We start from the raw sequence: 68,321 nt of genomic DNA, 5'->3' as shown, positions 1-68,321 counted from the left end.
TGAAATGAATGGTGACCATTTTGAGCATTTGCCTCTGAATACGTGCTGCAATATTACAACATAATTTTAATTTCAAGTCAAAGCACATAATTTTCTCTATTCAACTCATAAAGTTTTATAGGAAAAGCCAAGCTGTAAGCAAGAAAAAGCACATGAACCAACTCCACCTGAACCAACAGATGGAATTAGTGATTATGTGCACTCATTTTAGCATTACTCAGCATCAGTATTATCTCTTAATCTTTGGTTTGTTTCCTGGGTTTGTGCTTGGTCTTGGGGAGTTTTACAAACATTGCTAACCCTGCTATGCCTCATCAATGTTAAAGTCTGAGTTAGAAAGTGTGGTTTTCTAAATAGGTCATAAAAAATGGTGAATGGTCTTGCAAATATGGGATGAATTTTTCCCCAAGAGAAATCCATTCTAAAGAATAAGAATCCAGTTGTGCAACCTGCAAAAATGTGTCATTGACATTAATCATCAAGAGAAGAAGGAGACTGCCATGGTGGCACAGTGGATAAGAATCTGCCTGCCAAAGTAGGGGACACAGGTTCGATCCCTGGTCTGGGAAGATTCCACATGCTGCAGAGTAGCTAAGCCTATGCACCCATCCATGCTCTAGAGCCCTCAAGCCTCAACTTCTGAGCCCATGTGCTACAACTACTGAAGCCCACATGCCTAGAGCCTATGCTCCACAACAAGAGAAGCTGCTGCAATGAGAAGTCCACGCACTGCAATGAAGAGTAGGCCCTTCCCGTTTGCTGCAACTAGAGAAAGTCTGTGCAAAGCAACAAAGACCCAGAACAGCCCTAAATAAATAAATACAATTATTTTTTAAAAAGCGACCCAAGACAGAAACCGTTTTTTAAAAGAGAGAGAAAGGGAAAACTGGGGACTTCCCTGGTGGTCCTGTGGCTAAGACTCTACACTCCCAAGGCAGAGGGTCTGGGTTTGACCCCTGGTCAGGGAACTAGATCTCACATACCACAACTAAAGGTCCGGCATGCCACAGCTAGAGAGTGAAGATACCACGTGCTGTGACTAAGACCCAGCACAGCCAAATAAATTAATAAAATAGATATTTTTTAAAAAGAGAGGAGGAAAACTGATTGGCAAGTGCTCTAATACCTATTAGTTTGATATTCACTAGTAAAACTTATGGGCAAAGCTTAGTGAAGGTTCTGTGTGGAAACTTTATAGTCACCTGACTGGGCGTTTCATGTATCAAGGCCCTTCCAACATAGCCACCATCCAAGTGAGTAACCAGGTGGATGTGGGTAACTGTGAGGTTTTCCTACTGACACCAAGATATTTAGGAAGGACCTGCAAGGAGGATTGAGGAGCTTGTTCTAAAGTTTGAGGATCAACAGTACTGTTTCATAGAAATAATCTAATCTAGGATACACAGCCTAACTCCCACTTGCTTCCTTACAGATGAATGAACATATGAACAGCCCTTATGATCTAACCTACTTGTTGATTAATAAACTTCTTCATTAGTTGCCAAAGCTTTTTCTTCCAAATGGGACATGTAAACAATATTTATGGGGCATCCACTGTGTAGAGGGTACTGGGGAAACAAAGATGAATAAGGTTTGATCCTTCCTTGAAAGAGGTTATAACCTAAACGGGGATCCATGTACATAAATGGTTCATTGTAATACTTTATAAGTGGAATTATATGCTATATTATTATTATTATGGACTTCCTTGGTGACTCATCGGTAAAGAATCCACCTGCTATGCAGGTGCCACAGGAGACATGGGTTCAATCCCTCGGTGGGGAAGATCCCCTGGAGGGGGATCATGGCAAGGACAATGGCAACCCACTCCAGTATTCTTGCCTGGAGAATCCCATGGACAGAGGAGCCTGGCAGGCTGCAGTCCATAGGGTCACAAAGAGTCGGACACGACTAAAGTGACTTAGCACGCACATATATTATTATATTGTATTATAATGAAGAAACCTTTCAGCAGGTGCTATGGAACGCAGACCAGAGAGTCTTCCTGGAACAGAAATCCATTAAACTAAATCCTCAGTTTAGTCCACAAGAATGAGAAAGTCATACTAAGGAGAGGAAGGGAGGTGAGAAGTATCAGGGTACCTGTAGGTGGGTGAAGAGCCTACAACTAATGAGTGAGTTCAGAGTCAGGTCATGAGGGCCACACGTGCTACATTAAAGAGTTTAGACTCTATTTAGTTTTAGGCCGCAAAAAGTCACTAAAAGGTCTGAAGTGGGCTCTGACATCTGATTTATAATTTTGGTATTGTATTCGTTTTCTATTGCTGCCCTAACAAATGACTACAAACGTAGAGACTTAAGACAACACATCAGTGGTCTCTCAGTTCTGAGGTACACAAGTCCACATTGGCCCGGTTGGTTTCTCCATTCTGGAATTTTCTGAGCAGAAGTCAGGGTGTTGGCTGACTAGACTCTGGTGGGGAGGCGCAGTGAAGAGTCCACTCATTCAGGTTGTAGGTGGGACTAAGGCCCCTATTTCCTGGCTACTTTACCTGGGGAGTCCTGCGCTCCTAGAGGCCTCACTCCTGCACTTGCGCACAGCGGGGCCATCCCAAAGCTTGTACGGGCTGGGAATTTCTATGTTCTGCCATACCGCCCTTGCTTCCAGCTGGAGAAAGTTCTTTGCTTTTAAAGAATCAAGTGATTCGATTGGGCTCACCTGAAAAATCCAGGCTAATCTCCCTGTTTTAAGGTCTGTAAACTTAACTATGGGCTTCCCCAGTGACTCAGCGGGTAAACAGTCCACCTGCAATGCAGGAGACAGAGGAGATGCAGGTTTGTTCCTTGGGTGGGAAGATCCCCTGGAGGAAGAAATGGCAGCACGCTCCAGTGTTCTTGCCTGGAAAATCCCATGGACAGAGGAGTCTGGTGGCTACTGTCCAAAAGGGTCTCAAAGGGTCAGAGGTGACTAAGCACAGCACAAACTTAATTACACTAATAAAAACCTTTTATCTGTGTCAGGGAGCGTAGATTCCAGGAATTAGGTGTGGACATCCTCACAGGGCCGTTTTTCTGCCTGCCTCGTTGTCTAGGTAGCTGCTAGGGGCACAGAGCTCTGTTCACATCCATGCTGTGTCCCCATCTGGTGATTTTCCTCCCATCTTCCTGGCTGCTTAAAAAACAAAGCAACAACAAAATGAAAGCACACAAATCACCCCAACTTTATTGAGGTATAATTTACATTCACCCATTTTATGTGCACAATTTAATGACTTTAGTAAATTTCCAGAGTTGTGCAACCATGACCACAATCTGGTTTTAGAATCACCCCCGAAAGATTTCTCAGGTCCATTTGCCACCCATTGGCTGTTTCATCTCATTCTTTTTTCTAGACTCATCTTCCTTTGAATACTTAAGTTGCCCAGGACTTTCTTTGGCTCTCTGGGAAATATCTACATTTAAGATATTCTTTGCCAGGTGTGAAAATTATATTTCCCATTCAACATTTCTCTTTTGAAAACACATCAAATTGTTGACCTTGTTTACCTCAGGGCAATGGGAATGGAGGGTTAGTGGTAAAATGACTTTTTAAAAAATATATCTTTTGGAATTTAATATATAATTAGCGTGTATTACTCTTGAAATTAAAATTCTGGTGGCTCAGATGGTAAAGAATCTGCAATACAGGAGACCCAGGTTCGATCTCTGGGTCAGGAAGATGCCCTGGAGAAGGGAATGGCAACCCCCTCTAGTATTCTTGCCTGGAAAATTCCATGGTCAAAGGAGCCTGGAGCTCCTGTAGTCCATGGGGTCCGAAAGAGTCAAACACAACTGAGTGACTAACACACTCTTGAGATTAAAATTCTTGATGGTGAAAACATTAAAAATGTAATTATTTACTATTCTGTGGCTGAAGTTTAAAGGGGATGCTTCAAATGCCAAGGAGCAGGAGTACCATCTGGATATTTTGTGAAAGACACTTCAGACTCAGACAGATGCCAAGGCCCTGCTTCTCACACTCGTTCAGTCATCATCCTGACCCTGAGAGGGAGTTGAACTGATGTTAGCCCACATCCAAGTCATCAGAGGGTTGAGTCCAGACTCAGGGAACATGCTCTGTTTTCTTAGCTGAGACTTTGAACTAGACACTTCAAGAAAAAACCAGTTTGAGGAATGTTGACAAGGCCAATACAAAATATTGTTATGTAGTATTAATAGTTGTATTAACAAAGTTCCAAGATATGTTTAGGTCTGGAAACTGTCATATGTAGTCTTTGTTGTTTTAATTTAAGCTGGTGTTTTTTTACTTCTGTAGAAGGAAGATAGAAAATTGTAGTGACAATCTAAAAAAAAAAAAAAAGAAAAGATTCTCTCCCTGGTGGCTCAGAGGGTAAAGCGTCTGCCTGCAATGTAGGAGACCTGGGTTCGATCCCTGGGTCAGGAAGATCCCCTGGAGAAGGAAATGGCAACCCACTCCAGTATTCTTGCCTGAATCCCATGGATGGAGGAGCGTGGTAGGCTATAGTCCACAGGGTCACAAAGAGTTGGACACAACTGAGTGACTTCACTTTCTTTCACTTTTCTCAAAAATTAAAAGCTATACCAGCTGTTTACGGTTTGAAGGAACAAAAGAGAAACTTTGGGAAATCTCACAATTTTCATTGCAAATCAGGTTCACTTGGAGTGATGGAGTTAAAATTAATGAAATGTTGAACTCCTACACTGATTGATAATTTCTCATAATTTTTAAAATATATTTAATAATTCTGGTTTAGAAACCTTTATTTTATTTATTTATTGGCCATGCTGTGTGGCTTGTGGAATCTTAGTTCCCCAACCAGGGATCAAACCCAGGCCCTTGGCTGTGAAAGTGCAGAGTCCTAACCACTGGACTGCCAGGGAATTCCCAAAAAAAGATTTATATTTTAGATGGGTAATAAGTTGATATCAAGAAACCCCTTATCTCTTTTCATTGAATGGTAGAAAAATATGATGTTTAATACCTTAAAATTAGGAAAATTAGAGTATGGTCACATATAATCTTTTTTAAAAAAACAGCATATTGAAATATATATTATTATTATTATTTTTGAAATATATATTATATAAAGTTTACCTAAGTATACAGTTCAGTGGTTTTGGTCTTTAGCATAGTCACAAATTTGTGCATCAGTCATCACTTATTTAATACCAGAATGTTTTTATCTAAAAGAAAAAAACCCAAACTCATTAGCAGCCACTCCCTATCCTCTGCTGAGACTCCCTGTTCCTGGCAACCACTAATCCAGTTTTTGTCTCTCTGGATTTGCCTTTTCTGGACAGGCCACAGGTTAAATTTTTGCTTAACCTGATTAGTTAACTTCTGGATTTTGGTTTGTTTGTTTTTTTAATAGGTAACTTTTCTTATCAGCAAAATGAAAGAAATTTAAAACATAGTACCTGGCTTTCCAAAAGCTATTTTTGTTGATTTATGTCAGCTTCCATTCAATTAAGAAATTTCCAACTTCTTATGAAATACCTTGGGGACATGACTACTAACTACATAAATAAAAAGGATTATAAAGGAAAACTATGAACAATTATACGCCAATAAATTAGATAATGTAGATGGAATGGAGAAAGTCCTAGAAAGATAAAACCTATCACCAAGAAAGTGAAAAACAACTCACAAAATAAAGTATTTGCAGATCATACATCTTACATAAGAATCATATCCAAAATATGTAAAGAATGCCTACAACTCAGTATTAAAAACACAACTCAACTGAAAGTAGATAAAAGATCTGAAAAGGCATTCCTCCAAGGAAAATATATAAATGGCCAATGAGCACGTGGAAAGATAAATCATTCATCATCAGGGAAATCCAAATGAAAAGAACAATGAGATTCCATTTGCATCTGGTAGGGTGGCTATAATAAAACAGATAATCATCAGAAGTTTTGGAAGGAAGTGATCACCGGTGTATCTTTTTTTTTTATGAGCAAAGACATCTTTACACAACACACTCGCTAATGACTTCTTCTGGTCTCATTGGTCAGTTTATAGCAAATCTCCATCTTTGAACCAGTTACTGGCACGGGAATAGCATTTCCCTGATTGAGTTAGGCTAGTCATTTAGAGTGAAATGGAGGTTGTTAGGCAACAATCATACCATCACTACAGACTTCCTAAGGAAATCACTAAGGAAATTCTAATTCCTATTATAGAGCAGAGAGGATAGACAACAGTCAGGCAGAAACAATAGGTATCTCCTGTACCATCAGAAACAGTTGGAATATAGTGAGAAAAATCACCAGCCTGGATACTCGACTCTGTCACTACCTTATTGGGTGATTCCAGAGACTATTTCACTCTTAGGTCCTCAGTTTCTTCAAATAAAATGGTTCTTTCCAGCTTTAAAATACTACGATTAGTATATATCCTGCCTTCTAGCCATGGAAAATGGCTCATGCTTTTCAGCAACGCAGAGAAGAACATAAAAACCTTGGTAACTACCATTCAAAATCTTATTACCCTAATATTTACTTACCATATGGCTCCTATATCATCAGAAACATAGGTGATTTGGTGACAGTAGCTATATCATTGCTGTTTAGTCTGTATGTTTGCCTGCTGAACACTAGTCTTTATTCTGCCCTGATTTTACTTGAGAGACTGTAGTGGTCATGATATTTGCCTTCCAATATTTGTTTCTATTTTATTTTTTAAAATATTTATTCATTTATTTGTTTGTGTTGGGTCTTAGCTACAACATGTAAGATCTTCACTACATCATGCAAGTTCTTTATTACATCATGCAAAATCTTTAATACATCATGCAAGATTTTCATTACATCATGCAAGATATTTATTACATCAGGTAAGATCTTTACATCATGCAAGATCTTGGTTACATCATGCAGCATCTTTATTACATCATGTGGGATCTTGATCTTTGTTATGCCACGTGGGAATCTGTTGTTGAATTGCAGTAGGCTTAGTTGTCTACTAAGTTGACTAAGACAACTACTTAGTTGTCTAGCATGTGGAATCTTAGTTCCCCAACTAGGGATCTTGTATGGCAAGGAGGGTTCTTAACACTAAACCACCAGGGAAGTCCTCCCATTCTATTTTAAATGATTGGTCTAAGCCTGTATTTTCAATCCCAGTGGTTTGGCCCTGATTGACTCCACCCTCCTGGCCTGAAGAGTGGCCACTTGACAGAAGCTTGGCTGCTCAGTCTATTCCATCCCTCTGGCCACAGAGATTGGTGCAAAGATGGGCAAGTGACCCAAGTTGGTCCAATGAGAGTCTGTTCATGACGTTTGCTGGGAAAGAGAATCTCTTCTTTTTCTGGGGTTGCTCATCTGGTAGGTTTTAAACCTGGAGATCTGGTGGTCATCTTTGCCTGATCTTTTTTTTTAATCCTGATAATCTTGATAGCATCATTTAATCAGTGGTGTGAGCCCCTAAATTCAACCCCCCCCTTTTTTTTTTTTTTTGCTTACCTTGATTTAAGCTAGTTTCTGTAACTTATAACCCAAAGACTGGATAATAAAGACAGATTTTTTGCTTATAGTTTCAATTAGATGTTCTGATGTGGTATAAATATGAGAGTAAAATCTGGACATGGATGAAAGAAAATGAGTTCACAATAGCCACATATGAAGTGAAAAAAATTTTTACTCACTAGCTAGTACAGCCCCTTTTCTTTCCTTATTTGGTTTTCTTTACCATAAGCAAGGAAGCAGGATACCTTATGGGTCTTTGAAAATGTCTAAAGACTGAATGACTATTTGTTTTGTGTCTAAGCCGCAACACACAAAAAGGGTGTGAAAAAGAGACAAGGATCTTCTCTCAAACTTGGTAGCGTTGTACTGTGGAAATCCATACCAAGGATTTTGTTTAGACACTATCTAAATTAATGGTGATCTCTGGATCTTGGTTTCTTTACCCATAAAAATGAGCAGCTGGACAAAGATCCCTTCTAAGTATTAATGTCCCAAGATGCAATTGCAGAACTCCTAAGGTAAGCTATAGGAAGGACTTGTATCACGTGGAGAGATCCTACCTGGGACTGATCAGGCTTTGGGATAAAATTTTCCCTATAGGTCATATGTGGTGAGCTTGGTTTGCCAATTCCAAAATAGAAGTGGATCGCTTCTCGGCCTTTTGGCTAAGATCAAGTGCAAAATAGAAGGGGATCAGTGGTGGATGTGGTTCCCTGAGAATGCAGCATGGTTGGAATACTTGGAATATACAGTGTGATACTTCTTTGATGAATGTCCTTGTTTTATGTGAGGATCAATTCTGCTTTTCAGACCAGTCAAACCAGGCCCCCAAGTGTTAACTAGCGGGCTGTTGATCTCACCTTGACTCTCAGAACTGGGAAAGCCTGGGATGTACATAAGGCACAACGAGATCGAGGGGGCTCAACAAGGTCATTCTCTCTCTCCCTCTGTATCTCTGTCTCTCTCTCCCGCACTCCTCATTTCCACATGGTTTCTGCCTGTTGGCTTCATTCGCAGGAAGGCTTGCCCCACATAGTGACAGAAGTGGCAACCAGAGAAAGAGCCAAGGCAGACCTTAAATGGCCCTGCTTCCACCCCTGAACCAGTTGGGCTGAACAAGCACTAAATCTCCATGCATTAACCCAGTCCATGGAGTTTGAATTTTATTCAGAAGAATAAAGGAGCAATCTTAAAATGTTCAAGTAAGGGATTGACATGGTCAGATCTGTGCATTAGGGAGGAGTCTGGGTGAGGGGCAGGGTTTGGGGGCAACAGAGGAGATGGAGTTGGGGAGACTTCTTAGAGACTGTTGGAATCATTCCGGGCAGAAGTGAGAAGGGTTTGAACTAGAGTACAGTAAGTCCCCTACATACGAATGAATTCCATTCCAAGAGCGTGTACATAAGTCCAGTTTTGTTCATAAATACCACAAAGTTAACCTAGGTAATTCAACTAATACAATCAGCTATGGGCTTCCCTGGTGGCTCAGTGGTAAAGCATCTGCCTGCCAGTGCAAGAGATGCAGGTCCAGGAAGATCCCTTGGAGAAGGAAATGGCAACCCACTCCAGTATTCTTGCCTGGGAACTCCCATGAACAGAGGAGCCTGGAGGGCTACAGTCCATGGGGTCGCAAAGAGTCAACTAACAATGAACAACAACAGAGTACTATACAGTATTAGGTTTATAATACTTTTCACACAAAGCATAAAATACAAACACAAAAAGTAAAACATGTCTAATCTTCTACTACAGTACCTTGAAAAGTACAGTAGGACAGTACAGCAGCTGGCATCCAGGGGGTGGCATTGAGGCAGGAAGAGTTACTGACTGGAGGAGGGGAAGGAATTGGGAGATGGTAGAGATGAAGGATCGTCAGCAACAATAGGAGACGGAGGGCAAGCTGCAACTTCATGTGAGCTGACTTACGTGATTGGACATGTGACCTCGGATTCGCATCTTTGAAAGTTTGCAACTTGAAGGTTCATATGTAGAGGACTTCCTGTAATGACAGTCGGAAAGGAAATTGGTGACAGTGGCGTGGACAAGAGGTGGTGGTTGATTACCAGTGTTGGCAAAGAAAGAGGGTTTATGTTTATTGAATGCCCTTCACGTGTTGGGCTCTGTGCCCAGCTGTCTGATGGAGAAGCTGGACCTATAAATAGCTACTATCTAAAGTACTTATTAATGAGATAGAGGGACGCACCAGGGGCCACTGGCACAGAGGAGAAGAGATCATCTGGGGAATGGCTGTATGGGGGCGGGGAGTGTGAGGGACGGCTTCACAGAGAAGGAAATTTCTTTTTGTTTTTTAAATATGCATATTTTACTGAAGTATAGTTGACTTACAATGTTTCCGTTGCATAGCAAAGTGATTCAATTATGCATATACACATACATTATTTTTCAGATTATTTTCCATCATAGGTTATTACAAGACATTGTATGGTTCCCACAGAGAAGGAAATTTTGACCTGAGTCTTAAAAGATAAGTAGGGTACAGAAGAATTTGGTAGCAAACAAGGAGTAAGAGATTTCAAGCCTGTGCTGAGGGCAGAGAATAGAGTCCAAAAATATTGTTGGCCAGAAAAAACCACATCCAAACCAAAGATATATTTAGTTTTGCTCATGTAATATTTTTAGAAATTTTTGAATTGCTTGCCAATACTGAGAGATCTGCAGCTTTCACTTAAAAATTCATATTTCTAACAGAAGGTTTGGCTACCCTGGCCCCTCCAGGTGACAAAGGGCTAGGGCAGCCACAATTCTTCCATCCCTATTAGAAATTACCTGGCCTGCATCAGCGAGGTGTGTGACCCCCTAGTCTTTGTGGTGGCTTAAAGTTGGCTGAAAATTCTTTGTAACTCTCTGCATCAAAAGGAGGCATTAATTTTCCCTCCCCTGGGATCGGGGCTGCTTAACTAACAGAATGCTGTGGAAATAACCCTGCACCAGTCACAGGCCTAGCCTCTTGAGTGCTTTCTCTTGGGACACTGTCTCAAAACCGTAGAATAATGAGAGATAATAAAGCAGTTGTCATTTTAACATATATTTATTTGGCTGTGCTGGGTCTTAGTTGCAGCATGTGGGATCTAGTTCCCTCACCAGGGATCAAACCTGGGCTGCCTGCATTGGGAGCATGGAGTCTTAGCCACTGTGTCACCAGGGAAGTCCTGCATTTGTCATTTTAAGTCATAAAATTTTGAAAAAAAAAATTTTGTAATGGTTTTCTCCACAAGAGGTAACCAGAACACCCACCTCCACTCCTCTCCTTGTAGATATCTGAGGGCTCAGCCCCTGGGCCAGAGGAATGAGGGAGGATGTTGAGCTTGGATGATGAGCCAGGACTCATGCTGAAGCTGAAACTCCAATACTTGGGCCACCTGATGCGAAGAACCGAGTCATTGGAAAAGACCCTGATGCTGGGAAAGATTGAAGACAGGAGGAGAAGGGGACGACAGAGGATGAGATGGTTGAATGGCATTACCTACGTGATGGACATGAGTTTGAGTAGGCTCCGGGAATTGATGATGGACAGGGAAGCCTGGTGTGCTGCAGTCCATGGGGTCGCAAAGAGTTGGACATGACTGAGCAACTGAACTGAACTGAACTGATGAGCCAGAAGCGTGGATGGGGAAGATCATGAAGGACTTTGGATGCCATGCTGAAAAGTGAAAGTGTTAGTCCCTCAGTCGTGTATGACTCATTGCGATCCCACGGACTGCAACCCGCCAGGCTCCTCTGTCCGTGGATTTCTTCAGGCAAGAATACTGGAGTGGGTTGCCCTTCCCTTCTCCAGGGGATCTTCTTCACCCAGGGATAGGCAGATTCTTTACCATCTGAGCCACCAAGGAAGTCTGCCATCCTGAGGTAGTCTCAACTTTTTACAGGAAGCGTTGAGGACCTGGTAAACTTTTGTAAGGTAGGCATAGAATGACCAAGGATCGTACTATGACAGTATCACCTGACTTTAGTGATGCTGTGGAAGATGAATCAGAGGAAGGTGATTGGTCAGGGAGCTAGCACGACGGTCCAAGCAACACAGCTCGGGAGGTGACGGTGGGCATGGAGTGAAAGGGAGGGATCCAAGGTCAAGACTTCCTCCTCTTGTGAACCTCTCCTTGAGGTTCTAGTGGGACATACTGGTTGAGCCATGGAGTTGGTAGTTGAAACGAGGGAGCACAGGCAACAGGACGAGGTCACAGACTGGGGTCTGTCAAAGCGTGAAGTTGCAGGGATTTCCCTGGTGGTGCAGTGGTTAAAACTCCTCGCTCCCGATGCAGGGGAGCAACTAAGGCCTCGTGCAGCAAATTAAATATATATATATATATATATATATATTTTATTTGAAGTTGTGGATGTGAAAGAGACAGTGTAGGGAGTTTGGGAGAAGAGGTGGTGTCTTGGGCAGCAGCCTACAGACAGCATGTTAAGCAAAGGGAGAGACACCCTGCAGAGCCCTGAGAGAAAGCTGCAGTGCAAAGAAGAGAATTAGGAGACGTGCAGGCATGGGTGGTCACTAACTCATGTCTGACTCTCTGCCATCCTTTGGACTGTAGCCTGACAGTCTCCTCCGTCCATGGGATTTTTTGGGTAAGTATACTGGAGTGGGTTGCCATTTTTCTCTTCCGGGGATCTTCCCAACCCCAGGATTGAACCTGAGTCTCCTGAGTCTCCTGTGTCTCCTGCATTGCAGGCGGATTCTTTACCTGCTGAGCCATCAGGGAAGTCCTGTTAGGAGACAGTGAGGCCCAGACACCAAAGAGAGGAAAGATTCCAGAGGGAGGGAGTGATCAGTAGCATGCTCCTTTGATGTAAAGACCAGGAGATTATCGGTGGTCGCGGCAGGGACACATCTGTGTGGGAAGGTGGGGACAGAAGACAGACCCGTGAGACTAAGTAGGAAATGCGGAAGTGGATTCAACAAGTGTAAACAGATCTTTCAAGAAACTTGATTGTGAAGTAAGACAGAGATGGGGAAGTGGTTTGAGGTCGCTAAGTGGAGAGAGGTTCCCCCAAAGACACAGGGGACCTCAGCCTGTTTTTAGATACTAAAGAGAGAGGGTCTGTGGAGAGGAGAACGTGGCAGTGCAGGAGAAGGGGGTTAAACGATGGAGTGAGGTCACTGAGGAAGTGGGAAGTGTCCCAAGAGGGAAGAATTAACCTCGGACCGCAGGAGGACACCCCCTCTGTGATGACAGTCTGTGATTGTTTATAGGAGATGAAGATTTGGTCACTGGTGGGAGCAGAGGGGTTGAAAGAGTTCTCACCTCTTTTCTCCATCAAACTGGAGCAGTGATCGTCTCATAAAGCTGGGGAAGGTCGCTGGAGTAGATGGCTGGTGAGAAGTGGGCGGCAAGGTTGGCTTAAGCCTGAGCCTATGCACAAGGCCTCCTTAGGGGCCTCCCACTTAAAACCAGAATGGTTCCTGAATGTGGGTCAGGGCAGAGTCTGCAGGTGGGTGAGGACCACAACTGTGAGAAGGCCTGGGGGGTCACAGGGGCAGGGTCCAGGCTATCAGAGTAACTTCTTGCAAATGAGACCCAGGCACCTCTTTACTTAAAGATTTATATGGGAGACTTCCCTGGTGGTTCAGTGATTAAAAATCTGCCTTCCAGTACAGGGGACACAGGTTCAATCCCTAGTCAGGGAACTAAGATCATATTATATATACATGCATGTGTATGGGTGCGTGCTCAGTCATGTCTGTCTCTTTTTGATCCTATGGACTGTAGCCCACTGGGCTTCTCTGTCCCTGGCTTTTCCCAGTCAAGAATACTAGAGTGGGTTGCCATTTCCTTCTCCAGGGGATCGTCCCAACCCCGGATTGAACCTGTGTCTTTTGTGTCTCCTGCATTGGCGGGCGTGTTCTTTACCAGCTGAGCCACCAGGGAAGTTAAATCTAGAGGCTTGATTAGTTTCTGGGTGGTGGTAATGATGACAATGATGATTTTGACAAGAATATTGCAAAGGTGGTGCTATACATTACTATATTATTTTATAGGAGGCATATAATGTCTGGTTGTCCTACTTTTGATGATGTTAGGATTCACTTTTGCTTTACAGAATTTTGTTGTTTTCTGTGAAACATCAGTAAGAATCAGCCATAGGTATACACATGTCCCCTCCCTCTTGAACCTCTCTCCCTCAATTTTGCTGACAGAAAACAACAAAATTCTGTAGAGCAATTATCATTCAATTAAAAAATAAATATATTTAAAAAACAAACAATTTACTTTTGGGTTGTGTTTTTTAGACAATCATGTCTGTTGCATCAGTGACACTATCCAGCCATCTCATCCTCTGATGCCCTCTTCTCCTTCTGCCCTCAATCTTTCCCAGCATCAGGGACTTGTCCAATTAGTCAGCTGTTCACATCAGGTGACCAAAATATTGGAGCTTCACCTTTAGTATCAGTCCTTCCAATGAGTATTCAGGGTTGATTTCCTTTAAGATTGACTGGTTTGATCTTGCTGTCCAAGGGACTCTCAGGAGTCTTCTCCAGCACCACAGTTTGAAGGCATCAATTCTTTGGTGCTCTGCCTTCTTTGTGGTTCAGTTGTCACAACCGCACGTGACCACTGGGAAGATCATAGCCTTGACTATACAGACCTTTGTCAGCAGAGTAATGTCTGCTTTCAACACATTGTCTAGGTTTGTCATAGCTTTCTTGCCAAGAAGCAATCATTTTCTGATTTCATGGCTGCAGTCACCTTCCACAGTGATTTTAGAGCCCAAGAAAAGGAAATCTGTCACTACTTCCACCTTTTCTCCTTCTATTTGCCATGAAGTAATGGGGCTGGATGCCATGATGTTAGTGTTTTTAATGTTTAGTTTTAAGTTGGATTTTTCACTCTCCTCCTTCACCCTCTTCAAGAGGTTCTTTAGTTCTGCTTTGCTTTCTGCCATTAAAGTAGTATCCTCTGCATATCTGAGGTTGTTGACGTTTGTCAGGCCTATCTTGGTTCCAGCTTGTACCTCATCATTTCTCATGATGTTCTCAGCATATAGATTAAACAGACAGGGTGACAGCAGACAGCCCTGTCTTACTCCTTTCTCAGTCCTCAATCAATCAGATGTTCCATTCAGGGTTCTAACTGTTGCTTCTTGATCCGCATACAGGTTCCTCATGAAATGAATGAAAGAAGCCCGACCCATACTGTATGATTTCATCTGTATGGAACATTCTAAAACAGGCAAAGCTATTATATACTGACAGAAAGTATATCAATGGTTGCTGGGGTCTGAGGGTGGGAATTGATTGTAGAAGGGTGTGAACTTTTGGGAGTGATGGAAATAATCATATCTCAATTATAGTGGTAATTACATGCACGCGCTTGCTAAGTCGTTTCAGTTGTGTCCGACTCTCTACAACCCGGAGGACTGCAGCCTGCCAGGCTCCTCTGTCCATGGGATTCTTCAGGCAAGGATACTGGAGTGGGTTGCCATGCCATCTTCCAGGGGATCTTCCTGACCCAGGGATTGAACCTGCATCTCCTGTATTGCAGGCAGATTCTTTACTGATGGTCAACTGGGGAAGCCTGGTAATTACATAGGTATATACATTTGTCAAAACTAATTGATCCATGTATTGTACTTAAACTGAGTGTGTTATATTGTATGGAAATAAAGATGCATTTTATTGTATGGAAATAAAGTTTATTTTATTTTTTAAGTAATGCTTTAGTGGCTAAGGCTCTGTACTCCCAGTGCCCAGGTTCCATCCATGGTCAGGGAACTAGATCCCACACGCCACAGCTAAAGATTCCATAGGCTGCAACTAAAAGCCGAAATGAAGACTGAAATTCCCATGTGCTGCAACTATTAGTAAGACCTCGCACAGGCAAATAAATAAATAAAATAAATATATATTTTTTAAATAAAAGGAAATAAAATAAGGTTACAACTCAAATGAGAAGAATCCATTCAAAATAGCCACAAAAATATAATACACCTGTGAGGTGAAATCTAATGATATACTTTACAGAGAAAATTATAAAATTATATTAAAGGATATAATAGAAGACAAATATATGGAAAAATACACTACATTCGTGGATGGAAGTCTTAATATCCTTCTCAAATCAATCTGTAAAGTTAATGCAATTTTATTAAAAACTCTGAGTTAAAAATTCTTTATCTGTTAGAAATAAATACAGTAGTACTTAAGTTGAAATGCTATTCTGTCTGGGATTTCTTTTAATAGATTCCAAGAAAATAATGTGGAAGACAGAATGAACCAGTATTGGTTATGTGTTGGTAACTTTCTTTGCTGTTTGTTTCTTTTTAACATTTACTTATTTTTGGCTGCGTCAGATCTTAGTTGCAGCACGTGGGATCTTTCATTACAGAGCAAGGACTTTTCTCTAGTTGTGGCACATGAACGCAGTAGTTGTGATACACAGGCTTAGTTGCCCCATGATGTGCAATCTTAGTTCCCTGACCAGGAATCTAACCCATGTCTTCTGAATTGGAAGGTGACTTCTTAACTACTGAACCACCAGGGAAGTCCCAGTTCAGTTCAGTTCAGTTGCTCAGTCATGTCTGACTCTTTGCAATCCCATGGACTGCAGCACACCAGGCTTCCCTGTCCATCACCAACTGCTGGAATTTATACAGACTCATATCCATTGAGTTGGTGATGCCATCCAACCATCCCATCCTCTGTCATCCCCTTCTCTTGCCCTGCCTTCAATCTTCCCCAGCATCAGGGTCTTTTCCAATGAGTCCGTTCTTCGCATCAGGTGGCCAAAGTATTGGAGTTTCAGCTTCAGCATCAGTCCTTCCAATGAACACTCAGGACTGATCTTCTTTAGGATGGTCTGGTTGGATCTCCTTGGTGTCCAAGGGATTCTCAAGAATCTTCTCCAACACCACAGTTCAAAAGCATCAATTCTTTGGCACTCAGCTTGCTTTATAGTCCAACTTTCACATCCATATATGACTACTGGAAAAACCATAGCCTTGACTAGACGGACCTTTGTTGGCAAAGTATTGTCTCTGCTTTTTAATATGCTGTCTAGGTTGGTCATAAGTTTCCTTCCAAGGAGTAAGCGTCTTTTAATTTCTTGGCTGCAGTCACCATCTGCAGTGATTTTGGAGCTGAAAAAAATAAAATCTGCCACTATTTCCACTGTTTCCCCATCTATTTGCCATGAAGTGATGGGACCGGATGAAATGATCTTAGTGTTCTGAATGTTGAGCTTTAAGCCAACTTTTTCACTCTCCTCCTTCACTTTCATCAAGAGGCTCTTTACTTCTTCTTCACTTTCTGCCACAAGGGTGGTGTCATCTGCATATCTGAGGTTATTGATATTTCTCGTGGCAATCTTGATTCCAGCTTGTGCTTCATCCAGCCAAGCGTTTCTCATGATGCACTCTGCATATAAGTTAAACAAGCAGGGTGACAATATACAGCCTTGACGTACTCCTTTCCCGATTTGGAACCCGTCTATTGTTCCATGTCCAGTTCTAACTGTTGCTTCTCATTTGATGGTGATTGGGTAACTTGGTTTTTTGTTTTAAAATTTTTTAAAGATCTTTATTTTTATTTTTTAAAGATTATTTTATTTTTTTTCAATTTTTATTTTTTGGCTGCACCACACAGCATATGGGATCCTAGTCCCCCGACCAGGAGTCAAACCCGTGTGCTCTGGATTGGAAGCAGAGAGTCTTAACCACTGGACCACTAGGGAAGTCTGTTAAATTTTTATTTATTATATATTTTATTTTTGGCTGTGCTGAGTCTTCATTGCTGCTCGAAGGCTTTCTCTAGTTGAGGCTAGCTGGAGCTACTTTCCGGCTTTGGTGTATGTGCTTCTCATTGCAGTGACTTCTCTAGTTGTGGAGCACATGCTCTCGGGTGTTCGGACTTCTGTAGTCATGGTGCATGGGCTTAGTTGCCCTGCAGCATGTGGAATCTTCCCAGACCAGGGATCAAACCAGTGTCCCCTGCATTGCAAGGCAGATTCTTAACCACTGGTCCCCCAGAAAGTCCTGATTGATGGTAATTGTTGAACCCAGGTGATGGTACATACTCTAGGGTAAGTGAGCAGTGCTGTGCACCTTTTACAGTAAGAAAGCATCGCTGAGACATCTGGAGAACCATGGAGCAAAGGTTCTCTGGGCTGACTCCATCATGTTCTGCAGACCCTTTAGGGCAGGACAGACCAGAAGATCTTTCCGGTCTTACTAAGGAGTTTGGACTTTATTCTGAATTCAGCACTTCAGTCCCTCTTTACTGTGTGTATCTTGCACCTTGGAAGGGCCTGTGGTCCTGTCTCCTTCCTGGCAGGTGTACCAGTCAGAACTCTTTCAGGTGTAAATGCTAGAAATCCAACTCAAATGCATTGACTTAATTGGGAAAGGGAACTTATAAAAGGGTAAGGGATTCAGGCACAGTTGATCCATTTACTCAAATGATGTCTAGAATATGTCTGTTCATATCTTGCATCTGCAGTCCTCTGTGTGGGCTCACTTTTTGTACATGCCAGGTAATATTATTAAGCACTTGCTACCCTTTGGATGAGGTGCAGAAGGCTTTCTGTTCTTATAACATCATGAGGTGGGTCAGACGCTGTTTCAGATGGAGAAACTGAGACTGCTGAAGGAGGTTAGGGAATCTGCCCAAGGTCACTCAGGGGGTGTGACATCCGGAGTCAAATCCATAAAGCATCTGATTCTGGAGTAGCCTTTCTTGACCTTCACATGGCACCCTCCATGACACAGTCTCTGAACCAGAGGATGGGAATGAACCCCTTCCTCTTGGGTCTCAAGCCCAGGCTCCAGCCTCTGCTTAGTTCTTGGAGCTGTTATTTGTGCCTCTCCTTCCAGTGGGCTGAGAGCTCTTTGAGGCAGAAACTCTGACTCTTTCACCTCTATAATGCCAAATTATGTCATTTGCCCCTGAGAGGCAGGCAGGGCGGGGTTGCTCCTACGTGAAGACACACCCAGAGAGGTTAAGTGACTCTCCCAAGGCCACCCATTTGTACATGGAGGGGCTTGAGTAGACCCCAGGTCTCCTGAGTGCAGGTGGACACAAGGCTCCCCCTCCTCCTCTTTGCCGCCGCCCCCCGCCCCACACTTGTTCCCTGACTGGAGGTGGGGCAGAGAGATGGTAACACAGCCTTTGCTAGGGATGGGGGCTATACTAAGGCCCGCTTTGAGGGGACTGATGGGCCATTTTACGAATGCCAGGGAAAGGATGGCGAGTAGGCTGGGGGTGGGCTGGAGAAGGGAAGAAGGAACAGGTTATTTTTGCATTTTTGACATTAAAAAAGTGCAGATTAGATTCTCAGCGACTGGCCAGCAGCATCTGTTTTGGTTTGGAATTGGCAGCTGAGGCGCTGAGCTCCGCGGCGGCAAGGGAGGGGAAGGCTGCGGGCTGGTGGGCGAGGCGGCGCCTCGGCGGAGGGAAGGGCTCTCCCCTTTAAGAGCTCCGCCCAAAGGGGCGCTGCCACCCCTGAGGAGGCGGGCGCCGCCGCTTCTCATTCATTGTCTTGACAAGAGCATCCTCCGCGGACGGTCTCAGGCTCCGCCGGCTCCTTCCTCCACCTCCTCCTCCTCGCCCTCCTCCGTCTGGGGGGTCGCTCATCTCTCAGCCGCAGGTAAGGCTGAAGCCCGGCGACCGGGGCTCGGCATCGCTGCCCTGGGCCACCTGTGGGGCAGGCGAGAGCTTGGCCGAAGCCGGCCGTGGGGGTGGACAGACTGTCAGAGCCGCTGGCTCTGAGGTGGGGACCGGGCCTGTCCACGCCCCGCGTGGAGGGACTCGCCTGAGCGTGTGGGTGCGCGTGGGAGGGTCCACCCGCGTGTTCCAGAGCTCCGTGAGGGGGCGAGGGTGAGGGACCACGCAGCCAAGATGGAGGTGGGGGAGCCCGGGGTCAGGACATGCACCCGCCGGCCTCTCCCCAGAACGGGAGTCTTCGGGGCGGCGGTGGGGGGCAGGGTGGGGTGAGCCCAGTAGCTGCCCTGAGCTTGGAGACAGGAAGGGGTTGAGAGCAAAACAAGAAAAGGCCAAGTTCCCCTTTCCGTGGTTTCCGGGGCCTGGTACCTGCGGTGGGGGAGGAGGCAGGGTGGGGCGATGGCTTCCTGTCTCCCAGCCTCCAGTTTGGGGCTCCCCTGTTCCCAGACCCAGGCTTCCCTCCTGGACTGGTCCCCTGCCCCCAGACAGCTCCTCCTCTCACAGGCGCCTCATCCGCTTTCTGGACAGGTGGACCCGCAAGCCTCCTCCAGAGTCCCAGGGTGGGTGAGGGTGGCGGGACCCCCAAGAGAGAAGGGCTAGGCACAAGGGGGGCAGTGGAGGAGAGGCCGTGGGGCCCCCATGCCAAGCTGGCAGGTGATGCTTTGGGGCCCCAGCATGGGGCCTGGCGCCTGGGGAGCCAGAGGCAGGTCCCTTGGCTCTGCTTGCTGCCCGCCCAGTGATGGGGGAAAACCGTTCTCGCTGGACCTCCGAGAAGTGAGCACCGGCCGCTCCCTTCCTGTGGATGGTTCCAGTGGGGTGGAGAAGGCACGGGAAGTCACCTGCTTAAGTGGGGGCAAGAAGCTGAGGTGTGAGGAGGAGGAGATGCTGGGACCCGAGCCATCTGCCTGCTTCTGGTGCCCAGAGACCCGCTGGGGACGCCCTCCGGCCATGGGGGATGTGCCTGCCAGGCAAACCCACATGCCGCCTCCCTACGTGTGTCCAGCCTGGGCCTGGAGGCGGGGAGGGCCCCTGCCTTAGGGGGCTCCTCATGTGGGTGTGAGGGTGTGAGGTCTCGACGCTGAGGCTGAGTGCACCCTCCAAGCTGTTGCCCTGAGGCCCGGGAGGGTGGCCCGTCAGAGAGGATGGGCCCTGTGTCTGTTAGCCAGTCCGCGGTCAAGTTGGCAGTAGGTGCTACCCCTCACCTCAGGCTCTGCTGTGCAGGCCGAGGGTACAGAAGCCAGGCCTGGGACGGGTTGAGACGGTGGGCCTTGCAGGTCAGCCAGGGATGAGGAGAGGTGGGCAAGGCGTGTGTAAGGGTAGCTGGATGTCAGTGACAGAGGAGAGCGGCAGGGCAGTTAGCTGAGACCATGACCTTCAGACTGAGGGGTGGGTGTCCTGGGAGAGATGGGGGCCACTGGAAGGTCAGGGTTGATCTGAGGGGAGAAACGTTTTTCACCCCTCTTTCACCAGGATGAGCCGGCAGGTGGTCCGTTCCAGCAAGTTCCGCCACGTGTTTGGCCAGCCAGCCAAGGCCGACCAGTGCTATGAGGATGTGCGCGTCTCACAGAACACTTGGGATAGTGGGTTCTGTGCCGTCAACCCCAAATTCGTGGCCCTGATCTGTGAGGCCAGCGGGGGAGGGGCCTTCCTGGTGCTGCCTCTGAGCAAGGTGAGTCCCCGGAGCCCTGGGGACAGTGGTCCCCCTCCTAAGGGGGCCTCAGGTCATCTAGTGGTGACAGTCACCCAGCCATCCCGGGCCGCAGTGTTGTCCTCTGCAAAACTGGGTTGAGCCACATGAACCTCACGCTTCCTCCAGCACCTACACGCAGTGCTCGGATGGAGCTGAAGCTCAGGGTCGGGGGTGACACGGGAAGGGTCAAACAGCAACTCCTGCAGCCCCAGGGTTTGCCGTCCCGAGTCAGCCTGTAGCTTTCTCCTGCACAGAGAGGCCTGGGATGGGGTCTGGGCAGGCCCAGCAGTGCTCTTAGGGTTTGGAGGGACCTCTCTGAGCCCCTGGGAACCCAGCGAGCTCAGTGGCTCCCAGCTCACAGGCAGGGATGAGGTAAGAGACCCTCTCCCCTCCCCCAACCCTGGCCCCCCTCAAATCCTGCCCTCCCTGCCTTTTGCGGACCCCCACCCCCAGCACACTCCCGTGCTCTTAGGGGGGTGAGACAGGAAGGGGAGATGGGCCCTCAGTTGTTACCTTAAAAGGGCCGATGGAAACAGAGAGAAGAGGAAGTGGTTGCCGGAGTAAGAGCTGGGCCCGCGCTTCACACAGGAAACCCTGCTGTAGCAGCTGTCCCCGGAAGCAGCCATTTCAAACCCGTTATACAGACTTCCCTATCCTTGTCCTTTCGGGGGGACCTGTCCCCACAGCCCCATCACTCACACACACTTCCCTGGGGAACCCCAGCCCCAATACAACCACTCCCTCAGCTTGTCTCACGCCGGGGGCCCTGGCCTGTTGTGCCATGGAAGAATTTGGGGTGGGGTGAGGGTGGGGGTACCAGGCCCCAGGACACAGATGAGAAGCTGAGATGGAGCTGGCAGGAACTTGGCCAGGGTCTGACAGAAGGGCAGGACCAGCCCGCATGTCCATCCTGCGCTACTTGTGGCCAGCCCTCTGAGTTGCCCAGACAGCTCTGAGACTGGGGCAGAGCCCCAAACCCTCCCACCCTAGGCCCCTCTCCGCCTGCCAGGGACCCCACAACTTTCCCCTCTGTGACTCTCTGAAGGGGCATGGGGAGGTGGGATTGGGTTTGGAGGGCCAGAGCACCTCCCTCAGAGGCCCCGCTGTGTCCTCCAGACTGGCCGTGTAGACAAGAATGTGCCTATGGTCTGTGGCCACACGGCCCCGGTGCTGGACATCGCCTGGTGCCCGCACAATGATAATGTCATTGCCAGTGGCTCCGAGGACTGCTCCGTCATGGTGAGTATGGGGGGGACCCAGGGGCCAGGAGGGGCCTCAGGCACTGGAGCTGATATTGGGCGTCGCCAAGACTCACTCGCTCACCCCTTCTCTGCAGGTGTGGGAGATCCCCGACGGGGGCCTGATGCTGCCCCTGCGGGAGCCTGTTGTCACCCTGGAGGGCCACACCAAGCGCGTGGGCATCGTGGCCTGGCACCCCACGGCCCAGAACGTGCTGCTCAGTGCAGGTGCCAAGGGGAAGATGCGGGGAGGGCTGGCCGCCTGACAGTGATGGGGGTAGGCTCCTGGCTTCTGACACTGGGGACATCGCCCAGGTTGCGACAATGTGATCCTGGTGTGGGACGTGGGCACGGGGGCGGCTGTGCTGACGCTGGGCTCCGACGTGCACCCGGACACCATCTACAGTGTGGACTGGAGCCGAGATGGCGCTCTCATCTGTACCTCCTGCCGTGACAAGCGAGTCCGCATCATTGAGCCCCGAAAAGGCACCATAGTAGCTGTGAGTTGCCTTGACCTTTGACCCTGGGAGCTTGACCCTCCCCCTACCGCCCACCCCCGATGAGGCCCCGTTAGATGCCGCCCTCTCCAGCTTCCAGCTGGGCCTTGGCCCTTAGTGGGTGTGTGCGGATGCCTGACCGGTCCCCTCCCTTTCCTTCCAGGAGAAAGACCGTCCCCATGAGGGGACCCGGCCCGTGCGTGCCGTGTTTGTATCTGATGGAAAGATTCTGACCACGGGCTTCAGCCGCATGAGCGAGCGGCAGGTGGCACTGTGGGACACGGTGAGTGCCGGGCAGGGACCAGGTTTTGTCCCCCCTGCCCCGTTGTGTGCCTGTCTGGAAGGGCAGGGCCTCAGTTTACCCACCATGTGATGGGGGTTTCTGCTGGTCGGTGTCTAAGCCCCAGTCCCCACTCCTCGTGATGGCGGCCTGACATGGCCCAGCTCATGGTTCTCTCCCGTCCATCTCTACAGAAGCACCTGGAGGAGCCGCTGTCCCTGCAGGAGCTGGACACAAGCAGTGGTGTCCTCCTGCCCTTCTTCGACCCCGACACCAACATTGTCTACCTCTGTGGCAAGGTGGCCCCATTGGGCAGGGGGTCGGGGGAGCAAGGTGGGCAGGGGGACCACAGCCGGAGGCATCTGCTGGTGCTGACCCTCCCTTGCACCTACCACCTGCAGGGGGACAGCTCTATCCGGTACTTTGAGATCACCTCTGAGGCCCCGTTCCTGCACTATCTCTCCATGTTCAGTTCCAAGGAGTCCCAGCGTGGAATGGGCTACATGCCCAAACGTGGTCTGGAGGTGAACAAGTGTGAGATTGCCAGGTGACTGCCCCTGCCCCTGACCTGAGCGCGCCCCTTGGGCAGCGCTGACCCCACAGTGACCTTTAGTCTCAGCCACGCTGTGGGCACTGCTCACCTTCCCGTTTCCACAGATTCTACAAGCTGCATGAGCGGAAGTGTGAGCCCATTGCCATGACGGTGCCTAGAAAGGTGATGCTCCCGGGTCCCTCCTCAGGTGCTCGGAGTGGCCGGGTGGTGGTGTGGCCTGAGCTTTCTCTTAACCAGTCCTGGCCTCGCCCCACAGTCGGACCTGTTCCAGGAAGACCTGTACCCGCCCACTGCAGGGCCCGACGCTGCCCTCACGGCTGAGGAGTGGCTGGGGGGCCGGGATGCTGGGCCCCTCCTCATCTCCCTCAAGGACGGCTACGTGCCCCCCAAGAGCCGGGAGCTGAGGGTCAACCGGGGCCTGGACACTGCGCGCAAGAGGACGGCACCTGAGGCCAGTGGTGCTCCCAGCTCGGTGAGAGGCAGATGGGAGCCCGGGAACCAGGGCAGGAAGGTGGGGTAGGGCAGGGGCTGCTACTGATGTGGTCACTGACCCAGTGGAGAGGCTGGCGTTTGGGGGCAGGCCACACACACAATACTGGGGCTCCTTTGGGGGCTGGGAGTGGATAATCCTGAGGCCTCAGAAAACAGGTTCCAGGCTTAAAGGCCTGCAGTTCTCTGGATGAGAGACAGAGGGGCCCAAGCCCTGGGGGCTCGTGGGAGGAGGCCTAGTGGCCTAGCAGGCCCTGGGGCTAATGCTGCCTGGGGTCCCCCAGGATGCCATATCCCGGCTGGAGGAGGAGATGAGGAAGCTCCAGGCCACGGTGCAGGAGCTGCAGAAGCGCTTGGATAGGCTGGAGGAGACAGTCCAGGCCAAGTAGAGGACCATCAGCTGGGGCCGACGGCATCGCCTCCCTCCCTTCCATTCCCACTCCTCAGGCCACAATGGCAGATAAGAAAATAATAATAAAATGGCTTTATTTTCTGGTACCTCGCAGACTCTGATGACTAGTAGAGGGGATGCTGGGTTTGCTGAACGGACCTGTCCTTGTGCTTCCCTCTCCATAGCTGTGATGAGCCTGACCTCTGGCAGGGGCTGGAGAAATGCCTCTAGATGACCCTAGACCAGTGGTCCCTGAGCTTTTTGGCACCAGGGACTGGTTTCATGGAAGACAGTTTTTCCACGGATCAGGGGGTGGGTGTGGGCTGGGGGATGGTTCAGGCATAATTCAAGTGCGTTCCATTTAGTGTGCACTTTATTTCTATTATTATTACATCAGCTCCATCCCAGATCATCAGGCATTAGATCCTGGGGCCTGGGAACCCCCACCCTCCACAGATAGGAACAGGCCTTTGTGGGGCAGGGGCGAGCCACCCTGTGCTGATATGGGTGCTCTGTTTTCCAGCTGGTAGGTCTGAGCTGCTCAGGGTTCTAGCCTGGATGGAGCCTCGGTCATTCTCATTACTCCCCAGTCTGCCTTTGCTAGTCAAGCACAACATCAGCTGTCCTGACCCTGCTGCTTGTGGGGGAAATGAAGCAACCAGCGCTTACATGAGAGCTGTCAAGCTGTAGGCCCAAGGGATCAAAATTAGGGGTTCCTTGTAGGGAGGAAGCTTAGAACCAAAATAGTGGGCCCAACATTAGTTTACAAGTGAGGAAACTGAGGGGCAGAGCAGGAGCCGGCAGATCCTGAGATATGACGCAGACTTCCCGTCCAGTTCAGACCCTTTCCTGCACCGAGCGGCTGCCACTTGAGCCTTGTCGGTGACTTCTGCCTGGGCTTGGCCTCTATAAGAGGGACCTGTATTGGCAGGGAGTGGGCAGGGTGTTGGGGGAAGGGGGGTTGGAAGTAGGTTTTTGATGGCCAACTTAGCAGGTGATCCCCTGAGCTGGGACACGGCTATTGAGGATGGGTGTCCTGGCCACAGCAAGCCTTTGTGCATCTGTGCAGGGACCAGCAAGGAGGAAATGTCCCATGTGAACCCCTCCTCCCCTTGGGCTTGCCGTACAAATGTCCCTGTCTGCCCACTTGGGCCTCAATCTCTCTGTAAGCCATGTGACCCTGGGCAAGTCCCTTCTCTCCAGGTCTCCGTTGCTCATCTATAGAAAGGGGAGGGATTCTGCCACAGCTGTGAACACGGAGGGTGGATCCAATCAGGGGTGTGGCATAGAGAGAAGCAGACCATCTGGAGCTGGAGCCTGAGCCTAACCCCCCACCCCCACCCCACCCCAACACACACACACACACACACACACACACACACACACACACACACACACTGTGATGTTGGGCCCTCCCGTACACACACACACACACACACACACACTGTGATGTTGGGCCCTCCCGTACACACACACACACACACACACACACACACACACACACACACACACACACACACACACTGTGATGTTGGGCCCTCCCGTACACACACACACACACACACTGTGATGTTGGGCCCTCCCGTACACACACACACACACACACACACACACACACACACACACACACACACACACACACTGTGATGTTGGGCGAGGCTAACCCCCCACCCCCACCCCACCAACACACACACACACACACACACTGTGATGTTGGGCCCTCCCGTACACACACACACACACACACACAAACACACACACACACACACACACACACTGTGATGTTGGGCCCTCCCGTACACACACACACACACACACTGTGATGTTGGGCCCTCCCGTTGAAGCAGACTTGTGAGTAGTTGCTAGTTCTCCTGGCCCAGGGAAATTGAAAAAAAAAGTTCAGGAAAGGATCCCTGGAACTCAGAAAGGTTAACCTCTACTCGTCATGACTCCTAGCTCCCTCTGACAGAAACGAAAGAGGGAGGTGGGGGGTGGGGGTGTGTGACAGTAATTTAGGGGCCAAGAAACTGGCCATGAAAACAGAGGAACAGGGTGGGTGGGATGGTTGAAACCCACAATTTCTCTCCCCCAAAGAGGCCTGGCCCCAATTAGGACACTTGCTATTTCTCTTGGGTCTTGGAGACCTTGTCTGTGTAAGGCCTAGGCAACCCTGTCACCCGTGTTGACACCAGGGCATCACCTGCCCCAATTGTGTGGCTTTGGTGACCTTATTTGCCTGCTGTAACCCTACCCCTATGCCCAGCCCACCTCTCCATTCCAGAAAAACCTCACCGCGGGGGACAGCTGTGGCCACATCAACCCCAGGACCAAAGGGTCACTGGAACTTCTCCAGGGGCCAGAAAACACCAGCATTCCAGGTGCTGGGAAGGCCCTGCTGGGGGACCAGGTCCCTGAGGTTGTGGAGGACTTGGAGGGGGTGTGTGAAATCCTCTATTATGCTTTGACATTAGAGTGATATACTGAGAAGGAGAGGTTTGCAGTTGCTCCTGAAACCTTGAGCACTTTCTCATCTGTGCATTTTGAAAGAGGACTGAACAAAATGCCCAGAAATGGTCAAAGAATGGGGGGATGGGTGAGTATTGGAAGTACACCAAGGAGTCCACCAAGGCCCACCCCGGAAGGGACTTTAAAGACAGACGTTTCACTTGTAAGTGGGGACACAGAGGCCTATGTGAGGAGAGGGACTTGTCCAAAGTAAAACAATGGAGAGTGGAGGGCAGGGAGAAGCCAGGCCCTAGACCCAGCCTCTGCACACTTCCCATACACACAACACACTGACACGGAAGCTGGCCCTGATTCATAATTTAATGGGTGTGCAGGTCCGCGTCCCTTATTTCTGCTGCTCACGGGCCCACTGCTCTGGGGTCAGGGTTTTCTGCTCAAAAGCGTGAATGTGCAGGAGCTCTTCGGCTAGGCAAGTGTTCACAAGCCTGGGAGAGAGATGGGTTAGAAATGGGCAGGCTGGGGCCTGGCTCGCAGTCCCCGAACCTAGGGTCTGCCGGGAGACTGGAGGGGTCCCCCAGGTTGTAGTCCCCGGGACCTGGAAACAAGAGAGGTAGAGGGCTTAAGCCTGAATATTTGATGCTGGGGCCACGAAGGCGGGATCCCTGGGGTGGTGGTCTGTGGTGGGGGCCGCATGGATGGGAGTGAGAGTTAAGGTTTCGGGAGGCGGCCCGGGATGTGGTCCCAGAGCTGCGGCCCCCCTGAAGAAGGTGTTCCCGGAATCTCACCGGTGTCTCTGAAGCAGCGGTTTCCCCTCGAACTTGGCCGACACCACAAGGACTCGGAAGCTGGACGCGCAACGGCTGGGAGTCGTGTCCTCCACTTCCTATGGGGCAGAATGGTGTGGATGGTGCAAGTCCGCCCCCGGAAGTCCTGTTCCCCCTCGTTGGGCGAGCCCAGGCCGCTCAACTCACCACGTGCTCCGCTTCCAGGTCCCGCTGCAGCTTCTCCCGGAGGTACTCGGCACTGAGTTCCATTGTGGCAGCCCAGCGAGGGCGGCAGCCCAGCGGGGATGGAACCCCACCACTGACCCCAGCCACACTGCTTCCGCCCTTACTGGCGCCACTTCCGCTGAGGCATCTACTTCCGCCCTTACTAAGACGTCCGTAAACTCAACACTTCCGCCCTATCCCAAGCCCAGTTTTCCAACTATCTTCGGTTTCCGCCTCTGTCAGAATCTGCATGAGGCTCCAGCGGACTCTAATCGGTACCCGCCGCCTGCACAGCAACCCGAGTTCTGTGCGCCGGATTGGACACCCTAGCTCCAAATAGGAGAGGGCGCACGAGTTTGCATTGCTGTGACTTCTAGGGTACCTCGGGATCGTTCCCAAGCGCTTTTTCTGAGACAAGCATCTTGCGGCCCTGGCAGCCCAGTCCTCCCCGGGTCACAGGCCACAATAATCAACCCCCAAATTGGCGATGGGCCCCGCAGGGGGCGCGGCGAGGTCCGGACGCTTCTTCGGCGTCTACCTGCTCTATTGTCTGAACCCTCGGCACCGGGGCCGCGTCTATGTGGGGTTCACCGTCAATCCTGCTCGTCGGGTGCAGCAGCACAACGGGGGCCGCAAAAAAGGCGGGGCCTGGCGGACCAGTGGGCGCGGGCCGTGGTAAGAGAAGGCGGGTCACGGTCAGGAGGAGGAGGGCTTCCAGGAGAAGGCGGGGTCGGCGAGGGAGAGGCCGGGGAAGAGGGGGCGGAGCCAGGCTTGTGGCAGTGGGCGGGGCCGGCGAGGAGGCAGGGCCGGGGGCGGGAGTAACGGGGGTGGGCCTATCGCCGCGGAGGAGGAGTCTTGTGTGGGCCTGGGTCTCAGAGGACCGGGTTGGGTGGGAAGGGGACTGATCTAGGTTTGGTCAGTGACAGGGAGTTTGGTGAACAAGACTGGGTTGGAATAGAGAAAGCTTGGAAGGGAGAGGAACTGAGGAGGGCTGTTAAGCGCCTGTGACCTGAGGCGGGGCCAGCGGTTAGCAGGTGCGAGGGGCTGGCTATATACCTCCACGAAGAGAGCAGGGCCTCGTGGGCTAGGCGTAAAGCCGATGTGACCCCACTCTCCGGTAGGCCAGGGGATTCGGTTTTACATGGGGTGGGGCGGGGGGCTCACGGGTTGCGCGCCCTCCTTCTCTTCCCTAGGGAGATGGTGCTCATCGTACACGGCTTCCCCTCTGCAGTGGCTGCTCTTAGGGTAAAAAGGAGTTGGGGGCAGCGGGAGGACCAGGGCTAGGCCTCAGGGCCCTCCCCGGGCAGCCCCTTCCCCGGGGAGCCCCCTTCCCCCCGCGGACCCCTTTCTTGGCTGGTCCTGAAGCTCTGTACCCCCTCGCCTGCAGTTCGAGTGGGCCTGGCAGCACCCACAGGCCTCGCGCCGCTTGACGCACGTGGGTCGGCGCCTGCGCGGAGAGGCCACCTTCGCCTTCCACCTGCGCGTCCTGGCTCACATGCTGCGCGCGCCGCCCTGGGCGCGCCTCCCGCTCACCCTGCGCTGGCTGCGCGCTGACTTCCGCCAGGACCTCTGCCCACCGCCGCCACCTCACATGCCACTGGCCTTCGGGCCTCCACCGCCCTGGGCCCCAGCCCCGAGGAGCCAGGCAGGTCCTTCCGACGACACGGGATGCGAGCCGGAGCTAGACGTCGACGCCCGCTGCACCCTCTGCGCACGCGCGCTCCAGGTAAGACGGGTCAGGGCAGTCTAGGTAGGGTTCAGAGGACTTAGGATCAAGGGTCTGGGCCGTCCACTGACACCCTTTGGCCACTCTACCCCCATCTCTACCCATTTATTATTATCTTTTTTTTTTTTTTTTTTTTTCGCTTTTGTCTGCTCTCGGTCTTCTTTTCTGTCCATGGGCTTTCTCTAGTTGCTCAGAGCCGGGGCTACTCTCTACTTGCCGCCCGGGCTTCTCATTGCGATGGCTTCTCTTGTGGAGCACAAACTCGAGCTCCCCAGGCGTGTGGGATTTTCCGGAGGAGTGATCGAACCTGTGTCCCCTGCACTGGCAGGCGAGTTCTTAACTACTGGACCACCAGGGAAGTCCTGCTCTCCTCTCTGCAGTGGGAATAGTGCTTGTGGCTATTCCTCAACGCCAGGGCCGCCTCCGGGCCTTTGCTCTTCCCCTTGGACTGAAAAATTCTTCCCTAGACCCTCCATCTTAAGAAAAAGCCACCCCTCCTCTGGTCAGCTCTTCCTTGGCTCTCCATATAAAATTGCCTCTCTTTCTTGTACATCTCCCTGGCTTCGTTTAACGCCTGTTATTGTCTGACATATTGTATATTTTATTTACCTTATTATCAGTCTTTCCCACCCTCACCCCCATATCAAACTCCATAGGGGCATTTAGTTCCTTTTCACTACGGTAGAACAGGGTCTGGTGCAGAGCAAGTGGCCAATAAATATTTAATAAATTAACTGAGATGATGTGTCTGGCTTCTACTGAGCTCTCAGTAAGTGTAAGTTGAGTTCTTGCCATTCAGGGATTAAGTGACCTGTCTGAAATCTCTCAACCTGTAAGGAACTCTAGGTCTGGCTGCCCTAGCCATACTGTTAGATAATCACTGCTCCCACTCAGAGAAAACTGGCCAGCTTAGTCCCTGTGGACCAGTATTTTAGCCTCTCGGTGCTTCAGTTTCCTTATCTATGTGCTGTGTTTAGTTGACCACTGTGTCCGACTCTCTGCAACCCTATGGACTGTAGCCTGCCAGGCTCCTCTGACCATGGGGATTCTCCAGGCAAGAATACTGGAGTGGGCTGCCATGCCCTCCTCCAGAGGATCTTCCCAACCCAAGGATCAAACCCAGGGTTCCCGCATTGCAGGTGGATTCTTTACTGTAAATGCAAATAATAGTAGCACCTCATAAGAATGTTTATGTAAAGCCCTTGGAACAGTGTGTGGTCCATAGAAATTCTTCACCATTGTTAGCTACATGATTACTCCCCGTTTTCTCTCTTACCTGTCTGCCACCTCTGACAGGATGAAGAGAGCCCCCTGTGTTGCCCGCATCCTGGCTGCTCCCTAAGGGCCCATGTGATCTGCCTGGCAGAGGAGTTCCTGCAGGAGGAACCAGGGCAGCTTCTGCCTCTAGAGGGCGCATGCCCTGGGTGAGTCCCACATCCCTGCTCCAGCCTGGTTTAACTCCAGGAAGGCGGGAAGGGGGTGCCCAGTTGTCCAAGTCCAGGCCTGGGGCAGCCAAGCCCTTCTCTTGGCACCCAGGTCCTGGCCTGGAGGAGGCTTGTGATCCTGACTCTGTTTCCTATCAACCATACCCCCTGGTAGCTGTAAGAACTCACTGCTGTGGGGAGACCTGATCTGGCTGTGCCGGATGGGCACCGAGGAGGACGAGGAGGACTCGGAATTAGAAGAGGTGAGAGGTGGCTTGGGCCCCAGCCTCTCTGCCCCACCCTGTCTCCTGGGCTGCCTTTCACCAACTCTCTTGTCTCCACAGGAGCACTGGACCGACATGCTTGAGACCTGATTCTCAGCATCCTCAGCCTCCACCCACTCCTTTTCTTTGCCACCCTCTGTGGCTCTGGCCAGTTTTTACTTGAATACAATAAAAAGTCTGAGTTTAGGGTACCTGCTGGTGTTTGCTGGGGGTGGGGAGCATGGGTAGGAGGCAGAGACCCTGCTGGTAACTGGGGCCTGGAGAGGACAGGGGAGCGGGGCGGGGCTGCTGGCCGCAGCGTGGACCAGCCTCTGAAGTCACACTGTCCTCTGAGGGTTTAGGAGACTCACACCCTGAACACAGAGCCCACTCAGCTCCAGTGCCCAGCTTGACTCTGGTGCTGCTGGTGGTCCAGTCACTAAGTCATGTCTGACTCTTGCAACCCCATGGACTGTAGACCACCAGGCTCCTCTGACCATCACTTTTCCCAGGCAAGAATACTGGAGTGGGTTGCCATTTCCTTCTCCAGGGGATCTTCCCGACCCAGGGATTGAACCTGGTTCTCCTGCATTGCAGGTGGGTTCTTTACTGTCTGAGCCAGCAGAGAAGACCCTGTATTTTAATCCAAATAGTAAGAACAAAGGCTGAGGAGGAGAGGAGGGTGCTCTCCCCTAACGGGGTTCTGTGACTCTCAAAGCCCCAAATCCTTGTCTCTGTCTGCGGAGCCTCGTTCAAACCGAGAGAAAGAAAAGCACCTTCTGGGGGCTGTTGTTTTACCAACCATAAATGAGGCTCCATGCTGTCTCCCGAGCTCCCTCCATGGGAGTCGTGGAGCAGGAGCACACTCCCGGGGTTATTTGATGCAAGCATTCTGGCTCTTTCCTATCCTATGCTGCCTCAAAAAGAGCCTGCCTTGTCCGGCTCCACCCCAAACCCCATCACCCTGCCCACGTACATCCCTCTGGGCTCGCCCTGTGGTCAGAGCCAGAAGTTCCCGGAATGTTCAGGCTGCTGGGGGCCTGCGGGCTGCCTTCCACCTGAACCCTTGGCATCTGCAAACCTGGCCTGGAGCCGGCAGAACGGTGAGTGTCCCCACATTTCCCCTCCTCTCCCCTGCGCTTTCTAGACCAGGCACGTTAGAAAAAGCTGTCTCTTGGCCCTCTCGACAGAGGTGGAGTCTAGAGGGCAGGTCAGGAGCCAGGATTCCAGCTCAAAACACCAAAAAAAATCCCCAAAACTATTGCACCCTTGTGTCTAGTTTCAGCCTTCTGTTTTCTACATACTAAACCCACATCTTGGGTTTTCAGGCCAGGCTAAGCTGGGTTCCAGCTAAGGAGGGTAGCACAGAGGGTCCTCCCACCCCAAACTTCACCCTTTCCTTCCTGGAGGACAGCCAAGTCCCAGCCAGGGCCCAGCTGGCGCCAGGCCCCTCCCACTTGAAAACTACAAAGCTTGCAGCTGGGAGAGCGGTCCTGCACTCACCACACCGCGCCTGTTCTCAGCCCCACGCAGACACAGACAGGGTCACAAGGCCAAGATCCAGAGAGATCAGGTGAGGGCGAGCTTGGGGGGTGACAGGGCTGGATCCCACTCACCTCTCACTGCTGCTGGCTCTGGCTCCGCTCCTATCACTTGATCTCTCTGCTCCCACTTCTCACGTCCAGCCCTTTCCCAAAGGAGTGCTCATTTCGGTCTCCAGCCTGGCTTGAATCCCCCTCCTCCTCTTCCTCCTTCGCCCTTCCTCTTCTCCACTGAGTCATCCGTTTTGCTCATTCACCTGCAAGACTCTGACCCCCTAAACAGTTGCTCAATTGGCTGTGTTTTTCTCCAAGTGGGGGAGGCAAGTGGGGGAGGCTGGTTGGGCAAGCTGGATCTCGGGCCCAATTTGGAGAGGCTGGTTGGGCAAGCTGGATCTCAGGCTCAACTGGCCTTTGGGAGTTTTCCGTATGTGAGGGCCCAGGGGAGCTCAAGGGGGAAACGAGATGGAGGAGCCCACCAGGCTTAGGCCTATAGCAGAAGGGAGAAGGCAAAGCAAGCTGAGGGCTGGCCGGAAGTTCAGACAGCAGGCCCTAGAGGTTTTCTCAAGTGCACATTGAAATCCCCTGGAGAGCTTCCAAAAAACTATCAGGGTCCCATCCCCAGAGAGTGATTTAATTGATTTAAAAGCTCTGCAGGCAAATGAAAATGCAGCCTGAGTTGTGACCCACTGCAGAACACAAGATCTGGCTTTGAATCCCAGCCCCACCACCCTGTGAGCTAGCTCTGTGAGCGCGGCCAAGTGGCTCAGGCTCCCTCAGCCTTGGGTTCTTTACTTCAAAGCAAGAATTCAACAGCTGGCACCAGTGACATATTGTTCAAGGAAGGAGGCCACACCCCAGCGCCCCTGAGGAGACAGCATGGAACTGATCCAGGACACCTCCCGCCCACCAGCAAAGTATGTGAAGGGTGTCCCTCTCATCAAGTACTTTGCAGAGGCACTGGGGCCACTGCAGAGCTTCGAAGCCTGGCCTGATGACTTGCTCATCAGCACCTACCCCAAGTCGGGTAAGTGATGAGGATACCCAGGCCTCCTTTGGGCTGCAGTCCCCACCTTGGGCCGGGAGGGGCGTGGCCTCAGCCCTGCTCATCCCCCATCCATTCCCACCCGCCAGGCACCACCTGGGTGAGCGAGATCCTGGACCTGATCTACCAGGATGGCGACCTGGAGAAGTGTCGGAGAGCCGCCGTCTTCATGCGGGTGCCCTTCCTTGAGTTCAAGGTCCCTGGGGTTCCCACAGGTATGTGGTGGGGTGTTGGGGGCAAGCAGAGTGGAGGGAGGTTTGACTGGGGCTCCAGCTCATGGATCTTGCCCTACCTACGGCTTAGGTGTTGAACTTCTGGAAGATACACCAGCCCCACGGCTGCTCAAGACACACTTGCCCCTGGCTCTGCTTCCGAAGACCCTGTTGGATCAGAAAGTCAAGGTGAATGGCAGAGGGAGCCAGAGAAGGAGGCTGCTAGGGCCATCCCAGCTTTGGCCCTGCCTTCTGGGAAGGTCTCACTTCCCACAGCCTGGTCTCATCTTAAGAAGGACAGGGTGAGGGGCATCTGCCTGATGCTCTGGTGGGGTCAGGTATCTGGTGAAAATGAGACTCCTCTGTGCAGTCTGGGTGCTCACAGGCTTGTGGAGGAGGGGCTGGTGGGAACCCAGCATGCCTTGTTCCAAATCCAGACAGAGTGGCGTTAAGGGGATTGGATTAGTATAAAATAACAGTTTCAGGAGCCAGCCCAGAGTTCAGCATCAGAGCAGGGTTCAGGTCCCAGCTGGATCTTGCCTGCACCCCAGGACTGCAGGCGAGTCAGCCTTTAGACCTGTTTCTCCTTTGGCCAGACTGAGAGAGCTTCCGTGGCAAGGCCATAGAGGGCGGGATGCTTGGTACCTGGCGTGCCATGTGGTGACAGTGCTGGGCTTGGGGGTCACCTGTCCCTCCAGGTGATCTACATCGCCCGCAATGCCAAGGATGTGGCCGTCTCCTATTACCACTTCTACCGCATGGCCAAAGTGCACCCTGACCCTGGCACCTGGGACAGCTTCCTGGAGAAGTTCATGGCCGGGGAAGGTGAGGCTGATGCTGGAGGAGAGAGGGGGTGGGGGTAGGGCCAAGGGGCACCAGCTAACATTAATGCCAACCTCTGTGTCGCGGCCACCTGCCCTCTTCCCCAGTGTGCTACGGGTCCTGGTACCAGCACGTGCGGGAGTGGTGGGAGCTGAGTCACACCCACCCTGTTCTCTACCTCTTCTACGAGGACATAAAGGAGGTGAGACCACGGCTTCCAGTTCCCTCCGCGTCACACTTAGGAAGGCGGGAACCTCACACGGCCCTGCTGGGGCCCACTCAGCACCGTCCCCTATGGCAGCCCTCAGGCCAGCCCTCCCGGATCCCCTGCCCAGGACTGGAGTAGGAGTGTGCCCTCCGCGGCAGCGCCCTGTTCAGCCCTTTACCTCCTAACGCCCAAGTCAGCAACACGTGCAAACACTCATCTGCTCTGTACTGCCAGAGCTTCTCCTGGGACCACCGTTACGAAAGGGGACTGTCCCTCCTCTCAGCCAAAAGGAACCAGACCTCTGTGATAAAGGATCCCAGGGTAGAAGGCAGTCACACCTGCCCCTGGGAAACAGGACCAGAGTCAAGGAACAGGGCCTGAGGTCTCTAGGCAGAAGTGGCCAGATCCGCCCCCAGGATTAGGAAGGCGCCTCCCTTTTCTGCTCAGCAAGTAACCCAGACCTCCACTGAAGAGCCTCTCCACTGCTCCAGGACCCCAAAAGGGAGATCCAGAAGATCCTGGAGTTTTTGGGGCGCTCCCTGCCGGAGGAGATTGTGGATCACATCATCCAGCACACGTCTTTCAAAGAGATGAAGAAGAACCCCATGACCAACTACAGCACCATACCCACTGAAATCATGGACCACAGCATCTCTGCCTTCATGAGGAAAGGTAAGAGCCACCCCAAGGGGCGGGCATGGGCATTCGGGGAGGGGCGAGCCACAAATGGAGCTGCACTTCGGCCATTCGGGGCCACCTCTGCGGCTGGGACCTCCTTCCTGCCATCTCTCCCTAGGCATCACTGGCGATTGGAAATCCACCTTCACTGTGGCCCAGAATGAGCGCTTTGAAGCCCATTATGCTGAGAAGATGGCGGGCTGCAAGCTCCGCTTCCGCTGGGAGCTGTGAGTGGTCCTCTGGAGGGGTGTGAAACAAGCCCAGTCATGGCTTCAGAAATAAAATCTGATGTGTGTTAAACAAAGAGCCTCTGTTGGAAGCGAAGAACCAACCTGAGCTAGAAGGGTAGATGCCCACTGGGACCCAATGAAGCCATTTCCCCTGGTGGCCTCCAGCTCGCCCTAGTGGGGAGGGAGACAAGGGTCTGGAAAAGCAAAACCCAGGAGACATGGACAAGGAGGAAGAATATTTATTTGATCACAAAATCTTGTGTGTCCCCCTTTGAGGGTGTCAGCTGATTGCGAGTCTGCTAGGCCACTTCACTTTTTCTTGGGCTCCTTACAAGCCACCACGTACCGCTGGGCTACATTGAGGGGAGGGGAGTAACCGTCTGCATAGGAGGTGTCTTCAAACAGGACAGAATAGTCATCCTGGGGCTGCAGCAGAAGCAGACAGGAGGGACTGGTCAGAGGGCTCCAGGCGAAACCCCCGCCCCACACCACTAAGCTTAGAGTGACAGGAACCTCTGGCTCGTGGACCCCAGAAGCTCCTGTCCTCATATTCACTCAAGAAGTGGAGATGTGTGAACGCAGTCCCTGTTACTACAGAACTCTTTCCTCAGCAACCAAGGGCCAAGGATAAGGGATGAAGATCAAGGAGACCACCACCTACATAAGTGGGCCGTAACTGGAGGGTGTGGTACCAGGGAGCCTGGGTAAAAGGGATCAAGGACAACCTAGAGGGCAACAGCGAGGATCCTGGGGGAAGAGGCAAGAATAGCCTTTAAACTGGCATCAGGTGACCAGGGCATTGGCAATGTGGTCAAGAGCATGAGGGAAAGCGGTTCAGCTGCGGAAAAGGCAGTGGGGCTGGAGTGAAGGGCTCCAAGACAGGCCCTGGGCATGGAGCTTCCCAACTCAATGCAAAAGTGAGGTTAGACTAGTGTACGCATCACGTCCATTCGGCTCAGGGCTTGCTAAGGCTCTGAAGCTTGGGAAGAGGAGGGTGGGTCAGCGCTGCCCCAGAGGGCAGGGCTGGAGGGCTGACTAAGCAGAAGACAGAGGGCAACTTGCAGGGCCCTCCGAGCTCAGAGAGGCTGTGAGATGAAGACAAGAGGGGAAGGAGGCGGGAAGGTGACTCCAGGAGCCATCTGGCCACCTGGCCCTGACGTTAGGGACGGCCTCTCCTGTGGGGGCTGCCTTACCCGTTGTGGGGGCGTGTGGATCAGGGCACGGTAGAAGCAGGTGGTCTGGGGATACAGGGCCAGCACAAGCTGCTCCTTCTGGAATAAAGCTTCGGGGTCCGTCTCTGGGTTGGCCTTCCACTGGGGCAGTGGGATGATCCGCCGGCGGCTCAGGGTGTGTCTCCTGGGGGTGGGGCTGAGGTCAGGTGGGGGCCCTGTCCCCGCAGCTTGGCCGCCCCCAGGCTTCCACAGCCCCCTTCCCCACCAGCACACTCACTCTTTGCCTTCTTCGTCAATGTCATCTACCTCGTACCTGCGGGCGGACGAAAGGAAAGGGCTGGATGCAGAAAGGGTCAGGGTCACAGTCCAAGTCGGGGAGTCGTGAGGTCGTGAGGAAGGGGGAGGAGGGCAGGGAGGGGAAGCAGCCCCCTGGTCCTCACAGATACCCAAGGGTGTAGCTTTCCTCCCAGCCTGCAGATGCATGACAGTGTAGCCCATGAGGCTGTGGTGACGGGAGAGCAGCCCACGGGGCCGGGGGACCACTCACTTGTTGGTGGCATGGCTGTAACTGACCACCTCGGCCAGGATCCACTGCTCATCCCCGTCCACGGCCTTCACCCGGGCGGCCACCTTGTCTCCAGGTTTGGCCACGTAGTCCCCAGAAGCCGGAATGGCCCCGCAGAGGGGCGGGGGTCTGAGGACAGAATTAAAATGTTCAGTCCCAGCCCCCGCCTTGCTAGCCCCTACCCTACCCGGGCGGGGCCCGCCCTCACTTGTCACCAGGCTTCCCGATCCACAGGGGCAGGGTCATGGCTGACTGCTGCAGCAGGGTCATGAGCACCCCCCTGCGCATGGTCTTCCGAGGAGGCTCCGAGTCATTGTACAGGCCTGCGATCTTGGCCGCTGTGGGAAAGAGAGAAGTGAGCCCTCAAGATATCAGAGATAGGGCGCCCACCCCAGCCCGCCCACATTGGGCCATCAGAGCTCAGCCTGCAGCACCCTGGCCTGAGTGAGTACCAAGGGGCTGCGTGCCATCCTACCCCTTCCTCAAGATGCCTGCAGTGAGACCACCCAGACTGACAGATGAAGAGCCACCGGGAGGGTGGATACCCTAAGGGGAAGGAGCAGGAAAGGGCAGAAGCGGGGGTTGTGGGGCAGTGGTCATGTTCTAGTTCTTGATCTGGGTGCCAGGAACATTTTGTTCAGTTAGTGAAAAGTTTCAGCAAGCTGTGTGTTCACATCTGTGTTCTTTCCTATTAACATATGTTGTAGTTCAACAACAACAAATTTTTAAAGACAAATGTGGACAGACCCCTGATCTCGGGCACGGTTCAACACACCCAGCCACCTCATACAGACCCAGCTGGCGGTGTGACAGTTTTTGATGGGTGAGGAGGTGTGGACTGTGGGTTCACTGGGCCAAGAGAGTTGGGAAGGCCCCGGCAGCCTGAGGGATCTGGAAGCCAGCGCCTCGTGTTGGTAAACTCCATGCGGAAGGCTGGTTTCAAGACACCCAGGGTTCAGCTCTCAAAACACAGCCAGGTTCTCCTCAGAGCAAGAAATGGGAGGGGGGAGAACTCCCTGGCAGTCCAGTGGTTAGAACTCTGCGCTTTCATGGCTGAGGGTGTGGGTTTAAAAAAGAAAGAAACAGGAGGTGGCAGTAGGAAAGGTGGGGGGGAGTGCCCCAGACAGTAGGCAGAGCAGGGGAATCAGCGTGGTCCGCAGGGAGCGCTGGGGACCATCCCCATTCCCTTCCCAGCCCCGGACGATCCCACTGGACTGAAGTCACAGGCGCCCCCACAGGGAGACTGACTGTCGCTCTCAGGAGCCATCACTCCACCGGGTGGTCTCTAACTCACCAATCCGCCTCTCTTCCAATAGAGACTTGATTTCTGCAATCTTATCTAGGGCTTTCCGAAGGATGCTGAGGGTGGGGAGAAGGGAGAGAAGAGGTCTGCGTGAAGCATAAAGCACGGACTTCCTTTTCTCATAACGGGAGGCTGGCCAGCTTGGACCAAGCCTGCCGCCGGAAACCATCAACCCTAAGTGTGTACTTTTTATTCTTAAAAGCACAAAAGAACAGATGAGACGGGAGGAAGTAGTGGGACAAACTACCTAAGAGGGTAAATAGCCCTAATTTGAGGAGAAACCTGGAAGAGCCCACCTTTACCAGTGAGAGTTCTGCCTTCTAATATGAAGACGGAGGACATCACTTCCAGAAGCGTAAAACCTGAATCTAATTGTGAGGAAACAGCAGACAAACCCAACTGAGGGAGATTCTACCCTGGCTTATCATTTTCAGAATGTCAAAGTCACGAAAAGCAGAGACAGCCTGGGAACCGTTCCACACTGAGAGAGACTAAAGAGACAGGAAAACTAATCTGCACTAGGAAAATATTCTGTTCTTTTGCTATCAAGGTCATCTGAATAAGATCTGTAGCTCAGAGAATAGTTTTATATCAGCGTAATATCGTAATTTTGAGAAACGTGAAATGGTTGTTTAAGAATGTCCTTTTGTAAAGCACATGCTGATTGATGTGTTTAGAGGTCCAGAGGCATCAGGCATCATGTCTGCAACATAAAAGGTTCAGAAAAAATTTTTTCACTATACAGAGAACAATAAAAGCAAATGTGGTAAAAATATATTTAGGTAAGTCTGAGCATATAAAAAGTTAATACTAATGCATGAATTCCACCCTAGTTAAATCAGAACCTCTGGGTGCAGCCAGACTTGAGAACCAGTGTGTAAATGTACTCCACTGGCAGGAAAGTTTGTGAAATACTGAGTTAAAGAAATTGTTGCAGAACTTGGCATAGCCTTTACCACTTTAAATTGCATTGTGAATCTCCAAGGAAAGGAATGTAACATTGCTGCACTCCAGGGGGTCTGCAGAGTCTGACACAACTTAGCTACTGAACCACAACAAAGTTACTGAAGTTCTGAGGTCTGAGGAGAGGTCTGAGGAAACCATGTTTTAAGATCATTTACTATTTCAAGAGCAGTTTTCTGGAACTGAAATTTCTGCCTCTCCGAACCAGAAAGGTCAATCAGGATGACCACCCAGCAAAGCATGGGTGTCTACCTTCTAGCAGGCAGCCCGCCAGCCTGTCAGCACCCCTCAGGGAAGGGCCACCCCAAGAGGCTTGTTTCCCCTGGGATAGTGGAGGAAAGGCCTCTTGCTGGCTGATCCTTTGAAGGGTCCTCAGCCAAGAACCCTGAGCCCTAACTTTCCTCCCCAACCATTAGTAAGGACCTAACCAGTGTGGGCTCTTTAAAGTAATCCAGTACTGCTGCATACCAGTTCACAGTAATTATCTGATTAGAGTGAACTTTTAAAAAGAAAAGGAGTCAAAAAATTCCTTGTGGGCTTTCTTCTGTCTTGCTGAGATAGGTGGAACTGTGCTTGCAGAGGCAGACAGAAAGCAGCTAATAAGCCAAGCGGTGTTGCACAGATGAACTGCCCGGGAGCTGCCCACCCTCTGGCCATCTACAGAAGGAGCCTAGCAGCAGGACTGGCTGCGGGGCCTCCCTCAGCCCCAGGCCCAGCGGGAGGGTGAACACAATAGGCCCTAGACTCTCAGGCACACGGCTTCTCTGCCCCCGTAACTGGTCTGTGTCTGTGTGTGACCCTGTCAGGCCTGAGGAGGGACAATACCTTCCCTCCAGCTTCCCGGCGGACACATCCTGTGATGGATCAAGACGAGAGCCCTTCCCCCAGTGAGCACAGGACGGTGTCCACGCCGCCGGTGCCCACACGCAGGCGGCCAGCTGACCAGACCTCGGCGCCTGGCTCAGACAGTCCGTCCAGGTGCTGAGGCATTCATTCTCTGCTCCAGGCACTTAACGTTTGAGGCTGTGACCACCCAGGTCCTCACAAAGTTAAACTGGACCTCTGTGTGCACAGGCCTAACTACTCATCAAACTACCTTCCTTCGATGGAACTCTGAGCCAGGCTGTTGGTGTCTGTGGCCAGAGAGTCACGGAGGACACCATCCCGGACGCTCTGCCCTCCTGGGGCTGCATCCGGAAAAATGCCTTCTGAATCAGTGTCAGAAAACTTCTTGTTCCCAGTAGTCTGGGTGGTAGGGGGAGAATGGATACATGTATATGTATGGTTGAGTCACTCTGCTATGCACTTGAAAGAATCTCAACATCGTCAATTGGCTACACTCCAATACAAAATAAAGTTTTAAAAAATAAGTTTCGAAAAAAGAAAGTATCTTGTTCCCCCCAGAATGGCTACCCGCCTCCACTGGCACATGGAAAGTGACATCTTTGATCTGTCTCCTTCCACTCCTGCCAAAAGAGACGATTGTTAAATGAAGACAGAGGGGCTTCTCTGCATTTTCTGCAAAAGCAGGAGGAAAGGCTGGGAAGAGCTGTGGGCTCAGATGAAAGGAGAGCAAAGTAGGTGAAGAAGCGGCGCGGGCTCCTGGGGCCTCTGCAGTTTCACGAGAGGTTGACCACAAATATTAGGAAGAAGAGCTGACAGGCACCACAGCAGCCGGGTCAGTGCCACGTGGGCACGAATACCACCATGTTTTCCCCACCCGAACGCGGAGCTCCCTGTGGGCAGGGCGGGCGTCTTATCTGCCTCACTCGCTCTTCTCTTCCCAGTGTGGTATCTGGAGGGGAGGACTCCTTACTTAATATTTAGTGATTGAACCTAAGAAGGTCTGAGAGTCTGAAAAAGTCAAATGGCAGCACAACTGCCAGGGACCTGCACTTCTGAAACAAGCTTTAAGTGTTAAATTCTGGAAAGTTGAGGCCAGAGAAGAGCCCACACCATCTGGCTACAGAAGCTGTCGCCTCACTCTGCCGACAGTTAATCCGAGAAGGGTACGTCTGTCTTTTACTTTTAAATGAGTGTGAGTCACTCTGACTTATACAAGCCAAACTCCAGGCCCTCTAGTGGGAAAGGGCCCCACAATGAACCTTCCAATCCTTCCAATTGGGAGAAGATGGGGATGGGCAAGGGCAGGCGGGAAGACCAAGAAAGCAACACCTCCAACCAGAATCCACTGTGTCCCCTCCCCGCCAGTCAGCCCCACCCTTTTGTCTCTGCTCCCCATCCTGACACGGGGGGCCCCAGCAGACCCCTTTGTCTAAGCTAAAACCTTGGAAAGCTTCTCGTCTCCCAACTTGTCCCCAGTTTGATCTCAGAACCTGCCCCGTGTTTCTCCGGCCCCACTGGTCTCTAAGCTAGACTTGAATCTCACCCAGTCTGTTCTCTGTGTGGCAGCCAGGCGTTCTCTCCTGCTCTTATACCATCTTTGGCTCCCTACTGCCTCCAAGATAAAGTCCGGGTACTGGAGGCCCTCCCCTCCCCCAGCCACACAGGGCTAGTTCTCACTCCCCAAACGCTCGCACCCTGCAGGAGCTCCTCACAGCCCTGGCACACTCCGTCTTGTCTGCCTACCCATCCCCAGCTCAAGTTGCTCCTCCTCCCTGAGAGGGTCCCAGATTCCAAGGCCCAGTGAGCACCTCTCTGCCAGCCCACCGACTACACTGTCCTGTAACTTTTTTTAGGGCATCTCTCCTTTCTGGATGGCTTGCCCCTGAAGGCAGGTCCCTCACTAACCGTGTGTGTCTCTGTGAAGACTACCCAGCACCAGGCATCACCATGGGTTATGGTCAAAACAGTTTGAAAAATATAGATATTACTGACTTTATATGCATCACCACATTTTACGTTGACAATTCTATAGGCAGTTATTATCCCTACTTTAATGAGGGAGTAACTGAGTCTCAGCTCAAGAGACCACCCAAGGTCAAGTGGTAGCGCTGGGATTTGATCTATGCCCTTCTGCCATTTATACAACAGTGGGGCCGGGGAAGAGGGACGAGAGTGGGCTCTAGAGAAGCTGGGCCCTACAGGAGAGGCTGGGAGTCAGGATCTGCTTAGCCCTGGGAGGGGGGCAGGCTGGGGCCGTGGGCTCCTACAGCCTAGCACCTGGGTGAGTAGGGAGGCAACGGCAAAGCAGAGGGACAGTACTCACTTGCATTCAGCCTCTGCATCGGCTTTGGCAGTTGTATAGAGGCCACGCAGCTTTGTCCGGTAATAGGGAGAGACTGCAGAGTAAACACAGGGAGACAGATACATGCGAGTCTGCCATCCGTCTCCTGGGTCATCTTGGGTCACCCGGCCCAAGTGAAAACTGTCCTTCAGGCCTAGGCAGCACTTCATTTCGGATCAGGCAGATACATGCAAAAGTCGCTTTTGAAAATGAGGACAGCCAGTCTTAGCTCACACCCACCCCGCTCCTTGCCTTTCTCTCCCGAGCCCAGCTACTCACTCTTGTTCTCGGTCTGCATCCGCTCGTGGGTCTTCTGGATGTTCACCAAGTTGTGTTCACTCCTCGATCGCTCTTCCTGCAAGGATGAGGTCGACAGGACATGAGGGAGCCCTTCATGCTGCTGTGATAACTACCCTACCGCCCTGGCCAGAGGCCCCATAAACAGGGCCCTCGTTTTGTAAATCCAACTTCCAAATCCCTAAGTTCAAAAGGTTTTTTCCCCCCGCCTAATGCAAAAGCAGTACGAAAGGCATTAAAGTTCAATCACAAGTTATACATTTAATGATACTCCTTTATCAAAAAAGACAAAGTGATCCACAGATTCAATGCAACCCCCATCGAAATTCCAGCTGACTTCTCTGCAGAAACTGACAAGCTCATCTTCAAATTCATATGGAAATTCAAGTGACCCAGAACAGCCAAAACAATCTTGAAAAAGAAAAACAAAAATAACATGGGAGAACTCACATTCCCCAACTTCAGAACTCTCTACAAAGCTGCAGTAGTCGAATGGTGTGACACTGCCATATAAATCAATGGAACAGAATTGAGAGTCTAGAAATTTACACATGTATCTATGATCAATTCATCTGGAGAAGCAGGGGTAGGGAAGGAAGCTGGTACAATTCTTCCCTACATCAGTGATCCTAGGACCAAGGCTGCAAGTGAAGATTCTGGGAGCTAGGATGATTCCTAAGAAAGAAATTGTAACTTTACCTTTTAATCTTTATGTCAGAATTTCTAAAAACTTGAGCCGGTAGCCATTTGGCAAAATGAAGTTAGGAGTGAATGCAGTTATACCACATAGTTGAAACAGCCCACTAATTCAAAAATAACTGAATCATGAACAAACTGTATTAAAACCTGTTCATAAATCTGGTAAATGGGCAGAGCCAATTCTGTTGCAAAGGCATAAGAAACTGCTCTGTAATTCTTACTGATCTGTTCTATAATGAAACCAATTTTACCATGATCACACTTTAGTATGTTATAACACACTGGTACTATCAGTAAGATTTAACTATGTTGTGTTAAGTAAATCATAGGCTAATACTGATATTGATGACCAACTGTATTAGGAGACTGAGTCAAAGTCTTGTGAGAATGAAATGCTGATAAAAGATGACTGGCCTGAGGAGGAACTGGATTTGACTCATCAGTTACTTTTGATGCTAAGCAGTTTCACATAAGTCTATCAAACGGTACAGAGAGTGGAAGATGAAGGAGGAAATTGGGTAATCAAATTAGGACAAAGATATGAAAGTGCATGTAATGGTTCCATAGAACAGATTTAGTTGTTTCTTTAAGTCTATTTCAACCCTACAAGGATTCCTGCAAAGGTCAGGCATATTCATCCTGATACTATTGTATCAGGTACACCTATATCTGCTATATAAATGCCATGCATGCATGCAAAGTCGCTTCAGTTGTGTCCGACTCTGTGCGACCCTATGGACTGTAGCCTGCCAGGCTCCTCTGTCCATGGGGATTTTCCAGGCAAGAAGACTGGAGTGGGTTGCCATGCCCTCGTCTATAAATGCTATACTAAATGCAAATGTTCAAATGATTATTTTGCTGTAACAGAGCCTAGGCCAAGGGCTAGGGAGGTGGGTGTGCAGTTAAGGTTTAATTCAGCAGGCTAGGGTTTTCAAACGCTGGGCATTTCAAAACAGGGTTGGCCCTTGACCAGCTCTTGGGAAATAACCTCTAAACACACCTGAAATATTTTGCCTGATAAGAGTGTCTATGTTTACCTGGAACAAGGAGATGGAGGCTTACGGAAAGTGACTGCTACTGGGTACAGGGCTTTTTTGAAAATGTTCTGAAATTGATGACGGTGATGGTTGCACAACACTTTGAATATTGGATTCAAATTGGACTGTACACCTTAAATAGGTGAACTGAATGTGAATATAGCTCAGTATCACAAAATTGCTGCTACTAACCAAAAAGAACCATAAAATCCTGCACGTGATAGAAAATCCAGTAGGCACGGCAGTCATAGCCCACATGCTCCTCCTCTCACCTTCATGACATCATCGTGGTTCCGGCATGTCCAATCTCTTTGAACACAACCACCCCCGCCCCCTCCACAGTTCAGTATCACAGCCCACGATCCCCTCGAGGAGTGGAGAGCTGTGGCTTTTTACCTGGGTTTGCTTGATCAGCTGATGGAGTTCTGTGAGCAGTTCTGCAATTCGGGAATCAGCAGACACGAGGGCCATGGTATACAGGGGTGCCTGCGGGGAAGGGAGGAAAAGAGAACTTATTAGTGGCTATTGTGGGTTTAACCATTCTTCTGGTTAGGACACTGCAGTCCTAACCTCTGGTACTTGTGAATGTGACCTTATATGGAAACAGCGTCTTTGCAGATGTAATTAAGATGTATGTTAAGATGAGATCATACTGGAAAAGGGGAGGCCTTAATCCGACATGAAGGCTTCCCTGGTGGCTTATGCGGCTTCCCCCCGCGACACAGTAGTAAAGAATCTGCCTGCCAAGGCAGGAGACATAAGAGATGTGGGTTCAATCCCTGTGTCGGGAAGATCCCCTGGAGTAGGAAATGGCAACGTGCTCCAATTTCCTTGCCTGGAAAATTCCATGGACAGAGAAGCCTGATGGGCTACAGTCTATGGGGCCACAAAGTCAGACACGACTGTGTACACACATACACACATATAATCCAATATGTCTTGTGTCCGTGTAAGAGAGAAACAGACACACACACACAGAATGCCAGGTGGAGAGACAGACATATACGGAGGGAAGACAGTCATCTGACAGAGGCAGAGACTGGAGTCAGGCAGCTGCAAGCTAAGGAGTGCCAATGATTGCTGGCAACCACTAGAAACTGGGAGAGAGAGATGGAACATACTCTCCTTCTGAGCCCCTAAGAAGGACCCTACCCTTGATTCTGCAACTAACAGGACTGCTTGAGTTTGGAATTCTAGCCTTCAGATCTGTGAAAGAATACATTTCTTTTGTTTGCAGTCACCCAGTTTATGGTCATTTGTTTACAGCAGCCCTAGGAAACTAATACCGTGGCAAGTGGTCCTGGAATTCTTCCCCAGTCCAGAGATGCTTGGATTCCATATGTTCAAACAAGTCAGGAGTACTTAGTAAGTACCTTCCAAAAGCAGCACGCCACAGCCTCAACTCTTGAATTCAAGTATTCTGGTTTACCCTCCTCCTGCCTTTTTATTTTAAAATTTTGCTTCCCTGAGAGCTCACTTGGTAAAGAATCCACCTGCAATACAGGAGACCCTGGTTCGATTCCTGGGTCGGGAAGATCCGCTGGAGAAGGGGTAGGCTACCCACTCCAGTATTCTTGGGCTTCCCTTGTGGCTTAACTGGTAAAGAATCCGCCTGCAACGTGGGAGACCTGGGTTTCATTCCTGGATTGGGAAGATCCCCTGGAGAAGACAAAGGCTACCCAGTCCAGTATTCTGACGTGGAGAATTCCATGGACTGTATAGTGCATGGGGTCGCAAAGAGTCAGACATGACTGAGCGACTTTCACTTTGCCCTTTTTTTAAATCTGTAAAATGAAGGCTCAAATAAGATCTTTTTTTTTTTCCAAATAAGATCTTATATGAAGACACTTTCCAAATCATAAAGTACTGTTACTTTTTTTTTATTGTAGAGGGAAGAAAAATTTACTAAAAGTATCTGACTTAAGGTAAGATAAATGTATTCTGATGAAAATAAAATGCAACAGTAGATAATCAGGATAAAAGACAATAATAGGCGATTTTAAAAGTAAGCTACTGTTTTGCCAAGATACAACCTAAATGTCCATCAACAGATGAATGGATAAAGAAGATGTGGTGCATATATACAATGGAATACTACTCAGCCATAAAAAAGAATGAAATAATACCATCTGCAGCAACATGGATGTAACTGAAAACTATCATACTAAGTGAAATCAGTCAGAAAGAGAAAGACAAACACCATATGATATCATTTATATGTGGAATTTAAAATATGATTCAAATGAATCTATCTATGAAACAGGAACAGAATCACGGACACAAAGAACAGACTGGCAGTTGCCAAGGGGAAGAGGACTGGAGAAGAGATGCAGTGGGCAGTTGAGGTTAGCGGATGGATGAATAACAAGGTCATACTGTATAGCCCAGAGAGCTATATTCAATATCCTACGATTAAACCATAATGGAAAAGAATATCTTAAAACAGAATTTCAGGAATTCCCTAGTGGTCCAGTGGTTAGGACTCTGCACTCTCACTGCTGAGAGCCTTAATTCAATCTCTGGTCAGGGGAACTATAAAATCCCACAAGTTGTATGGCACAGCCAGAAAGTAAAAACAAATTAAAAAATGATTTTAAAAATTAAGGAAAAAAGAATGTGTGTGTGTGTATATAAAAAAAACATTGAATCACTCTGTTGTACAACAGTAATCAACACAACATTGTAAATCAACTATACTTCAATAAAAAAATTTTTTTAAAGTAAGCTATTGTAACTAGGTAAAAATGGACACATGCCTAAAGAGAAAAGGAGATGGGAAGAAAAAAGGAAAATTTTTTACAATGTTGAAATTTTACATGATCCCCCTACCTTCTGGGAAAGGTGGTTCAATTAATACATCTCCATATCCACAAAGATCAGCTTCACACTGAATCTCCCACACCCCTCCTAATAGTAAACTGAATTCCTTGTATGTAAATAGTCATATCTTCTTAAAATCTCTGCTTTTGTTTATTTAAAAAGTAATAAAAAAACCAGGAATACAGGAGAACTGCCTCAACTTGATCAAGGGCATCTATGAAAACCCATAGATAACATCATACTGGTGAAAGACTTAAAACTTTCCCTGCTAAGATCAGCAACAAGTCAACACTGTTCTGGAGGTTCTAGCTGGGGCAATAAAATGAAATAAAAGAACCAAGATTGGAAAGAAAAAAGTAAAACTATCTCCATCTGCAGATGACATGGCCTTGTACACAGAAAACCCTGGATACATGTTTATGTATGGCTGAGTCCCGTTGCTGTTCACTTGAAACTATTACAACATTGTTAATCAGCTATATAGTCCAATACAAAATAAAAAGTTAAAGAAAACCCTGAGAAACTCACTAAACAACTATAAGAACTAATAAGGGTTAGAGGAGAGAAGATCGCTAAGACAAAAATCAACTGCATTTCTACACAGTGGCAATGAACAATCCAAAAATGAAATTAAGAAAAAACTCCATTTACAATAGCATCAAAAAGAATAAGATACTTAGGAATAAATTTAATAAGAAAAGTATAGAATTTTTACTCTAAAAACTAGAAAACACTGTTTAAAAAAATTAAGATGATCTAAACAGACGCCCATATTCAAGGATCAGAAGATTTAATATTATTAAAATAGCATTATTCCCCAAATTGATTTATAGTTTCAACAAAAGCCCTATCAAAATCCTAGCTGGCTTCTTTGCAGAAATTAACAAGCTCATCCGAAAATTTACATGAAAATCCAAGGGATCCAAAATAACCAAAATAATCTTGAATTACAAAACATACTACAAAGTTATAGTAATCAAGATGGTATGGTACTGGCATAAAGGCAGACATAAGATCAATGGGACAAAATCAAGAAACCACCAATAAACCTATATCCATGGTCAACTGATTTTCCACAAAGTTGCCAAGACAATTTAATGGGGAAACAATAGTCTTTTTTGATAAATGGTGCAAGGACAACTGGATGCCCACCTGTAAAAGAGTGAATGTGGGTCCTTACCTCAGACCATATACAAAAATGATCTGCTTAGACAATTCTCCTAAGATATACAAATGGCCAACAAGCAACTGAAAAAAACGCTCAGTATCATTAGCCATCAAGAAATAAAAGTCAAAACCACAGGAAAAACCAGTTCACACTCACTAGGATGGCTATAATAAAAATGAGACATAATAACAAGCGCTGCTGAGGATGTGGAGAAACTGAATGAATGGGTTCGGGTTAAGTAAAACGTGGTATTATTCATACAACAGACTATATTATTACAATGATAAGGGATGAAGTAGTGATACATGCGACAACATGGACAAACCTTGCAAACATTATGCTAAGTGAAAAAAGCCAGACACAACCAAACCTCATATTATATGATTCCCTTTATAAGAAATAGCCAGAATAGGCAAGTTCACAGAAAGTTGGCTGGGGTGGGGGGTGAGGGGGTGGGCGGAGATAGTTGAAAAAAGAAGGGGAGTGACTGTTAATGGGTATAAGGTTTTTTGGCCAGGTGATCAAAATGTTATAAAATTGATTGTGGTGATGACCGCAAAACTTTGAATATACTAAAAACCACTGAATTGTATTTTCTTGGGCTACAAAATCACTGCAGATAGTGACTACAGCCATGAAATTAAAAGATGCTTGCTCCTTGGAAGAAAAGCTATGACAAACCTAGACGGCATATTAAAAAGCAAAGACATTACTTTACCAGCAAAGATCTGTCTAGTCAAAGCTATGGTTTTTCCAGTAGCCATGTATGGATGTGAGAGTTGGACCATAAAGAAAGCTGAGTGCCGAAGAATTGAAACTTTTGAACTTCAGCGTTGGAGAAAACTCTTGAGAGTCCCTTGGACTGTATGGAGATCCAACTAGTCCATCCTAAAGGAAATCAGTCCTGAATATTCATCGGAAGGGCTGAAGCTGAAATTCCAATACTTCGGCCACCTGATGTGAAGAACTGACTCATCTGAAATGACCCTGACGCTGGGAAAGACTGAAGGCAAGAGGAGAAGAGGAAGACAGAGGATGAGAGGTTGGATGGCATCACCAACTCAACAGACATGACTTTGAGCAAGCTCCAGGAGCTGGTGATAGACAGAGAAGCCGGGCGTGCAGCAGTCCATGGGGTGGCCAAGAGTCAGACATGACTGAGCGACTGAACTGATTGAATTGTACATTTTAAATACATGCCCATCTCCAACTCTGCCAGCCCTCAGCAAACACTAATTTACCTTCTGTCTCTAGATATTTTGCACTTATTCTGCACTTCATTTTTTTTTTCATTTATTTTTACTAGTTGAGGCTAATTACTTCACAACATTGTAGTGGGTTTTGTCATACATTGACATGAATCAGCCATGAAGTTACTTCATTTTTTTTTACTGTTCAATAATATTCCATGTTTACATATACCACATTTTGTGTATCAGCTCATCAACTGATGGACGTTTGGGTTGTGTTCACTTTTTGGACATTATGAACAATGCCGCTATAAATACCTGCAGACATATTTTCATTTTCTGGGCATGTACCAAGGAGTGCAACTGCTGGGTCATATGGTAACTCTATGTTTAAGCTTTTGAGAACTGCTGGACTGTTTCCAATGTGGGTGTGCCATCTATATCTCCATCAGCAACATAGGAGGGTTCTGCTATCTCTATCATAAACATGTGATATTATCTGTCTTTTTGATTACAGCCATCTGAGTGGGTATGAAATGCTAACCAGTGGTTTTGCTTTGCATTTCCTTGATGGCTGATGATATTGAACATCTTTTCATGTGTTTAAATGCCATTTCTGTAACTTCTTGAGAGAACTACCCTTTGCCCATTTTTTGGTTTTATAAGTGATTGCTGAATTGTGTCCTTTAAAGCACATGTTCTCAATTTTTATGAAGTCCAACTTAGCTGTGACACATCTTTCTTTCTTCACATGTGCAGTGCTATTTTTACCACTGCAGGCCTTATATAATGCATTTTAATACAAAGAATAACATGTCCCTTAAGAAAAAAAAGTCTAGTTGCACTAATTAGAACCACATGAAATCAGGGATCTAGAGTTTAAGAGATTCAAAGTGGATAAATTTGACAATGAATAGCATAAAGGTCATTGATGAGGCTAGAGATGATCTGCTGAGTGAGCAAAGAGGAAGGGGGAAAGAGACCCCCTTGAACCACAACCAAGGTGAGGGTGTTGACCAAGGATGAGTCCAGTGGGAAGATTCTGGGAAAGATCGGATCAGCATGGAAAAGGGTTACTCTCTCCTGCCACATAAAGCAGAATCCTGGTCAGAACCACCTGCCTTCTACATGCCTACCCTGTGCATATTAAAAGAGGGGGAAGCCCCCCAAATGGACAGGTGGGTTTTACTTTATACAAACATTGATAGCAAGCACTCCCATTCTACTACCAGAAAAATCAGTTACCTTCTCTTATAATGTGAATGCTTCAAACATCTTCTCTGCTCAGTATCTTTGCTCCTGCCCTCATACCTGACTTTGGGTCCCCTTTACTGATGTCCAAGGTTCCCAGTTTGCTCAGATGACAAGCCAGAGATCACAAAGTCTGTGGAAACGATCCCACCATCAAAACCATGACCTCGTGCAGCAGAGCTCCATTCCGCCTTCCCCTCAAGACAGAAGACTGTCCTTTCACTTACTGAAGACCAAACCCTCCCTCATCTGTGCTCTGAACCCCATCTCCTCTTGCATCACTTGACATGTTTTTCCTACGCTTTATGAGCAAACAAGCACACACTGGGGCAGGGACCCATCTTAAAAATAAATGAGAGCTTCTGAACCGCATGCTCACCTCATGGACCCACCCATTCCTGGTTCCACTTCAAAATTAAAGTTGTCCAAGCATGTGACTCTCTACTTCTTCACCCCCATTTCACTTTTCAACCCACTTTCAGCTAGCTTCATCCTCACCAGTCCAGCGAAAATGTTCTTGAAAAAAATGAATCACTTCCTACAGGTCAAAGCATTGGATCCTTTCCTGTTTTATCCGACATGATGTGTCAGCATGTGGGCACAGGTCCCTTCCCTCCTCCACCTCTGGCTTCAGGGCCTCCCTGCTGTGCGGGTTGCCTCTACCTCACCCCGGCTCCTCCTTAGTCTCCTGGGCTGATCTCCCTTCTGAACATTCTCTAAATGCTGGAGTTGGGCTTCCCTGGTGGCTCAGGGATAAAGAATCTGCCTGCCAACGCGGGAGACACAGGTTTGATCCCTGATCCAGGAAGGTTCCACAAGCCATGGAGCCACAACTGCTGAGCTCACGTGCTGCAACAGCTGGAGCCCGCGTGTCCTAGAGCCTGTGCTCTGCAAAGAGAGCAGCCCGCGCACCTCAACTGCAGAGCAGCCTCCGCTCATTGCAACTGGAGAGAAGTCCGCACAGCAACAAAGACTCAGCACAGCCAAACACATAAATAAATAGAATCACAAACGTTGGCGCTCCTCAGGGCTCAAGCCGGGCTGCTGTCCCCTCTCACTCCTAGGTAACCTCCTCCCCCGGCCCTGTCTGAGCAATGACATCTCCAAATCTTAATCTCCCTCAAAGCTGGAAAGTTTACGTGAGAGGGTGACCGATAAAACCACATGCCACAGAAAAGGACTGTCTCTAGAATCAAATAGGGTGTTACTGATGACCTCGGGGGGGGGGGGGGGGGACTGTCAATGGGAGGGACCACGCAGGAGGGGTGTGATAGCAATGAAGACAGCAATTCCCTGCTAGCAGGGCTGTGACCCAGAGACAGGGGTGGAGGCTTGAGGGGAGGCAAGCAGACAGAGGGATTACAGGCGGAGGAAATGGAAGCATGTTGGCTGAGGGGCAGGAGAGAACAGGGCTGCATGTGAAGGGACAGAAGGGTGAAGGATGGGATCCAGTCCTGAGGCCTATCTACTGTCATCATCTGCTGACAGTCCTTCTAGTGCGTCTTATCTACAGACTCTCAAACACAGATGTCCTGTCCCATCCCACTCCACCCTCCAAAGAGCCTGAGAGGCACCTCTTTCCCTCTTTTTCATTTTCCTTATTTGTTTTTGACTGTGCTGGGTCTTCCCTGCTGTGTGGCCTTTTCTCCAGTTGTGGCGAGCAGGGGCTACTCTCTCGTTGTGCAGCACAGGATCTAGGGGGCAGTAATTGCAGTTCCTGGGGTCTAGAGCACAGGCTCAGTAGTTCTGGCACATGGGCTTAGTCGCTCTGCAGCATGTGGGATCTTCCTGGATCAGAGATCGAACCCATGTTTCCTGTGTCTCCTGTATTGGCAGGCGGATTCTTTACCACTGAACCACCGGGAAGGCCTACCCTTTCCCTCTTTATCAGGGTACATTTTCCTCAACAACCAGCTAAAGACTGGTCTTGTCTGACTAACTCTAAAGAAGCCTAACTGAACTCTTATTTGACTTTTCCTGGAACCTATCTAGACCTCCGGGCTTCCCTAGTGGCTCAGAAGATAAAGAATCTGCCTGCAATGCAGAAGACCTGGGTTCAGTCCCTGGGTTGAGAAGATCCCCTGGAGGAGGGCATGGCAACCCACTCCAGTATCCTTGCCTGGAGAATTTCAGGGACAGAGGAGCCTGGAGGGCTACATTCCACCAGGTTGCAAAGAGCTGGGCACAACTGAGTGACTAACACTTTCACCTAGATCTATAAACCAGCTTTTCCAGTCAGTAGATGTAGGTAGATCTTTTCTTCTCCAGACAACCTAGAAAGCTCCACAGGCAAGACTAGTCATCTCTGCTGTCATCAACAAGACCCTTTCATCAATAATCCTACTGATGAGTAGTGTCAGGAAATCGCCCACTCCTTGAAGCAAACACTGTTGTTTCTTGGGTAATTTTCCAGAAAGATCCCACGTATATTAAAAAAAAAAAAAAAAAGTGCTGTCTCATAAAACCTTTTGCAATCAGTAGATGCAGAAACAGACACACGAAACTGCGGTTGAAACTGTCAGCAAACTTAAGTGAAAAAGTTGACCCACGTGGTCTGGAGGAAGAGTAAGTCAAATACCAAGCCAGGGAGGGCCTCATCCTGCAACCAGAAGGCAGCGGTGGGGAAGGAGGGCCCCAAATTTGACGAGAGGCCCGTCTTAAGGCAGAGGAAGCCCCTACACCAACTGTGAGGACGCACGAACACTCAAAAAAAACGCCGACTTGTGACTTTTTAAATGCTCTCATCTCACTTCTTTTCTATTTGATGTGAAGTAATTCTGAAGTGTAAATAAGGCAGTGCCAGGAAAAGACAGGGGACTGTATTATTAAGTTGAGCCAAACAAAGGCACAAGCAACAGAAAACGCTGACGCATCCCAAGTGTGGGGGAGTGATCACGGCCGCCACCATGTAAGGGGCCTCCCCTGCTTGGGCTCTGCCCACGAGGTAGCACCCTGCCGGGGAGAAGCACCTCATTTTATGATCTTACAATAAACTACTGCTATCTCTGGGCTTCCCAGGTGGCTCAGTGGTAAAGAATCTGCCTGCCAATGCACGAGAGATGTGGTTTGATCCCTGGGTCAGGAAGATCTCCTGGAGGAAGAAATGGCAACCCGCTCCAGGCAAACGCCTGGAGAATGCCACGGCCAGAGGAGCCTGGTGGGCAATAGTCCATAGGGTCACAAAGAGTCGGACACAACTCTGTGCCTGAGCATGCACACACTGCTATCTCCAGATCCAGTCAGCTGTGAACTTGAATTTCCCCAGAAAATACACTCTCAGTAAAGGTTCCTGTAGCTCTCCACTCTGAGAACACTAAGTTTACTTGTGCAAAACAAGTGGGAACACAGACCTGGAACCACAGCTCACCAGGGAGCTCCCAGCTGGGAGGAAACAGAATGTTCAGCTCAAACTGCCTGTTATCCAAGCTCAAGGGTCCCAGTTCATCTCAGCATTAGTCTCAAACCAAGGAGCGGTTATGTAACCCCCATAAGGTTTCAGAATTCTTATGAATTTTGAGGTAAGGCCCAGGAACCCTAAACCTTCTGGGTCCTAGAACCCTCTTCTTTCCAGACTTTCTACTTCTACCCACAAGGGGAACCACTATTCTGCTATGTTCTACTAGAGACTAGTAATGCCTTTTCCAGAACTTCACAGAAATATAATCATGCCATCCATATACTTCAGTGTCTGGTTTCTTTTGAGATTCATCTGTGTTGCTGTGTGTATTAGGAGTTTGTTCCTTTCTATCGCTGAGTTGCATCAATTGTACAAACAAACCAGTTTATTTAACCTTTTTTCTCTGAATAGCGTCTATGTCCATTTTTGGCAATCATGAATAAAACTGCTAAGAGCAATCATATGTGAATCTTTTTAAAGACATCTGTTCTTTTTTCTTAAGTAAACATTTAGGTCTTGTAATAGTACTCTAATTTCCCTTTGGGAAACCATCCCTCATCTTGGCTCCAAGGCTGAGTATACCACCTGGGTCCATAGAAGTATTACGTCTTTCTGCCCAGCACAGCTGGTTCTGAAAGAGATATGTGACCCAAATCTGGCCAATATCAATTTCAAATTTCTTGCTGAAGCAATGTATCAAAAAAAAACAAAAACAAAAACAAAAAACAACGACCTCTTTCTGTTGACTAAGAGAGTAGCATAGAAGCCTGGAACTGATGGAGATTTTTGCCTGCCTGAGGGAGAAATCAACATGGAGGAAAGCAGAGCTGAAAAGACACAGGAAATACTGGTGACATAACCAAGGCTTCTGGATACAGCCATACCTGAAGCTGATGCACCTGGTACTCTTTAGTTAGAGTCAACAGATACTCCTTTTCTGCTTAGGCTAGTTTGGGCTACCTTTTTGTTACCTGCAACTGAGAAGTTTGACTAAAAAGAGGTAATTCATAGGGACCAAGGCTACGAGGAAAAGCACATAGTAACTGCTAAACACCCAGTCTAAAACTGCTGTCTGACCCTCTCATACAAACAAATGAGAACAGTCTATACTTAAACCACTCTAAAAATAATCCAATAGGACAGAGGACAATAAAAGCTTTGTCATGAGTCACAGGGAAGCAAGGCATCCAAGACTACATTCAGATCCCATACCCTCAATTTAGCCACCATCAGTAAGAATCTACATTAGTTTGTTTTGTTAGAAAATATTTATTCATTTAGCTGCAGCATGCAGGATCTTCGTTGCATCATGTGGGAACCATGGACCCTCTGGTTGTGGCTGTGGGCTCAATAGTTGTGGTGCTTGGGCCTAATTGCCCCACACCAGGTGGGATCATAGTTCCCTGACCAGGGATCAAACACTGAGTCCCCTGCATTGCAAGGCAGATTCTTAACCACTGGACCACCAGGGAAGTCCCTCAATCAGCTTCCTTTTTTAAATTAAGAAGACCTGATGATTTCCACCTACCCCACCCTGCACCCATACCCAATACCTACCAGGCTTTGGTACTGAAGCTTACACAGGTGACTCTCATTTAAGCCTACATTAATGCTACAAGCCCACCTTCTTACAGCTGGGGAAGGTGCAGTTCAGTTGAGTGAAGTTATGCTAGGTAACTCAGGGAATACAAGTAGTCGAGCTGCCACTGCAAGCCTGCAAACTATAAAATCTATACTCTTCCTTCCAAGTTTTGTCACACTTCGGCATATTCCACAGCAAAAAGAGATCAACTACATCAAATACTGCTACAGGTCTGAGAACTAAACACTGAATTTGGCGACCTAGAGATGACTGGTGGCTTTGACAAGGCACTATTTCAGTGGAAGAGTGGGGATCCAGGCCCGACTGAAGTGGGTTTGGAGAAGAAAAAGTGCTAGTGAGTACAGACCAAAAATTTGGCTGCAAACAAGGGCAGAGAAACGAGGCGCCAGGAGAAATATGAATGAAGAATGAGGTGGTTTGGTTAAGATGGGCACATCATGAGCAAATAACAAATGCTACCAAGGTTCGGGGCCCATCCTCTGCCCTCGTCTTCTCGCACCTGGCCTGGGTACCCCACCTCCCTGGGCCACCGCGCCAAGCTCCACGTGCGGTGACTTTCCACCCGTGCAGGGCTGGCGGGCGCACGCACGCGCAGACGGTACAGACGGTCGACACCAGCCCTCCTTCCTGGCGCCCCGCCTTTCTCCGCCAAGGCGCGTGCGCGCCGCCCCTCAAGCGCCGTCTCAGCGAGGCTGGGGCATGGGGACCCTCGGCCCTCCGCTCCCGCCATCCTCCGGGCGGGGGTGTGCGGCGGAAGGGGGGTGTCCCAGACCGCGACCCATACCTACCTACAGAGCCACGGGTGGAACAAGCACGTCGCGCTGGAAACTGCGACGGCGGGAGCAAGCGCGCGATCCCTCGAATGCTCTTCAGAGTCTGCAGATGACAATGCCCTTTACGTTCGAAGATTCGCGGCAGGACGAGACCCACACAGCCTTTTTCCCTTTTATGAGCTTAGTCGCAGCGCGGAGGACCCCTTTACGCATGCGCCGTCATCCTCTGTGACGTGCCGCGCTACCCTTTGGGAAATGTAGTTTTCACTTTGACTCACTGCTCCCGGCTTTTCGGCCGAACCTTATTTTACCAAACCAGGGTCTTTGTGTGTTTTCTATATCCTCTCCCATTCCCCAAAGCCTCTATAAATCAATAATACTTTTTTTTTTTAAGCGAGAAGATTGTTGATTGAAGGGAGAGCAGTTGGCGTATGAGAATTCTCTGGACTTTCTGCCTCAATTTTTCTGGAAACGTAAAACTGCTAGAAAAATATTTTTTAATTTTAAAAAATAAATAGAAGCAAGCATGCCTGTAGACCCAGAAATCATGCTTTTAGGGAATCTTTCCGGGAATGTACTACAGTTCTGGGAGCAAGTATTTAACTATGATGGTTTACATCCTAGTATCTTTTAATTTCTTACATGTACGTGCGTGCTAAGTCGCTTCAGTAGTGTCCGACTCTGCGACACTATGGACTGTAGCCTGCCAAGCTCCTCTGTCCATGGGATGCTCCAGGCAAGAATACTGGAATAGGTTGCCCTTCCTTTCTCCAGGGGATCTTCCCCACCCAGGGATTGAACCCGCGGGCACTTGCATTGGCAGGCAGATTGTTTCCCACTGAAGTACCTGGGAAGCCCTTCTGAGAAAGCTACAGTGTGGCAAAGAAATCTGGGGCTTCCTTGTCTATCCTTCTTCATCTAACACATCTGAAATGCTTTCCCAAAGAGCCTTGAAAAGTCACAGCAATCTTCACTGAAGGTCCCTTGAGGACACATGGAGAGGGTTACACAGAGTACTTTCATTTTACTAATCCTTTTACTAATTCCTGCTTTGACAGAGTTACACTGCTGAAGGCCATGCTCTGATCTGTCTCTCTGCTTTCTCTTGCTTGAGGACTGGCTTTTTGCATGAGGGCTTCAGGTACTTTCTATATAAAAAAAACCTATAGTCACTCAGCTTGACCCTGTTCACACCCACTCCTCTCCCATTTGAGCAAAACAAAGTTTTCTCTTCACCTTGGCCTGCAGGTGGGAGATACTGTAACCATTGTACTCACTTTTAACAGTGATTTTCCTTGACACAGACAAAAAGCCATTTCTTGACCAGAAGGTGGCATAGTATGCGTGGAATTGAATAAAGAAAAGGGATGAAATAAACTGACCCTTAAAATTTTCCTTTTCTCCCCTCCTTCTAAAACAGGTAAGTTTGCAACCCTATGGACTGTTGCCCACCAGGTTCCTCATACACTGTGAAAAAGTCAAATGTTGATGAGATCTAGCATCTGTAATGGAGGAAGTTAAAGTTCTCCAGAATCCCAGTTGAGGATATAACCTCTAAGGAGAGTTTGGTACACAACCCCATTGCTCACCCCCCTTTTTTTCAATAATTAAAATGATTTTTATTATAGAAATAGGATTATAGACATGCTTGGGCAGCAATCCCTTGGACCCAGGCTTGCCCTGGGGTGAGGGAGTGGGAGGTAGGGAGGGGAGGGTCTCCCTCAGGTATCTAGCCCTGGGCTGCCACCCAGTGGCGGGAGGGGCAGTTCAGTTCAGTTGCTTAGTTGTGTCCAACTCTTTGCGACCCCATGGACTGCAGCACGCCAGGCTTTCCCGTCCATCACCAACTCCCGGAGCTTGGTCAAGCTCATGTCCATGGAGTTAGTGATGCCATCCAACCATCTCATCCTCTGTCATCCCCTTCTCCTCCTGCCTTCAATCTTTCCCAGCATCAGGGTCTTTTCCAGTGAGTCAGTGCTTCTCATCAGGTGGCCAGAGTATTGGAGTTTCAGATTCAGCATCAATTCTTCCAATGAATATTCAGGACTGATTTCCTTTAGGATGGACTCTTTGGGTCTCCTTGCAGCCCAAGATACTCTCAAGGAGTCTTCTCTGGTCAGAGGGGCATTAGGTTGCAAATATTTTCTCCCATTCTGAGGGTTGTCTTTACATTTTGTTTATGGTTTTCTTTGCTGTGCTTAAGCTTTTAAGTTTAATTAGGTCCCATTTGTTTTTATTTTCATTACTCTAGGAGGTGGATTGAAAAAGATCTCACTGCCATTTACATCATAGAGTGTCCTATCTTTTCCTCTAAGAGTTTTGTGATATCCTGTCTTCCACTTTGCTCTTTAATCTATTTTGAATTTATTTTTATGTATGGTATTAGGGAGTGTTCTGATTTCATGAGTTTACATGTAGCCTAGGGCTTCCCTGGTGGCTCAGAGGTTAAAGCCTCTGCCTGCAGTGTGGGAGACCCAGGTTCGATCCCTGGTTCGGGAAGATCCCCTGGAGAAGGAAATGGCAACCCACTCCAATATTCTCCTGGAGAACCCATGGACGGAGAAGCCTGGTAGGCTATAGTCCACAGTGTCGCAGAGTTGGACACGACTGAGCAACTTCTCTTTCACTATCCAGTTTAAAAAGACACTTTAAGCAACAGGGTTTGGAAAATCTTTTTTTTTTTTAATGATTTATTTATTTATCTTGGCTGCACAAGGTCTTCCCTGCTGCGTGTGGCCTTTCTCTAGTTGTGCACAGGCTTCACACAGGCTTAGTTGTGCCCCTTAGCATGTGGGATCTTCCCGAACCAGGCATTGAATCCGTGTCCCCTGCATTATCAGCCAGATTCTTAACAACTGGACCACCAGGGAAGTTCCTAGAAAATCTTAATGTGTACACCTGGGTAAGCATGAGTCATGTATGTTTTCTTTTCTTTATGTCAGAAAATTGTAGACATGCTGAATCATCTTGTACTTGTCAGTAGTTTTAGAGAGTCAGGCAGTATTAAAAAAAATATCCCTGAACTGGAAGACAGGAGACTATTGTTTCCTAAATCCAGGAGTAGAATTCCCTTGTACTCCAACTCCTTTGGTTAACTAAATGCACTACACTTCTCCCCTTTCACCTGCCTGGGGCCCTGTTTCACAGCCTCCTGGTCTGACTTCTGCTTATCCTTTCCAGGTCAGCTAACACATGACCTTCTCTGGGAATTACCAGTCTGGATGAGGTCCACCTTGCAGTTTGAATTTGTTTTTCTCACATTACTTATCACACTGGTAACAGTAGCTAGTCTACAAACCCACTGAATGTGGGTACCATGTTCCACTTACTTTTATATCCCAGCACCAAGCAAGTAACTTGCATATAGTTTGTGTTTTTAATATTTATTTATTTGGCTCTGCTGAGTCTTAAATGTGGCACTCAGGATCTTCAATCTTCATTGCCATATCCAAGATCTTTAGTTGCAGCATATGGACTCTTAGTTGCAGCATGTGGTAGCTATATCTAGTTCCCTGACCAGGGATCAAACCCCAGGCCCCCTGCACTGGGAGTGTGAAGTCTTAGCCACTAGACCACCAGGGAAGTCCCTGGCATATGGTTAATGCCCTAACGTCTGTAGAGCAGAGAATCTTAGTCACTCTGGTTCATACTTCCTCGTTTGCTAAATGGGGTTGGGTTTGCTGATCTCTAGGGAGACTTCCAGTAATAGAATTTCTTATTCTAGAGTTTTCTACTGTTGTTTTATCTGGTCATGTATCTTCTTTACTTACCAAGAGAAATGTGTCACACCTGTATTATGCTGAAATGAAATACTCGTTATCTATATTATTTCAACAGATATAATGCAAACATTTGAGTTATAGTATACATGATGTTCTGTTACATAATGTTTTCATTTAACAATGATTTATGGACAGCTTTTTCATCAAAGCTATCAATGTAGCTTATTCTTTTTAATGGTTACAGAATATTTCACAGAAGGATGTTGATCGATCACCTACTGATGAACACTTAAGTTGTTTCCAGTTTTTCACGACTACAAACAAGGCTGGGGGTATTTCTGTAGGGGATTTCTCAGGGAGTATGTGTATTTAACAGTCTTATCAATACTGCATCCATTGGCACTTCCCTGGCAGTCCAGTGGTTGGGACTCTGTGCTTCCAATGCAGGGGGCTCAGGTTCAAACCCTGATTGAGGAGCTAAGGTCCTGCATGTTTGAAGCCAAAATATATATTTATTGAACACTTACTATGTTCTTTACCTTGGAAGAAAAGCTATGGCCACCCTAGACAGCATATTAAAAAGCAGAGACATTACTGGTAAAGGTCCGTCTAGTCAGAGCTATGGTTTTTCCAGTAGTCGTGTGTGGATATGAGAGTTGGACCATAAAGAAAGTTGAGCACCGAAGAACTGAAGCTTTTGAATTGCAGTGTTGGAGAAGACCCTTGAGAGTCCCTTGGACAGCAAGGAGATCCAACCAGTCAATCCTAAAGGAAATCAGTCCTGAGTATTCATTGGGAGGACTGATGCTGAAGCTGAAACGCCAATACTTGGCCACCTGATGAGAAGAACTGACTCACTGGAAAAGACCCTGATGCTGGGAAAGATTGAAGGCAGGAGGAGAAGGGGACAACAGAGAATGAGATGGTTGGATGGCATCACCAACTCGATAGACATGAGTTTGAGCAAGCTCTGGGAGTTGGTGATCGACAGGGAAGCCTGGTGTGCTGCAGTCCAAGGGGTCGCAAAGAGTTAGTTGGACACGATTGAGCGACTGAACTAAACTGAACTGAGTGTTCTTTACCATCTGAGCCACCTGGGTATCATACTAAGTTTTTATAAAAATTGGTCCTTTAATCCTCCCAACAATCCTCCTAGGTAGGTATTGTACTATTATCAATCTCATCTTACAAATGAGGAAACTGAAGAATAGAGAGGTTAAGTAATCTGTCTAAGGGCAAATTATCCAATTGTCTAAGGGTACAATTGGTATTAACAGAACCATGCTTTGAACCCAGGGAGTCTCGCTGCAGAGCCTACTCCTTTAACTGCTAACTAAACTTGTGGGGCTGAAGCTGAAGCTCTAATACTTTGGTCACCTGATGCAAAGAGCCAACTCATTGGAAAAGACTCTGATGCTGGGAAAGACTGAGGGCAAGAGGAGAAGGGGGCAACAAAGGATGAGATGGTGGGATGGTGTCACTGACTCAATGGATGTGAATTTGAGCAAACTCCAGGAGATGGTGAAGGACAGTGAAGCCTGGGTGCTACAGTCCGTGAGAATCACAGAAAGTCAGACACAGCTGAGCGACTGAACAACAGCCACAAAACTAGTGGGGACACATCATGGAGAAGTAAGCAAAAACAGTTTTGATTAGTAATAATTGAATGCCATGGAGAACGTAAAATGAAAAGGTAATGTACTGAGAGGTTGTGTGGTATTATGGGTAAGAAATGTGCACTGATTTGTTAAAGACCCACCTCCCCCATCTTGGGTACCTGGCCTGGTCCAAGGGAGGCACTGTTTGGGAGGAAGGAAGGAAGGAGGAAACCCTGACAGCTGCCTCCATACACACGGCTGCCAAATCTTTGCCAGTGTTTGGTCAGCTGTGCTGACTTAGAATGAGGCCTGGAACTAGGGTCAGGCAAACGGTGGGAGGAACCCTTCACCACTCATCAGCTCATCAGTCGCGTGACCTTGAGCAAGTCTCTCTCTGAGTCTCGGTTTTCCTTCTTTGAGTGTTAGTCACTCAGTGGTGCCCGACTCTTTGTGACCCCGTGGACTGTAGGCCACCAGGCTTCTCTGTGCATGGAATTCTCCAGACAAGAATACTGGAGTGGGTTGCCATTTCCTTCTCCAGGGAGTCTTCCCAAGCCAGGGATCAAACACAGCTTTCCCACACCGCAGGCAAACTCTTTACCCACTGAGCCACCAGGGAAGCCCTTCCTTCTTTGAAGACTGGGGGAAATAGCAGTGCACCACGCGCGGGTCTGGAGGAAGTCCTGTGGCACATCAGGCCTTGTTGCCTTCTGCCTTGACAGATGAGCCGACTGAAGCTCAGAGGGGGTTCAAGATCACAGAGCAGCTAGCCGGTGGACTAGCAGCAGAAGTGACTAAGCGAAAGATCGCCCCCTAGAGGCAGCTCGGGAATTTGTGAGCGTGTTGGTAGTCACGATGACCTCGGATTGGAGCAAAAGAGTTCATCTTACCCAGAATTGTCCCACATCCCACACGACGTCTGACTGTCCTGCTGGACATTCATGAAGGTATTAAAAATAAAACTTTGGAGAAGAAAATGGCAACCCACTCCAGCATTCTTGTCTGGAGAATCCCATGGACTGATGAGCCTGGCGGGCTACAGTCCATAGGGTCGAAAAAACAGTCAGACATGACTGAGCAACTAACACACACACACACACACACACACACACACACACACACACACACTTCTGCTCTCATGAAATAACCTAATAAATGAGTCTTTTAAAAAAATAAAACTTAAAAAAATAAATAAATAAAACTTATTTCAATGACCCAAGCCTAGAACCTACCCAAGCCTAGAGCCTATCCCATCTTGTGTTATGCTTCTTGTTGTTGTTCAGTCGCTAAATTGTGTTGATTCTTTGTGACCCCATGAAATGTAGCCTGCCAGGATCCTCCGTCCGTAGGGTTCTCCAGGCAAGAATACTGGAGTGGGTAGCCATCCCCTTCTCCAGGGGATCTTCCAAGATCGGAAATCAAGCCCTTGTCTCCTGCACTGGCAGATGGATTCTTTATCACTGAGCTACCAGGGAAGCCCCCTTGTGTCATGCTGGAGGGAATTATTTTGCTACAGTGCTTCATGATAAAGCCCACTATTTTGCAAGAACTCCATACTTCCTAATTTCTCCACCTTAATTTGCCTTGGTGTGTTTGCTATGTTAGTTTAGGAAGTGTTAGTCACTTAGTCGAATCCAACTCTCTGTGATCCCATGGACTCCTCCAGGCTCCTCCATCCATGTGATTCTCTAGGCAAGAATACTGGAGAGGGTTGCCATTTCCTTCTCCCATGTTTGTTTAAGTTACGGTTAAATTCCTCTTTCTTTTATCATCTGCTCTCTTATTGTGATCCCCAGGAAACCAGAAGCTAAATCTAATTCTAGCTCAGGCCAGGGAGAAACGCAAGCAAGAGTGTCCCTTCTTGTTCAACAGAGAATGATACTGGCTTATTATAAGGCTCGTGCCGGGGGGGGGTGGGGGGGGGGTGGGACGGGAGGGACAGGGAAGTTTTGGTAATATTGAAATGGAACAGTGTTTCAGTTGGCTCACAGCAAAGTGGGAATGTGAGCAGAGAATTAACACCTAACACCTACCCTGGACTGAGACCACGGAGCTAAAAAAAAAAAAAAACGAAAAAAAGGAATGTTGCAGTCTGCTCCCTTCACTGTCCCTAGTGCTCAAGCCTCAGCTAAAGCAACTCAGGGTGTGGCCTCTCTGGGTCAACAGAGCCACAGGGTCAGATCCTTCAGGCAAGGGTGGAAAATTCCACTTTCCCCTGTTTCTTATCCAATCCCCTTCCTTTAATTCATATTAAAGTAGCACAAACATCTGTTTACTTCACAATGGTCTCTACCTCAGTATATCCATGGTTTGAAATATATATTATTTTATTTATTTTTTAATAAAGGTTTTCTTCTTTTCTAAATTTTTGGCCATGCTGTGTCTTTGTTGCTGTACAGGCTACTCTCTAGTTTCGGTGCAGCTCATGGTGGTGGCTTCTCTTGTTTCAGTGCATGGGCTCTATAGCACAGGCTCAGGAGTTACAGTGATCGGGCTTAGTTGCTCCATGGCATGTGGGATCTTCCTGAATCAGGGATGGAACCTGTGTCTCCTGCATTGGCAGATGGACTCTTTACCACTGAGCCACCAGGGAAGCCCCGTGTATAATTTTATTTTAAATTGATTTCCTTGTATGTGTCTTTTACATTTCAGGGAGGGCATTTGAGTCAATTGTTTGAAAACCATGTGATCAATTCATACAACGCAGTTTACACTGTAGCCAGTACTTTGCCATGGATTATCTCATTTGATCTTCTCCCAAACTCTAGGTGGTGCTAGTCCTAAAGAACCCACCTCCCAATGCAGAAGGCATGGGTTCGATCCCTGGGTTGGGAAGATCCCCTGGAGGAGGGTATGGCAACTCCCTCCAGTATTCTTGCCTGGTGAATCCCCTGGACAGAGGAGCCTGGTGGGCTACAGTTCATGGGGTTGCAAAGAGTCAGACACAACTGAAGTGACTTGGTACAAATGCCAAATCTATGAGGTAGATACAGTTACTACCACCCTCAGTTTACAGAGGAGAAAACAGAGGCTCAGAGAGGTAAATTGACTTGTCCAGGGTCATACAGGAGGTAGTGGATCAAGGGTTTAAATCCAAGGCATCTGGCTCCAGAATTGGCTTAACCATTCTGCTAGTCTCCCTCTCAGAAGAGGGAGATTACCTAGGGACCCCCAGTTCAGGATGTTAAGGGGGGTTTCCAGGATGTTTTTTATATTAAAAAAAAAAAAAAAAAGGAGGGCTGAGCGTGATCAGTGTGAAGATCAGTGACATAACACATGGTGGGTTGTACCCTCTCCGGGATCATTCTTTATTTCATGATCGGCCACCAGGGTCCTGAATCTGAGCCGAAAGCGGGTGGGGTGGGGCTCAGCTGTGTGGCCATGACCCGCAGCCCAGGAGGGGCAAAGGGCAGAGGGCAGGAGATGGATAAGGAAGCAGTAGGCCAGGTGAGGCCCTCGGTTCCCTGTGGGCCTTGACCACAAACACTGTTCATGCCCAAGCCCTGTCTCTTTCCCCCTCCCCTCTGAGGGGCGGGGATCTCCTCCGTGGAAAACTACCCAGCTGGGCGAGCCCCAGGGAGAGAGGAGGCGAAGGGGGCTGGGACTCACAGGACCAGCTCTTTCTCCCCCCCCACCCTTCCGCCCGCCCCGCTCTCTCTTGTGACTGATGCTTACAGGGCTGTGTTCTGGGAAAAGGCCAGATTGCATCAGACTGGGCCTGAGGGGCTGGAGCCAGACTGTGGGCTGAGGAGGAGACGTGGCTTTATAAGTTGAGGCCAGTGAACTGGGAGGTGTCAGCAAACCAGACACAAACAAAACTTTAGAAGACGGGAGAGGGAGAGACAGACCGAGATAGACAGATAGACATTATGGCCACCTTCCCAAGAGCAGCCAGCCCGTCCAGGCAGCCCCCAGGCCCAGAGGATGAAGATGCCATCCTAGACGAGTACGACCTCTACAGCCTGGCTCATTCTTATCCGGGTAAGGCCTGGCCCCACCACCTTCCTGGTCCTTCCATTTCCAATGTCCACCCTCACAAGCGGACTGAACCCCACCTTCCCACACTAGGATCCCTCCTTGAGCTCCTGTCCACCCATCACCCTTCTCCAACCTGTCTCCTTGACCCCTGGAGTCACCCCCTCCCCTTAACCCCTCATCCAGTGAGCGCTGTCCTACTCAGCCTTGGGACCTCACACACTTCTAGAATATTGGAGATCATGAGGAAGGGGGGAAGTCCCTCAATCCACAGATGCAGAAGCAGGGACAAAGACTGCCCTAAATCTATGTGGTGACGATCCCCGGCCTCCCAACTTTAACCCAAGCTCTTTCCACCCCTGCCCTCCGGACCCTCTGAGCCTCACACCTCTGCCCACCTCACCACAGACTCTCACCTCATTTCCCAGGAGTGGGAGGCCGGAAAGGTCGCAGCAAGAGAGAAGCCGCCATCAACACCAACCGCCACAGCCCTGGTGGGCATGAGAGAAAGCTGGTGACCAAGCTTCAGAACACGGAGAGGAAAAAGCGAGGGGCACGGCTCTGAGACAGGACTGGAGGTAAGGAGTCAGGGGCCCCCAGCAGCTGTAAAGTTCCCTCTGCCTGGACGGGACAGACCTGAATGTGCGAGGGCCGGGAGGCGGGAGCCAAGAATTATTGTCTCAACATAGAATAAAATGAGACACATGTTTGCGTTGCCTAGCGACCAGAGCAAAGGGAGAAACAGACCCTTTGCAAGTGGAGCAACATTTGATTTACAGACAGAAAAACTGAGGCCCAGAGAGTGTAGGGTCTTTCTCTGGCGTCACGGAGCAAGTGAACAGGAGAGGCAGAACTAGAACCCAGGCTCTGGATTTTTCACCAGCTGCTTTCCTTCCCCTAGATGAGGCCAGAGGACGGACACCCACAGCAATGGAAATAGGACTGAGGTGGAACCAGCCCTGGGGGTGAGATCCAGGCCTGCTTGCCACACCCAAGCCCCAGGACTTAACCCCACCTGACTGAGGCTCCAGGGGCGCCACGGAAGAAGCACCCCCGGCCCCAGAGAAAGGACAAGATGGGGAGCAAGAGGCAGAGAATAGACAGAGGCAGAGTCAAGAAGGTACCTCCCCCCAAAAAGAAGAAACCGGAGCTCCCCAGGGTGACGGTGACAATAAACAAAGTGTAGCAGCTGCCGACTGTGTGTTGTGTGTTTTCGTTCGCTCTGTTTGTGTGGCTTTCTGGGTGCACACTTCTGCCTGCAAGTGTCTGCATTTGCATGAACCAATGAGAGCATTTTGGTGAGTGTTTGTTTTGGGCTATGTGTCTGGGAGGGGTGTTTCTAATTTTGTATGGGCGTAGAGGTGAGCTTTTTTTTTTTTTTTTTGGTATGTATGTGTTTGGGTACATTTGTTTCTGTGGTTTCTCAGGAGGTGTACGAGAATTTCCTCTATTTCTTTGAGATGCTGCCCATGAAACAAGACCCCTCCTCAGCTTCTCTCCATTTTTGGAACAACAAACCTGTTGTTTATGTCGTCTTCGTATCAAATCACCTTTTGAAGTGAATGTTATTTATTGGTGCCATCTTCAGAACAGCGAAAAGTGGGATTTAAAACATTTTGGGACTTGCCTCAAGTTACTCAGGGCTCAAATTCAAGGATTCTGATTGTCCTCAAATGTGAGGTAGGTCCCTTTGCCAAGGGGGCCGCCAGGACAGCGCTCTGGAAAGTCAGGTG

The 68,321-nt window shown here is 48.9% G+C and overlaps 6 protein-coding genes across 18 annotated transcripts; 4 read left to right on the top strand and 2 right to left on the bottom strand.

Annotated features, from left to right (window-relative positions):
- The first annotated feature begins 18,927 nt into the window (after positions 1 to 18,927).
- Positions 18,928 to 24,368, top strand: CORO1A (coronin 1A). Its single transcript, XM_065920339.1, has 11 exons — positions 18,928 to 19,055; positions 20,600 to 20,798; positions 21,936 to 22,058; positions 22,156 to 22,285; positions 22,373 to 22,557; positions 22,718 to 22,837; positions 23,029 to 23,133; positions 23,236 to 23,381; positions 23,492 to 23,549; positions 23,644 to 23,859; positions 24,161 to 24,368. Exons 2-11 carry the CDS (start codon positions 20,601 to 20,603, stop codon positions 24,263 to 24,265), a joined length of 1,386 nt encoding a protein of 461 aa, XP_065776411.1. The 5' UTR covers positions 18,928 to 19,055; position 20,600; the 3' UTR covers positions 24,266 to 24,368.
- A 2,707-nt stretch (positions 24,369 to 27,075) lies between these two features.
- Positions 27,076 to 27,939, bottom strand: BOLA2B (bolA family member 2B). The gene is made up of 3 exons (XM_065924595.1): positions 27,705 to 27,939; positions 27,519 to 27,616; positions 27,076 to 27,218 (listed from the first exon to the last, which is right to left on the bottom strand). The coding sequence occupies exons 1-3, from the start codon at positions 27,765 to 27,767 to the stop codon at positions 27,119 to 27,121; spliced, it is 261 nt and encodes an 86-aa protein (XP_065780667.1). The 5' UTR covers positions 27,768 to 27,939; the 3' UTR covers positions 27,076 to 27,118.
- A 270-nt stretch (positions 27,940 to 28,209) lies between these two features.
- SLX1A (SLX1 homolog A, structure-specific endonuclease subunit) lies at positions 28,210 to 31,347 on the top strand. Its single transcript, XM_065924594.1, has 6 exons — positions 28,210 to 28,397; positions 28,916 to 28,967; positions 29,110 to 29,448; positions 30,745 to 30,872; positions 31,048 to 31,135; positions 31,217 to 31,347. Exons 1-6 carry the CDS (start codon positions 28,210 to 28,212, stop codon positions 31,244 to 31,246), a joined length of 825 nt encoding a protein of 274 aa, XP_065780666.1. The 3' UTR covers positions 31,247 to 31,347.
- Positions 31,348 to 31,474: 127 nt separating this feature from the next.
- LOC136160644 (sulfotransferase 1A1) lies at positions 31,475 to 35,942 on the top strand. Of its 13 annotated transcripts, none has more exons than XM_065924591.1 (9): positions 31,475 to 32,238; positions 32,550 to 32,708; positions 33,520 to 33,700; positions 33,808 to 33,933; positions 34,022 to 34,119; positions 34,629 to 34,755; positions 34,860 to 34,954; positions 35,452 to 35,632; positions 35,757 to 35,942. In XM_065924591.1, exons 3-9 carry the CDS (start codon positions 33,553 to 33,555, stop codon positions 35,867 to 35,869), a joined length of 888 nt encoding a protein of 295 aa, XP_065780663.1. In that variant the 5' UTR covers positions 31,475 to 32,238; positions 32,550 to 32,708; positions 33,520 to 33,552; the 3' UTR covers positions 35,870 to 35,942. The 13 variants fall into 13 exon arrangements, with proteins under 13 accessions (XP_065780663.1, XP_065780661.1, XP_065780659.1 ...); XM_065924589.1 differs by having other exon boundaries at positions 33,516 to 33,700; XM_065924587.1 differs by having other exon boundaries at positions 33,480 to 33,700.
- A 149-nt stretch (positions 35,943 to 36,091) lies between these two features.
- Positions 36,092 to 57,490, bottom strand: SGF29 (SAGA complex associated factor 29). Its single transcript, XM_065920338.1, has 10 exons — positions 57,309 to 57,490; positions 45,488 to 45,577; positions 43,338 to 43,413; positions 43,041 to 43,113; positions 38,900 to 38,964; positions 37,814 to 37,943; positions 37,588 to 37,734; positions 37,318 to 37,353; positions 37,062 to 37,224; positions 36,092 to 36,294 (listed from the first exon to the last, which is right to left on the bottom strand). The coding sequence occupies exons 2-10, from the start codon at positions 45,560 to 45,562 to the stop codon at positions 36,178 to 36,180; spliced, it is 882 nt and encodes a 293-aa protein (XP_065776410.1). The 5' UTR covers positions 45,563 to 45,577; positions 57,309 to 57,490; the 3' UTR covers positions 36,092 to 36,177.
- Positions 57,491 to 66,335: 8,845 nt separating this feature from the next.
- NUPR1 (nuclear protein 1, transcriptional regulator) lies at positions 66,336 to 67,781 on the top strand. Its single transcript, XM_065920337.1, has 3 exons — positions 66,336 to 66,594; positions 67,017 to 67,166; positions 67,490 to 67,781. Exons 1-2 carry the CDS (start codon positions 66,483 to 66,485, stop codon positions 67,151 to 67,153), a joined length of 249 nt encoding a protein of 82 aa, XP_065776409.1. The 5' UTR covers positions 66,336 to 66,482; the 3' UTR covers positions 67,154 to 67,166; positions 67,490 to 67,781.
- The last annotated feature ends 540 nt before the right edge of the window (positions 67,782 to 68,321 follow it).

Source organism: Muntiacus reevesi, chromosome 2 (genome assembly GCF_963930625.1).
Source record: "Muntiacus reevesi chromosome 2, mMunRee1.1, whole genome shotgun sequence".
Lineage (NCBI taxonomy): Eukaryota > Metazoa > Chordata > Mammalia > Artiodactyla > Cervidae > Muntiacus > Muntiacus reevesi.
This window is presented reverse-complemented; position numbering and strand designations above follow the sequence as displayed.

Coding starts and splice junctions, on each gene's coding strand:
- CORO1A (XM_065920339.1), top strand. CDS start 20,601: ATGAGCCGGCAGGTGGTCCGTTCCAGCAAGTTCCGCCACGTGTTTGGC. Junction 20,799..21,935: donor TGGTGCTGCCTCTGAGCAAG/GTGAGTCCCCGG, acceptor TGTGTCCTCCAG/ACTGGCCGTGTAGACAAGAA. Junction 22,838..23,028: donor AGGTGGCACTGTGGGACACG/GTGAGTGCCGGG, acceptor CCATCTCTACAG/AAGCACCTGGAGGAGCCGCT.
- BOLA2B (XM_065924595.1), bottom strand. CDS start 27,767: ATGGAACTCAGTGCCGAGTACCTCCGGGAGAAGCTGCAGCGGGACCTG. Junction 27,617..27,704: donor ACCTGGAAGCGGAGCACGTG/GTGAGTTGAGCG, acceptor TCTGCCCCATAG/GAAGTGGAGGACACGACTCC. Junction 27,219..27,518: donor CCGCTGCTTCAGAGACACCG/GTGAGATTCCGG, acceptor TCTCTCTCCCAG/GCTTGTGAACACTTGCCTAG.
- SLX1A (XM_065924594.1), top strand. CDS start 28,210: ATGGGCCCCGCAGGGGGCGCGGCGAGGTCCGGACGCTTCTTCGGCGTC. Junction 29,449..30,744: donor TCTGCGCACGCGCGCTCCAG/GTAAGACGGGTC, acceptor CACCTCTGACAG/GATGAAGAGAGCCCCCTGTG. Junction 31,136..31,216: donor AGGACTCGGAATTAGAAGAG/GTGAGAGGTGGC, acceptor TTGTCTCCACAG/GAGCACTGGACCGACATGCT.
- LOC136160644 (XM_065924592.1), top strand. CDS start 33,553: ATGGAACTGATCCAGGACACCTCCCGCCCACCAGCAAAGTATGTGAAG. Junction 33,701..33,807: donor CAGCACCTACCCCAAGTCGG/GTAAGTGATGAG, acceptor CCCACCCGCCAG/GCACCACCTGGGTGAGCGAG. Junction 34,120..34,628: donor TGTTGGATCAGAAAGTCAAG/GTGAATGGCAGA, acceptor CTGTCCCTCCAG/GTGATCTACATCGCCCGCAA.
- SGF29 (XM_065920338.1), bottom strand. CDS start 45,562: ATGGCCCTCGTGTCTGCTGATTCCCGAATTGCAGAACTGCTCACAGAA. Junction 38,965..43,040: donor GATGCAGAGGCTGAATGCAA/GTGAGTACTGTC, acceptor CCCCACCCTCAG/CATCCTTCGGAAAGCCCTAG. Junction 36,295..37,061: donor TCCACACGCCCCCACAACGG/GTAAGGCAGCCC, acceptor CTTCTGCTGCAG/CCCCAGGATGACTATTCTGT.
- NUPR1 (XM_065920337.1), top strand. CDS start 66,483: ATGGCCACCTTCCCAAGAGCAGCCAGCCCGTCCAGGCAGCCCCCAGGC. Junction 66,595..67,016: donor CCTGGCTCATTCTTATCCGG/GTAAGGCCTGGC, acceptor CTCATTTCCCAG/GAGTGGGAGGCCGGAAAGGT.